At 40.9% G+C, this 72,089-nt stretch overlaps 4 protein-coding genes across 7 annotated transcripts in view; 3 read left to right on the top strand and 1 right to left on the bottom strand.

Moving 5' to 3' along the window:
* Positions 1 to 15,814, top strand: part of siah2l (seven in absentia homolog 2-like) — a 35,738-nt gene extending 19,924 nt beyond the window's left edge. The window contains exons 2-3 of the mRNA XM_084073366.1: positions 9,869 to 10,048; positions 10,875 to 15,814. Of these exons, the coding sequence (XP_083929492.1) occupies positions 9,869 to 10,048; positions 10,875 to 11,246 (552 nt within the window). The 3' untranslated portion in view covers positions 11,247 to 15,814. The remainder of the gene's footprint in view (positions 1 to 9,868; positions 10,049 to 10,874) is intronic.
* A 146-nt stretch (positions 15,815 to 15,960) lies between these two features.
* LOC311056613 (uncharacterized protein) lies at positions 15,961 to 23,533 on the bottom strand. Its single transcript, XM_084073364.1, has 6 exons — positions 23,469 to 23,533; positions 22,845 to 22,960; positions 21,644 to 21,695; positions 21,082 to 21,211; positions 20,039 to 20,222; positions 15,961 to 19,884 (listed from the first exon to the last, which is right to left on the bottom strand). The coding sequence occupies exons 1-6, from the start codon at positions 23,471 to 23,473 to the stop codon at positions 19,112 to 19,114; spliced, it is 1,260 nt and encodes a 419-aa protein (XP_083929490.1). The 5' UTR covers positions 23,474 to 23,533; the 3' UTR covers positions 15,961 to 19,111.
* A 1,301-nt stretch (positions 23,534 to 24,834) lies between these two features.
* ap4m1 (adaptor related protein complex 4 subunit mu 1) lies at positions 24,835 to 41,366 on the top strand. The gene is made up of 16 exons (XM_084074438.1): positions 24,835 to 25,274; positions 25,877 to 25,938; positions 29,011 to 29,096; positions 30,343 to 30,449; positions 30,974 to 31,070; positions 32,638 to 32,748; positions 32,857 to 32,937; positions 33,944 to 34,006; positions 34,285 to 34,351; positions 34,670 to 34,723; positions 35,233 to 35,339; positions 35,759 to 35,850; positions 36,125 to 36,169; positions 36,489 to 36,539; positions 39,534 to 39,651; positions 40,308 to 41,366. Exons 2-16 carry the CDS (start codon positions 25,881 to 25,883, stop codon positions 40,497 to 40,499), a joined length of 1,329 nt encoding a protein of 442 aa, XP_083930564.1. The 5' UTR covers positions 24,835 to 25,274; positions 25,877 to 25,880; the 3' UTR covers positions 40,500 to 41,366.
* A 1,502-nt stretch (positions 41,367 to 42,868) lies between these two features.
* Positions 42,869 to 66,918, top strand: LOC311057989 (arrestin red cell). Of its 4 annotated transcripts, none has more exons than XM_084075225.1 (16): positions 42,869 to 43,023; positions 48,422 to 48,452; positions 48,611 to 48,671; positions 48,879 to 48,923; positions 50,099 to 50,295; positions 51,061 to 51,120; positions 51,624 to 51,691; positions 52,048 to 52,183; positions 53,031 to 53,115; positions 53,742 to 53,814; positions 54,282 to 54,419; positions 55,114 to 55,197; positions 56,362 to 56,385; positions 60,840 to 60,916; positions 61,823 to 61,877; positions 62,111 to 66,918. In XM_084075225.1, the coding sequence occupies exons 1-16, from the start codon at positions 43,001 to 43,003 to the stop codon at positions 62,196 to 62,198; spliced, it is 1,245 nt and encodes a 414-aa protein (XP_083931351.1). In that variant the 5' UTR covers positions 42,869 to 43,000; the 3' UTR covers positions 62,199 to 66,918. The 4 variants fall into 4 exon arrangements, with proteins under 4 accessions (XP_083931351.1, XP_083931350.1, XP_083931353.1 ...); XM_084075224.1 differs by having other exon boundaries at positions 62,108 to 66,918; XM_084075227.1 differs by lacking the exon at positions 56,362 to 56,385.
* Positions 66,919 to 72,089: the final 5,171 nt, after the last annotated feature.

The raw sequence follows: 72,089 nt of genomic DNA, 5'->3' as shown, positions 1-72,089 counted from the left end.
CTCTCTCTCTCTCTCTCTCTCTCTCTCTCTCTCTCTCTCTCTCTCTCTCTCTCTCTCTCTCTCTCTCTCTCTCTCACTCTCTTCCTCTGTTGAGATTCTTCTACCCCTCACTCTAAATTCCATCTCGCTTGGTGTTTTGGTCATTGTTTTCTCTCTAATGTACATTTTTATTAGGGAATGCACAGATGTTTCTTGTTGTTCTCTTCCGCCACCCCCTGCTTCCCTGAAATGCTTTCAACAGCTAGAAAAAAAACCTGCCAAAATAAAGCATTTGATTGGCAAGTGCAGATTGACACATTTACTGATGCCCTGAGCGTCAACACTGTTTGATTGTACGGGGGGGGGGGGGGGGGTAATTATCCACAGTTTCTCTCAAGAGATTTCTTTGTTGTTGGTCAATAATAGCTCTCCTCCTCAATTGAAATGGTGAAATCTGGTCTATGTTTGGAGAGAGAGGTGTGTGTGTGTGTGTGTGTGTGTGTGTGTGTGTGTGTGTGTGTGTGTGTGTGTGTGTGTGTGTGTGTGTGTGTGTGTGTGTGTGTGTGTGTGTGTGTGTGTGTGTGTGTGTGTGTGTGTGTGTTGAATAATTCATTAACAGAAAACTACTTTGAATATTTAGAACTGACCTGGATGTTCTTCTCTAAAGGTATAGAGATGCATAGAGATGCTTTATCTCAGATGAGACAGTGATGTATCAATATGTGTTACTGCTAGACAGCTTGATCAGCATTGTGGGTTTATTGTAATTATGTTAAACGTATACCACCTGGTACAGTACATCGTTTCTGTGGTGGCAGATGTAGATTATTAAAAAAATGGGGAGTAAAAGTGATATGTCACTTTGGAGGGAACCAGACACTGCAGTTGAGGTGTGTGTGTGTGTGTGTGTGTGTGTGTGTGTGTGTGTGTGTGTGTGTGTGTGTGTGTGTGTGTGTGTGTGTGTGTGTGTGTGTGTGTGTGTGTGTGTGTGTGTGTGTGTGTGTGTGTGTGTGTGTGTGTGTGTGTGTGTGTGTGTGTGTGTGTGTGTGTGTGTGTGTGTGTGTGTGTGTGTAAAGGTTAGTTTGCCATAGTTTATAATACAGGATCTTGTGTGGATGGAGTTGGTAGTTATTTTGCAATGCTCCACATTGTTTGCAGTTATTCTGTTATAAATAAGTATTTTATTGTTCTACTGTTTCCGGGCATTACTTTATGGTTTTCTTTTCAATAATGGTATTTAGAGGGTTTGGGGACACAGGCTTTGTGTTGTGTCCTTGAGCAAGACACTAACTGCTCCCTGAGTGCCCCTTGGTCGCTTCCCATTGCTGCAAATAGTAAGGAGGATCGGTCAAATGCACACATTTCCCAATGGGGAAGTTGCAAAAAAATAAAGAAAAAAGACGGGGTCTAAACGACGTGGCTTCCCTGTGGATCTCTATCGTGTTGATAACATCAGTCTTGCCTATGGGTGGACGGTGAATCAGAGATTGAATTCACAAAATGTGGAAAATATTAACACAAAAGAAATTACCCCAACGTGTGAATTGTGAAAATAGAGATTTACTTTCTTGTCCTACTGGTAGCATGCACAATCCTTTTTGGCGCTGATGGGTTTGCGAGATTAGACACACAAACACACACAAGAACATTTTTCTAGATGGCTCAGACCCTAGTCTACTATTTGTAGTGAAACTTCAATGCCAATGAATGCCGTAAAATTGAGGTATTATTTTTTAAATGCATTTACTATGTTATGTCGACCAACAGTAGCCTTTTGTAAGGTCATTATTGTTGATTATTTATGATGAGTGAGCCCCTCACCACAGGCAATCAGACAAAGCTTCACCTTCTGCCACAAGACTACAATAGAAGTTATTATTATAATGTTGTTTTTCTGCAATTATATATATGTTGTGTGTAGAATGCTCTACAGACAGGACGTTCCCTAAAGGAAGACATAATCAGCTGCCTTCCATTGATTGTTCATGGACTACATCTACATTAGTGAGATGATTTGCAGCCTAAATGGCATAGGAAAGAAGTTGTTTAATAATTGAAAAGAGACTGCCTAGGCTTCTCTTCTTGGCGTCCCACAGGGCTGGGGAGAGAAAGGACCAGGCTGGGGTTGGCAGCTGGCAGAGAACAGAGGGGGGGGGCAACCAGCCAACTGAGTCTATTAGATGCCCAGGCAGGCAGTTTAGTCAACCTCTAGTTGAGCCTAAATACATCATACTTTGCACGACTGTCGCCCGCCGAAAAGAACAGATTTTCAAAGAAGTAACACTATGCATCATGGCGAGTTGTTGGCTTGAAAATCACATGAACTGCTGTGCAAAAAACATCATGTGACGTATATCAGGTTTCAGTCAGTCAGTAATGGGTCAGCCCGTCTTATTCTCAACTAGTCAAGCAGTCCAATACAGTTACCCACATAACCAGAACGGCCCATCAACAGATGTAGAGATTGCACTACGAAAGGATTGGTATAGTTTTAGTAACAGGAGGCCTCCAGAGCCCCAGCCTAGATTAGAAGGTTTTAATTAAAATGAGCAGGGGGAGGTGGGGGGTGAACCATTTAGTGCTGGTGGTGAATGTGGAAGCTTTTTGTTGCCGTTATGGGATTAGCTTGACAAAACCAGTTGGTTCTTAATGCTTGGTGCTCAGAGAGCTAAATTGATTTTTGGTTTAAATTGTGAGGGGTGGGAATGTTTGCCCGTGTCTGTGTGCATTTGTATGTTCATGACTTATGCATGAACAGTGTGTTCATTATGTGTTACCCCACCCGTAGGGGTGCATACTAGACTACGTTGGAATTTTGAGTGTTTATTGAGTCATTAAACTGGAGTCATTGTTTTTTCTGAGTACACGGTGGTAGTCTCTCACATTAATGTGAGAACTACGACCCCCCCCACTGTATTACATGTAGCAAGAGGAAACGTGGGCCGTACTAATATGTTCCATTTGTCAGCTTTGATTCCAGGGTTATTTATTTGCATGCTCAAGCCCATATTCAGCGGCATTGTCATGCACCATTTGTGCACATTTTGCCCTGAGGGCCTGTTTGATTCTGCAGCCCAGTGCAGAGAAGTGTGGCTGACATGTGTGATGCTGTTGTCCATATTGTTCCTCTGGGACTCCCAGCTGTGGATACAGCCCCTGAGGCTATACGCTGTGGAAGACGGGCTAGGGGATGCTGGGAGAAGAGGTGGAGGGGAAGAGGGAGTATAGTGGGATGTGATTAGGAATGTTTTTGACAGATAAAACTGTCTTCAATTGGTCACTAACAAGGTCCTTTTTTTAAATGGGGGTGAACAGGGCTCAAGGTTGATCCCTTTGAACCCACACTTGTAATTGGTTTCATGTCGTGAAAATTATGAAAATAAACAAAAGTGACTTTCGTTGAGTTGAATGCATTTCAAGAGTCATCAGATTTGATTCAAATCTTAATTACAAAAGGAACATGGATTGTCTTGTTGTTTTGCATTAGCCCATTTAGACCTGAGGCAGATTCTAGAAACGCCCTCTAAATCATATCGATATAGCTATAGAGATATATAGAGATGTATAGATTTAAGATATATATAGATCTAGGTATAGTTACAAAAAGGGCTTCTCGGATTGAAAGGTATAACAACGAAAAGGGGTTCCAGGTCTAAATGGATTATTATACATTATTTTGCATTTCTGATGCAATAATGTTATTCAGTGGGGACTAGTAGGGAAGAATGTTTTAGAAAGACGGTGCAATACTACATAATCTTCCAGCCACCTCTGACACATTTTGGGTTAAATCCCATTTAATTAGCCATGCTAATCATCTTGTGTCTGTCTTATCAGCCCCCCTCTTACCGTGGTTTAACTTCAAGGAGCTGAGACCACACACACACACACACACACACACACACACACACACACACACACACACACACACACACACACACACACACACACACACACACACACACACACACACACACACACACACACACACACACACACACACACACACACACACACACACACACACACACACACACACACACACACACAACCTTGTTCACGGGCACCCAGAACTGCCTCTCGGTAACACAGCCAGAGAAAGGGTTCCATAGACACAGGAGATGTCTGTGACACACATTTCTGACTTACCATCCATATTTTCGACAAGCAAGCCATTTGGTATGTTGATAAAAATGTCAGTGTTGAACACTGTGACTGTAATAAGATTGAATGGAATAATAACATATTTTATTTGTATTTTAGCTAGTATATCTAGTATAAGCCACTCAGTGGTTGGTCTCTATCCAAAATGTTGAACCACAAGGCAAGAGCTGGTCGCAGCTTATCACAGATTACGTGCTTAGTTTCTGTCTTGGCTGGGCTATTTGATGGACAGATCAATCCAGTTGAAACCCTGTTTGAGGAGAATATGCCATTTACCTCCCCTGACACCTTAAACCTAACCTCTGCACTGCAAGAAAGCATGAGCGAGCCCAGCAAAGTCCTTTTTAATCTGTTTTTCAGACCTTACAGATTGATATCAGATTTTTTTGAGTATTCTGTCTAAACCTTAGCAGCACCTTAATTTTTGGACACCAATACATTTATTTGTGTTGATTTTGAGGCATGCCATATGCCTGGAAAAGAAATGTGGGCTCATTAAAAAAAAAGTGTATTTATTATATCTATGTAGGGAAAAAGTGAATCTCTTGACCGTAACACTTTTTTCACACCCATAATTCTTACATGCCATATGGATAAACGGCCAATAACATATTTAGGGATCTGCTAGATGTTACTGTGTGCCAGCATGGAGTTAACTGTGCAGGAGTTGTCCTTGCTGATGCACAGTAACCCCTAAATGAAACGTAACCATATTTTATGTTTCCACCTTAAGCTACATTTACCACCATGACAGCATATCTACTGTGAAAAGGGTCCATTAGCTGCAGGCAAGGACAAGATTATTTTCCTTCAAGGACCTTGAGTTCAATAAATCTGAGCTCATGTTGTCTGAGCTTTTGTTTGTTTTTTTGTACAGTGTTGCTATTTTCAGCAGCTCGTGGTTTCTATTCAGCCACGCAGCCTGCAGCGCCACTGGAGCCACTGGGGACATCGATTTCCCAGGGAAGCCTCTGACTTGCAGCATGGATTAATTCTTAATAGGGCAAATATTGAAACCCATTGAAATATCCGGGGGGTAGTTGACCAGGGCAGTAAAACAAAGCTCACCTCTCACATAATGTCAAAGCAAAGCTCACCTCTCACATAATGTCAAAATACCCCTCCCCATGCACGCGCGCGCACACACACACACACACCCTTCTGTTGCCCCCCCCCACTCTTTTACCTCCATGAAGTTGAGACGTTACAGTCATTTAGCCTAAATTGGGAATTACTGTTTTCTTTTATACCATACGGTTACCATGAAGTAAAATGAGACTGACCCGCCCACTATGTTACAAAAGATAACCGGGAAGAAAATGTACTGTTCTGGAAAGTAACTGTAGATGTTAATTGTGTTAGAAGGCTGTATTGGTGTGGTGTTGACAACCAGACAGCTCGGTGTGAACAAGTGGAATCAACCCTCCCCCAGGCTGCTGCTGTAATTAAGAATTCATTTCTAGTCAATTTGCATGGTTAAAAATAGCTAGAATCACACATGCAGAAATGAACAAATGCAACCCCACCCATGCATACATCCCCCCTGCCACCTATCCATCCATCCACTGTGTGTGTGAGTTTGTGTTCACCATCCATCATCCACTCATCTAGCAATTCATCCATTTACCCATCCACCCAGTCATCTTTCTATCAACCTCTACTTTCCTTCCTCAGATAGGTGTTATCCGGCTTGGCTGCTGCATTGACTGATGACAAGCTCTGTTTTTATCTTGGGTCAAAGCCACTCAATAGACAGCAGAGTAGCCTCATACCTTCTCTTCATTTCCCCCCTATGCTCTTATCCTTTTTCTACTGTGTTCATCTCTCAATCCATTTTTTGTCCTGCATCTCTCCCTCCCCAATTTATCCAGGCCAAACGTCTAAATCCGCCCCCGCAATGCACCTTTCAGAACATAATCCACTTATTGCACTAATCATTCAATATTGCACAGGGCATGACGGCCAACACTCCTATGGAACAGAGAGGTCCATCTAGTGAGGCTACTGCCTGAGCTTCTCTGTATTTGTTCCAACATCTCAATTGTTAAACATTAAATTCCCACTTTCCCAGTGCGCTTTTTTCTCTTTTTTTCCCCCTTTGAGCTGCCCAACAAGACACAACAAGAAAACACACAAGGCAAAACATTAAATATACTGCGCAGTGGGCTGAGGTTGGGAACAAAACCACAGTTTGCACAAACTTAAGAGCCCAATATCATAAAAAATGATGAGAATCATACACATGGTATCATTTGTACACAGATGTATGCACAGAGCATATTGATAATATTCAGTTGCTTGTCCAGTCAGCCTAGCACCTCCATAGAAAATGAATCCCAAATTGGATACCAGCCATGTTTTACGCAAAGAAAAAATAAACAAATTGTTAATTAAAATAAATAACTTCTGCCGTTTTTGAGTATTCCTCCAGCACATTTCTGTTCCCGTTTTCCCCCTCACATTTTCGGTTTGAATCTTGAAATTATACATGAAACCTGATGAGGCCAATGCTGTTGGCTGTTGATTTATTTTTGTGTATCAGAGCTATGAGCGTGCAGCTGCTTCTATTTCACTTGTCCTTGAAATCGTTCTTCACAACGGCTGCAGGTCGATTCTCATGGCTGATTCACAGTGGGTATTAGCGGGTATAGTGTTGCTTTTAGCTAAATGCCATGTCAAGAGGAGCTTAAACTCTTAGTAAGGTATTTTCACATAGGGAATTTGACTCGTATTTGACAAAATGCACTTATTTGTCATAAATGATCTATCGTGCGTAGTTACAAGTTGGCATGGGAAAACATTAAACCATACCAAACCGCTGGAGGAACTCCTAGCGGGACCCAACCAAACACAATTTTCTCCATATACTATAATACCGTAGAGTCATTTTCAAATCATAATATAGAATTATTGGACATAATCCAAGTATGGGACCAGGTACCACAGTGAGCAAAGCATTGACGCAGACATGCTTGCATGCATGTGAATATGATTGAAGCCCTTTTCTATATCTCAATCTGTCTTTACCTCTTGTTCAGTCTCTCATCTCTACCATTGTTCTCCGGCTGCTATATCTACTGTACGCCTTTTCTATGTGTGTCCATATCTATCTATACATATCAGAGTGGTTGATGTCGAAGATGAATGAAGGCACAGAGCCCCATACACATGGCTATGTTCAAACTGCATGGCTAATGGGGCCTTGTGCTATGTGACTCCCCTGGGTCCCTCTGCTGCTGAACAGCATAATGGCATCATCTCACGTTGTCTTCATACTTCATTAACCATTCGCATCCTACAGCCCTTCTCCTCCCTGTGTGTGTACTGGGATTAGCAGTAGTAGGGAGGGGGAGGCGGGGCTGGGGGCGGTTCTGCCACAAGGTCCCTATCTATACTGTGCTGTATTGTTCAATTGAGCATGGAGAGAAAAACAGGTAGGGGGGGGGGGGGTGAGCGATGAGAGAGAAGTAAGAGAGGCAAGGCGACAGAGACGGAGGGGGACGAGTAAAAATGGAGAGAGGGAATTCCACTGTGACCTTTGTTGCTATTCCCTGTCTAGGATAATCAAGGAGAAAGCTTGTGCTTGGACAGGCAAGAGCCATGCAATTTATCAGCTCCTGATTGACCTTAGAAGCTTGTATAGTGGCTCCTCCTCTACAGGCGCATGAAGGCACGCGTGCGTACACACACACACACACACACACACACACACACACACACACACACACACACACACACACACACACACACACACACACACACACACACACACACACACACACACACACACACACACACATGATACATTGAAATTCCATGCCATAATTAAAATCCATGTCCAATAAAAAACGCTGCAATTTGTTTCAGTGATAACATGCTTGGCAACACAGCACATACTGACTGACACAAGGAGAACAGTTCCTTACAGTACAATATATAAAATAGATTATACCACAACATATACATTTATACTGTATTCTTAAGGCAGCATGCCCATGTTATGTTATGCTGATGTGGATACTGCTGATGACTTATTTTTATCATCTTAGTTTCTTTATTATTATTGTATGTTGTTGTAGCGCAGTACTTTGACAACCTCACAAAATTGCATTCCGCTTTTTTTGTAGCTGTATGAGTGACAAATAAACTCTGTTTTTCGTGCCTCCTCCCACGAGCATTATGAAAGTGTCATAACAAAATAAATGAGAGCTTCACCCTCTGGAAAAAACTGACACCTACTCTGAGAAAACAATTGCTCAGACACATTTAAAATGAATACTTTTCAGAGAATTGCTTTTCTCCTTTCTATTTTAGACATTTAACCGGAACCTTTTTCATGTGTAATATCATGTCCACCCCTTTTAACATTATGATTTTCATACATCTTAAAAACTAGCAAAGACAAAAGTTTACCCGGTTGCTCCCCTTTTTCCTAACAGACTAACAGTACGTTATATCGTAATAATCATAAGAACAAATATTTAAGTTTTTTTTTTGTAATGGGTATAACAATGTTTTACATGGTGAGATTACAGTGCATCACATCAGCCTAGAGTTGTGACTCCTGACATTGGTTAGAGGGCATCAATCTGCCGCCTGGTTTAACTGCTGATATTACAAACCTCACGGGGTTTTATGATTAGTATTCGCTTTTTATCATCTTTCCTCAGTTCCTCTCCTCTGCTCCTCCTCCTCTCTCGTTCTATTTTCTGCTCTTTTCCCTACCCTTCACATGTCCTCCCACTCCACCCTCTCTCTCTCCCTCCATGTCTTTGTTCTCTCTATTTTGCACTCATTTGAAGCCTCTATCTGCCCCCCCCCCCACCCCCTATCTCTGGTCTCAGTTCCCTCTCTCCCTTTAACCGTGGCTTTATTTCCCACTTTTTTATACTGTATGTATTTTGCTCAGTCTCTTTCACTTCATGTTCTCTTCTAACCCAGTGGGTAATGAGTGGTAGCAACGCTGTGCAATTCTTCTGTTTTTTTCAATGTTGCTTTTCAGCCTTTTAGAAACCACACGTGTTGCATTTATACCTGCTGTGATTTTTCTGTGGTCAAAACCCAAAAGCATCATACATTTGGAAATGTATTTTCTGCACCATAAAATCCTGAGTGTGCCTGTCTAAAAGTGTAAAAATCAACCCTTATGGGTTCTCTTTTTCCTCTTTTCTTCTCTTTTCTTTACATTCAGGATTTTACTGTGACTTCCGTTAGATTCAGTCTTCCTCAGCTGTCTCATTTCCTCAGCTGTCTTTCCCCCCAAATAATCCCCACAAACCTTCTCTGTCTCTTGTTGCCTTCAGTTTGAGATGGCACAGTTTTGTTGGAAAGATTTTCTACACAGTACAATCCTTAGTGTTAATTTATTCATTTGTAACTCAGACAGTGTACAAATGTAACAACCAAATGGGCTCTTAATATGGGTACATTTGGTTACATTTCTAAACTCTCAGACATTGAGGTTCTCTTTCTTGGCAATCGTTATGTGTCTCACTATAATTCATAGTGAGACACTCAGTCATGCTACTCAGATAACCAAGGTTACGTTCGTAACCCAAAGTTCTCTGTCTTGGCATTTGTTTCGTGTCTCACTATGCTTTCCCTAGGTGAGACACTAACTCATGTTACTCAGAGCACCCATGGTTACGTTAGTAACCCAAATAATTTACTGTGTAAGCCAATTCAAATGTCTCTCTCTCTCTCTCTTCCCCTCTTCCCTCTCCAGTACTCGTCGGCGGGCTGCGGACTGTCCCTCCACCACAGTGAGAAACCAGAGCACGAGGAGGTGTGCGAGTACCGACCCTACACCTGTCCCTGTCCCGGGGCCACCTGCAAGTGGCATGGCTCCCTGGAGGCTGTTATGCCTCACCTCATGCACGCACACAAGTCCATTACCACGCTACAGGTAGAGTATACTGTGCTCTGCAGTATCACATTTCAGTGTGTGTGAGATATTCCACTGCTCCATGAGAGGGAAAATGTTCTGCCTCCCCAACAGGGTCAGTACACTGGAAAATCCTGAGTGTATTTAACTCTGACAGTGGTCAAAAAAAATCAAATGGACCATTCTTTGGGAAGATGTTAGGGAACCATAGAAAGAGCTTTGTGAGAGAAATCCAGCAGTGGGCACTTATGATGTTTATACAATCAAATTCTTACATTCTAAAACCAGGGACTCGGCCCTGTTTATTTTCAACCCGCGTTTTCAAAACAAAGTAGTCAGTGAAACGATCCAAGATTGGATTGGTCAATCAGCCAGTTCACTTTGTGAAGCAGTTAAAACAATCACATTCATTTTGGCATTCTGAACTTAAATGCTGAACTTAAAGTCTTTCACAAATCTGTCGACAAACAATCACGGCTGAGTCCAATGCCAGAAAAGAAGTAAAAAGAGAGTAAAAAATACAGCTCACTATAAAGTAGAATATACAATAGGAACAGCATTCAGACGGTGGTGAGCACATCGGGAACCAGACATTGACATTTTAAAAAGTGAAAATTGGCACTTTAAAGCTGCAATGCATTACTTGTATGTCCTGCCCGGAATTCAAACCACATGTACTGATGTACTACTATATTGTATTAAAATAAGTTCTGGATTGCAGCTTTAATCCATGACTTATAAATGACGTCATTCTTTACTCTTTGTACCTATAACTCTTGGTATCTGTATTGGTCTGTTTCCCTCCTTTTTTTGTTCTGTCTCTTATTTTCTCTTTCTATCACACCAGGGGGAGGACATTGTCTTCCTGGCCACAGACATCAACCTGCCAGGCGCTGTGGACTGGGTGATGATGCAGTCGTGCTTCAACCACCACTTCATGCTGGTCCTGGAGAAGCAGGAGAAGTACGAGGGCCACCAGCAGTTCTTTGCTGTGGTTCTACTCATCGGCACACGCAAGCAGGCCGAGAACTTCGCCTACCGCCTGGAACTGAACGGCAACCGGCGGCGGCTGACGTGGGAGGCTACGCCGCGCTCCATCCACGACGGCGTGGCGGCGGCCATCATGAACAGTGACTGCCTGGTGTTCGACACGTCTATCGCCCACCTTTTCGCTGACAACGGCAACCTGGGGATCAACGTCACCATCTCCATGTGCTGAGGGGGTGTGCAGGGAGGGAGACTATACACACACACACACACAGCTGTAGTATTGATACACGCTGGTAAGGGACAAAGGAGTTGTTGTACATGCAGAGGGGCTCGTTGCGTTTCCCTGAGCAGGCCACAGAGACATGAGGGAATAGACATTCCTGTGCGGTGCTGTGCTGTGCTGTTCTATGACTGGCTCATTATGTTGGCAGCCATTTCCCGTACAACGAACCGTGAAAATGCCACGAGTCATTTGAGTGGAAAGCATGTGGAACATAACATGACTGATTTGAAAGAAAATGTTTTCCCTTTTTAGCGGACGATTGCCACTTCGGTCGCGTGCATAATGTTGAGTGCCGTGTCATTTACAACAAGACTCAAGTGAATTTACCAAACTCCAGTCACCACTACAGCTGTCGCAACGGTGCAGTGTGGAGTGTTACCACATACCACAAAGCGATACTGTACTATTTGCTCCCTTTTATTTGTGTGTGTTCCATATTTGCTACCTGAGGCCTGTTCGTTTCCTTGAATGATAGGATGGTAAGAATCAGTCTTTTTCAGTCGACGTCCTCGCCTTGCTGACAGAGATCATAGGAAAATAGGGGACTGTTGTCTTCTTACTGCTTTGTCCAGGACCGATGCAGAGAAAGAGTGATGCCTTTGTCTGCTGCTTCATATGGTGGGCTTGGCCAGGAACCCACTCCGGCCCTCTGTCTGTACCCCAGGCGCGATCACTCCCCCTCTCCCTCCATCCACGCCCTACAGCCCTGGGAATCTCAAACTAGACATAAACTCAAATACTTTCTCATGTCCCCCACTCTTCCACCCAGCCATCGAGTCCTGATTCACTGGGGCTCTGCTGCTTACCAGTTTCACAGCTGACTGGGACGGGCCACTTGAAGCCCCCCTAGCAGCTTCTTTTGAATTTGTTTTGTATTTCCATGCAGAAACCATTCTGCTCACATTTAGAGGAAAGAACAATCAACTGACTCCTAAGCTATACCATGTCATCCATTCAACCACTGAAATGCATGAGTTGCAGTCCCAGACATTGGTGGTAAAATACTCAAGTGTGTCCATGAGAGCACCAGAAACCACCCTGTACAATGCTGGATTACTACCTCCTGTTTACCCCAATATTTTCAATGGTTCTTGGTCATTCCTGACAGTCCTGAGAGCCCCATCGTGTGTATGTCACTCAAAGCAACAAGTGTTACGAGTTAACCACTTAAACCCTATTCAGAAATAAAAGGAATAGCTCATCTACAAGCTTGCGGTGCGACACATTGTGAGCTTGCAGATCTGCTTTATTTTTTCTTCCTATTTATTCTATCTATTCCCAAAATAGGGACTCCAGGTCGAATGTGGTTTAAACGTACTTACCAGAAGAGTGCCCTGCTACCTGCAGGTCTGCAGCAGTTATCTAAATGGCAGTAGCTACCAGAGGAAAAGAAAAAAGCATCTGTCGGGATGATGGTGTACTACAGTATGTAGTGATTCCACAAGTTGGTGGTTATAAATTCATATTTGCCAACTAACGGCTTTATATTTCAAATTAACCCCAGAGAGAAATGCAGGTGTCATGCCACAGCAAAAACCTAACAAGCAAACTAACAAAGAAAACACTAGTGCAAAGGTACACGACCAGATGTATTATTAATAACCATAATAAGGAAGAATTGGTTGTGTCATGATGTGTTCAGTAGGTTTATGACCATGCAGACTTTCCGTAAAAAATTAAGAGACTATAATTAAAGGGTTTAAAAGTACCCGTGACAGCAGAAAAATGCTCGTCTTCATCAAGTAATGTTTAACAATCACTGTCTGGACCAAACTATCATTTACAGGGTTCCAACATTTAGAAAATGAGTTTGATGTAATTGTAGACCCACTGTCTTGTCACATATTGTGATATTTGTTATGGTTAAGAATTATATTATTATATAATAATTGTATAATAACTAATAGATTATTAAATTATGACCCAGCCACTATCAGCATAATTTCTCTTACACAAATGTGCAAATTAATCAAATCCAGAGTGGAGGGGGAAGCAGAATAATGAAAAAGAAAATGTGTAGGGACCCTGGTTAAAACAATGATTCTGTGTTTATTTCTGTTTGTCAGTTCTGCACTGCTTCGGAAATCAGACATTGCAAGTTTTGTGGTTGGATGCTTGAATAAATGTCACAAAATGCAAGGCAGATGTCATGTCATGCTTTTGTTCGCATTATAGACACATTGTTGTGCTGTAAAAGGCTGCAACGAAAGTCAAGCAAGCATGCTCGGGACCTAAAGGTTTCTTCTTTGAATCTCTGGCCCAGACCAGAAAGCCCAGACAAGGAAAGTTATGATGAGGGAACAAACTTCCATCCATTAACGGCTACTGTCGGGGTGCTCTTCAGCAAGGCGTTCAGTGTAACTGATTCAACAGACCTGCTCTGCTCCCTTATATGAATACATTTTTAATGTGTACTGTGTAGGCTACAACACTTAATAGGCCTACCTGTGACAGCAGCAATACAATGGTGTCTTCTTTCCTACAAGCTTCCCAGTGTCAACACGACATGAAGCATTGGTCTGGAAACTGTCTCACCTAGAAACTGCCAACTAAGCAGTGTTGGCTCGGGTGGTATAAAACATCCTTTGGATTGCAAATGAAATATTTTTAGGAGATTATTTGTTTCACTCTGTAACACCTCTGTTGATATAGACTGTGCTGCGGAACCCTGTTAATCCTCAGCCTTTTTAATCTCAGTTAAAAGCTATACTCAGATTCCCTCTTGTGGTTTGTTTACCCACCAAGGCCTTACTTTTCTACTGATGACCCCCTCCTTGCATGTCTGATGGGTTCCTATACCCTACAGTGCAAGGATTTCTTTTTTAAGTTTTTAATGGAAACCCTACACGGGGAAGTGGAACTAAGAACTTCGTTATTCTTTTTAAAGAACTTTATATGAAAATAAAATACTGTTCTATGCCATTTAAAAAATCATAATGGCTTGACGAGGACATATGTCATCTTACTAGTTAGTGCTCTACGACGGCCCCTACTGGATTGGAATGAAACCAAACTCTTGAGAACTGACAACAAGTCGCTCACTTGAGGCCTCATCACTATCAAAGCTCATGTGCTACTGTGGGATAAGAATGATTTGCTATTATCCCCATACTGTATGTCTCTATAAACTTTCGTAGCAAGCAGTGCAACCACATGGGCCGGGAAGGAACCCATCTCTGCACTAGATACCTCTGACAGTGACCATGGACATGTCTGTAACCTCACCACTCCCTGTATGGATGCCGGTGTACCACGGGACAACTACCCTCAGGGGTAATTCAGACCGCTGCAATTTCTTCCCACAACATTCTACTTAATTTATGCTCCGTCACATGACGGTGTGTCGCACCCCTAAAATAGCTGATCTTCATCTGCGACTTATTGTGAGCTTGTAGATCTGCTATTTTCTGCACGCGACACTGTCCTACAACAAAGTATAATTTGAGCTTAAAAGAATGTCGTCACATTGCATCTTTGGCCTGAACTAGGCCTCGCTCACAAACCTCCAGTGTTCCCTCTATGTTCATTCAGCAGTGGTGTGCTGCAAGAGCAAGAAGTTAACGCCATCTCTGAGAAAATTATGGATAAAACGAGTATAATTGTAGCCTAATTTTCATCACGAATACAAAGAAGTGTAAACGTTATATTTAAATTGAATTATATGAAGGTTCAAAGAAAAGCCTTGTAGTGCGCAGCTTGCACTAGCACTGTAATGGGGACCAAAATGGAACAAATGCGGAGCTAAAACTGATAAATATCCCACCTTAAGCACTACTGCTGCAAATAATTGGAGGAAACATTGCGTTCTACTAATCACCTCTACTATACTGCTCTCTGACTTTCTAAGAAATGTTGAAATATTGCAAATGATAATGTAATGATATATTTTCTAAAAGGAAAAAAGAAAAGAAAACCTCATTGGAGATTTATTCTGTTGTGATCATTTGAAATGTATTAATGTTCATAGTTACTCAGTTGTACAGAGATTTGTAGGTAATTTTGTAAATTGCTTATCTGTTGATATTGTTACTCTATTCCAGTTTGTGTCTCAGCCTAGAAACGGTGACTGAACAGTCAGTTTGGCCTCTGCAAGCTCTGCTCTGTTATGTAAACTGTCTCAAGGAGACAACACCTATTCAGGTAGTAATTGAGACGCAAGGCAGAAGATGATGATTTGGGATGAAGGCATTCCGTGGATCTTTGTTAATGGAGATATGCAATTTCAAATTCCCATTTTAAAATCTCAAGCAATTATGTCCATCCAAATGCCACTTTTCAACAAGCTAAAGTCGAAAGATGGTTACTGATTATATTAACAGTGTGGTGGTTTTGCCAGCTCTTGCCCCAAGTTGTCTTAAATAATTAGCAGTCAAATATTTATTTTTGGCAGACCTGCTGAGGCCAGAGTGTCTTTTCAGTCAGAAACACTGATATCAATACATGAAATGGCTTTCACTGTTTTTATCTGTTTCACATAACCATAATCTGACACCCCCCCCCCCCCCCCCCCAACACACACAACAAAAAAAACCTGCTTTGTCAAAAAGTAAAACAATATAGGATAAATAACTTTTTACAGTGTATCATAAGCACTCAAGGCTCCATTAGTCAGTTGCACAATAACCATATTTTCCCCATCCCTTGTATTTATTTTGTAGCTTTATTTTATGTTCTCGACACAATACGGTATGTAGGAAATCGATTTGTCTAATATCCATTTGGTTTGTCAAAATTGTATGCATTGCTCATTGAAACCACTGGGATCCTTGAGTTGCAAACCATTAAGCTATATATATATATACACACACCATATTCATCATTTAAATATCATTGTTTTTATACATACCAGAAATACAATTTTATCCGGTCAACTTGTAACTGAATCCTGTGATGTTTCTGTAACGGACTTCTTTGTCATATAGAAATCTAACTTTTCTTCAACTGCAGTAAGCCATAATGCCAAAACATGGCTTTTTCTTAAGTCAGATTATGGAGCCAGATGTGACAATACAGGATTTTTTTGGTCCATATGAGCTGATGTTTTACATTTTCTGTAAAGAGCAGATGATTGTGATCGATATTATCAGTGTTGATAATGGTATTGGCCTGGGCAGAACCATAGGAATGTCTCTTTTTTTATCAATGTCTTGACTTAAAGATTTTAGTTTGATCTTGTTTGGTGTAGTATTGAATTTTTCTTGACATGTTTGTATTGAAAGTGTGGAGGAGCATGTAAATGAAAACTGCAGTGCATAAAACAAAAGTCATCCCTAATTATGTATACGGTGTGGGACATTTTGTCATTTAAAAAAGGTTTCTTTTGGAATAATTCCTACAACAAGACAATTTTTCCACCCACAGCATTGTCCTCATGTTCTTGTACTAGACACCTGCTCACTTTAAAGGCTTAAACCTACCCTTAAACTGCCAGTTTAAGCCACATCAAACAATTGTAACAAAAGGTAAAGCAAAATTTGACATTAAAAACTTTATATTCAAAACAAATGTCACTAAACAAATCACATCTAATTTCAACAGAGTGGGTGACACTACAGTATGAGGTGCTGTTCACGTACCGCATGCATTTAGTGGAAGTACCAGGTGATCAGATTGATGTGATCTATTGAGATGATCAAAAATAACCATTAAGATTGTGCATAAAACATACTCAATCTGTTAGGTTGTATTATTAAATTGACTTATTCTATGCTTTATTCTAATTACCAACCTATAGTAAAAGGTGTTTTTCACTGTCTGGCACTGGGTGATCATGCCAGCCTTGGAAAACTGCGAAGTGCTCATGTGCCCTGAGATGAAGGCAAAATGCATTACACAAATTCTGGTTTTATATGGATTACCCCAATACCCTCTATCCCCCCCAAGAGAGAGATTAGTTCATATCAGCTGCTGAAGACAAAACGGTGCCTGTAGTGTTAGAACAGAGGACGACACTGTCAGCGTTTCTCACCGTGATGGAGATGAACAAAGCTGGTGACATTTAGTGTTTAAATGCCAAACATCAGCACACTGTCACACTGTCACCATTGGCATCTGCTGAAAATCACTGCTATACTCGCTCACTCTCCCCGTCATAACCTTATCATATCCCTTTCTCTGTGTGCGCTCCCTGCCTGTCTTCTCATCTCATTCACGGCTTTGTTTTCCTTCCGTCCTTCTTCCTCCTTGCCTCAGCGCCAGCTCTCTGGAGTAATTTATCAGACCCTTCATGCCTCAGTTATCCATGACATTAACACACATTAGCATCCGCTGATGGGGAAGGACATTTAATTGTTTTAAATGGCAAGAGATTGACGTGCTCCTTCATGCTTTGACCCTAATGGGATTTTGAGTCATGAGTTGGAAATGAGCTAATGATCACCAACAGTGGACATGATGTTGGGTAACAGTCTCACTGGCGACATGTACTACAGTTTCAGTGGCAATGCTAGAAAAAATCCCCTAAAATTGGAGTTGCAAGGTTATGTTATGACAAGGAATGTTTTTCTCTCTCTCTTTGCTACGTGATTGACTGTTAATGTAGGTTTTACATTGAGGTTGACAACCTGTCTGGGTCCACAAACTAGTCATGGTGATGTAAATATATTTGGTCTTTTTGTTTCCATCTGTTGGCTCTTCAGTTAATTCAAAATGCTATTGTTTAGTACAACTAATGTTTATTTGGGACAGATTCCTTCTCTCCCAAATGTTTTCTTCCAAAATGACCTCTTTAATTTTGGAGTGCAGAGCTAGCTCCTTGTGTTAAATAAGTATATTACTACTTTGGTCTCTGTATCACTTGAAACTCAATTTAAATAAAATATTTATATGCCAAATGGACTTTTCTTTTTTTTATTATCTTACAAACATGTATGTACAATGTCACAAGGATCACCACGCTGCCTTGATATCCATCTCTAAAAGACGGAGAAAACATCATTTGAGTACACAACCAACTGTCATCATTTTGTTCATTTTAGGGCTTGGTGTTGTTGCAACTGCTAACTAATCGAAAATAGTCCATTCACATCAGTCCATAACTTGCATGAACCAGACCACACAGCCAAAAGGTACAGTCATGCCCTCTGCTGTGAGAACACAGTATGAATCCCCAGCCAGCTGCAGGGAAGCTGCTCTGTAGATGATCCTGCATTCTGAAGGGATTGATAGGATATTGCAATGCAATGGGAGAGACATACTTCAAAACAACCACAAGAATCCCCGTACAAGAGGCATTATTCAGGTGTTGGAAATATAAGAGTCAGAAATTATATTCTAGGTCATACAGTATGTCTTAAAACAATTGACAACAAGATTTAGTTAATCCCTGAGGAGACATTGAGGTTTGTAATTTAAGCATAAGATCTCAGTGAGGTGGAGTCAGATTTACAATGTTTTAGACGAGTGAACCAATGAGTTGTTGACGACCATTGTGGTACCATCTTAAATTCAGACCTGAAGCCGATTCTACATGTCTCCTAAATCTCAACAGTTTTCTGAAAAACGTTTGTTTCTATATCAGTGGTGCTCAATCTTTTTCATGTCAAGGACCCCCAAAATTATATGTATTTGGCCGCAGACCCCCATCAAAATATTTTGTTCCAGAGACCCCCCAGAAGCAAAGATTTGAGTTAAAAATGTTCGCTTTAAAAATATGTATATTCAAAGATTTGCAGACATTTTCGCGATTTTTCAAAAATTGCCGCGCAATGAGCTTGTATATCTGCTATTTTTGAATAGCCCAAAATGTAAAATAATGCTTTTTAGCTCAAACCTAGGTCTCAATGGGTTAAGTCTTGCATGTACTCTCGTCTTCAGGTTCGCCTGTACTCTCGCTCTCGGCTGTGTTCTCCGTGTTTACCGGGACGTTCCCTCTCTCTGTCTCTCTCCCGCTCTCTGTTTCTATTGCTTTCCCTTTCCCAATCTTTGCTCCTTTCCCCGTCTCTCTCTCTACTTCTGTCTCTCCCTCGCTCCCTCTCTCGACTTCTCTCCCACTCTCGATCTCTGCTCCTTTCTCCGTCTCGCTCTCTGATGTCCTCACTGTACGTCTCTCTTTCCCAGTGTCTATCATATGCTGGCTCTCTGTCTTTTTCCCTCGGTTTGTCCCTCTCTCTCTCCTTTCCCCCATCACCATCCCTATCTCTCTCCCTTATTTGATCACTTTCTCTCGTTCTATCCCTGGGCTCTAGGCTCTCTCCCTCCTCCCTGCCAGCTCTTTTGCCTTCTCGTTGTTGCCCGTTGCCTCCCTCTCTCCTCTCCCCCACTCTGTCTCTCCTCCTCTCATCCTCCCGGGCCTTTTCTCCCTCTCTCCATCGTTCACCATTTCCTTGGTCTCCACGGCGAGCGTGTTGCCCTCTGTCATCCTCCTTTCTGTCCATTTCCCCCCGGCCTGTTCGCCTGTCCTCTGGCGCCCCCCTCTGGTTGTACTTGTCATAGGCAAGGTCCTCCTTTTCTTGCTTTACTTTCACAGCAGGGGACGGAGTAGAGGAGGAGGAGGAGGAATGCTGTGACCTACTCGCCTGCTCCCTCTCCTCTGCTTTTTTCTTCTCCTTCTTCTCTTTCTTCTTTTTCTTCTTCTCTTTTTTGTCTGGGGCAGAGAACCAAGAAACCATCATATTTAGCAATGTTACAATAACACGCCAAAGGCCACACTGGATCCACCAGCTTAATCTGATTACTGCAATAATTGAGTGTAAATCACTGTGTAGTGTAAACTAATAATACACTCAAGTTCATGTCACCTTTTTTTGTCTTCTTCACGGGGATGACATACTGATCGTCCTCTGATTCAGAGGAGGCGGGCTCGGCCACTTTGGGGGCGCAGCCCTGCTCCCTCAGCTGTTTGGTGATGTCATCGATGTCGTCTGAGTCTTTCGGTGGCTTGTAGTCCTTCACATGGTCCACTCGAATGGTCCGCCCTTTTATCTTTGACATCATATAGGACAGTCACACAACACAACGAATGAATAGGTAAGTGTATGAATGATTGGATGACACAGGATACGCTGTAACATCCTGAGTGTTCATTTAACCCTGAGAATGTAACCGTAAAACATTACAAATCACAACATCTACAAACAGGGTACCATACCAAGGCCTATGAGCACAAAAGGATTGCACAATTTTTACGGGGTGGCACTGCAGGAGGCTAGAGTGTGTGTGTGTGTGTGTGTGTGTGTGTGTGTGTGTGAGAGAGAGAGGGAGAGACCAAATGTCTTGTGCACACTGCCAGTAGGCCACAGAAGTACATATTTTTTCACACATTCTGAGATCCTCATGATTCAAATTTGTAAAGATTTGAAAATATTTAGCAGGTTATCATCACTTTTCAACAGGTAATGTATTTGTATTTTGTAGTCATTATAATCAATGCAAATAATGTATGTATGTGAATGTTATGCATTGCCTGCAGGTTGTGTATCTCCAGGTTTAGCGAAGTCCGATTTAAAACTTTTTTAAAACGATTGTTATACCACTCAGAATTATGTTTAAGACCAATTTATCAACCGCAGAGAGGGCGGTCTTAATGTTAGTTTTGGAGGAAAAAAATCCATATGAATGCTTTAAGATAAGCATAAGCTTCAAAAACATATTAAAAAGTATTTAAGTCCATTTTAAAGCCTTATTTCGGCATACATGTATTTAATAATTTAATAGTTCCACGGACACCCCGGCCCTCTGGTATCTGTACGAATGTGTGCACACAGCACAGTAAAACAATCTCAAACCCACAAAAAAGTCACAGTGATGTTCCCACATAAAACACAGGCAAAAAGAAATGCACCTTAATCCCATTGAAGTTGTCCACAGCCAGGATGGTGCTGCGCTGGTCTTCATAGCAGATGAAACAGAAACCCTTAGATTTCCCTGTCTTCTTGTCACGCACAAGGTTGATGTTGACAACCTCTCCATACCTGGGATTAACAGCAGATGTAATGAATGGTATTGGTGTGAGAACAAACACAAACATCTGTACAGCGCAACTAGCTGGGGAACTGGGCTTGTAACACCCAATCCCAGTACTCATTCATTAATGCTAGCTAGGACTAGCATCGCATAACTTTCTTTTCCAGTCTTGAACCAATGAGCTCTTCCAGTAATACATACCGTATATACCACCTTAGAAATTGGGGTGATTTTAAAATGTGATCTTTAAGCACACAAATGACAGTATTAGAGATATTGTGATCTGACTCCAACTTCATTAAATGTGGCCCACTGAAGAGATAGTGAGAAAATGCTGATATGGGAGGATATACACAGCACTACACACAAATAGGTAGACAAGCATAAAGAAAACACAGACAATCAACAGTGGATGAGGAGAACATTTCTGAGACACTTACTGAGAAAAGACACAGATGATGTCACCCTCTGTCAGCTCATATGGAAACCCTCCTGAAAAAGAAAGTCACTATGAATTGAGTACATGGGGACCCCATTTGAAACAAGCCATTAGGCTTTCATGGGCTTTTTCAATCCTATTTAGTTGACCTTGTATTTATTAAACTGTACTTTCTTGTTTTTTTTCTGCAAATATCTAAATGAAGTATTCAATCAAAAAACATGCATTTACACATACATACATAATACATGTTTGCGAGTACATGCATATATCATGCATGCATGCACATACGTACAATACTTTCCCAGGATATTTCAGCGTTACACTGGGGCCACACCTTGTGGCTGGAAATCATCTAACTCAAAGTGATGACAATGCAACTACTATATCAATGATTCTATTTACAAAACAACCACAGAGTATTAAAACTGGTAGTTTGGGGCCACTAAACCAAATGACAGACACATCTAGTTTTCTCCATAGAGGGCTTGCAACTGGACCTAGACAAGTCTTCTAGCTTGCCAAAAGAAATTAACTCCCGCTGTTTTTCTGTATATACTGTTTTTTTTTATTGCTCAGCATATACAGTATCTATAAATTATGGGAATCTCTGTATGTACATCTGTCAGTCCCCCGATCGTCTTCACAGTTCATACTTTGCGGGTGTATGGCTGAGGTCCCAAGGAAGCACAGTGTGAAGGGTGTTAACCCATTCAATCCAGGAACGCATCTGTGTCATTTTACATTTCTTTGGCTATTCAAAAATAGCAGATATACAAGCTCATAGCGCACTATTTTTTGGGGGAAACAAATCAAAGATTTGTGCAAATCTTTGACTATATACAGTATATTTTTTAAAGCAAACATTTGTAACTCAAATCTTTGCATCTGGGGGTCCCTGGAACAAAACATTGAGATGGGGGTCCGCGGCCAAAACAGTATGTTGTTATATAAGTGGTGCTCCAAATTTTCCATGTCAAGGACCCCCAAAATGATATGTATTAATTTTGGCCTCAAAATATGTTGTTCTAGGGATTACACATTTTAAGGTTGACTGCACTTGTGACTTTGAAGGTGTTAGCTGTACCCGCAAGCAAGTACCTGGGTGGCAACTGGCAATGTGTACCCTGAGGTCATTTTCTGATAGCCTAGAGTTGGTATTGAAGCATCACCATTAGAACCGCTCTTATGACTTTAGTTACCGACGAATATCCAGGCGCTGTCCTTGTACTCCGAATGCCAGGACACCGTCTCCTTTATCCCAAGTTTTGCCTCTCTCTCATTCAGCTCGTTGATCAATTTCACCTTGGTCAAGGGACTAAGAACAGAAGGTGAGGAGAAATAAAAAATCTGAGAAACTATCAGCTTTCTTTGTGTGTGTTTGCTGTTACATAAGAAGTTCATACAGTAAGTATATAAGTACAGTAAGACACAGTATTATCAATAATACGTTATTATTATTATTATTATTGTTGAGAGATTGGGGAATATTGTGCTAAATGCCCCTCATAAGCAATTCTATATTTCATTATTCTGTCATCTTTCCTAGGAAATAAGTAGTAGTATACTATATGATTTCTGTTGTGCAAATCAATGAATCAAATTAAATAAAGCAATTCTTGGCTATTGATTTAGAAGATTTCAAGGGATTATAAATGCAGCTATGGCTGTTATAACTTCAGTTATAACCAAACTGTAACCAGCACACATAGGTTTTAGCAATGGCTCTTCTAGGCTGTGGAACAAATGTACGAAAAAGTGTATGCAGGATTAGATCTAAAATCATAGGAAGACGTTATTAATGTGTGTTGAGTTACTTTACTTACTTCATTGTGGAAAGTCAATAGAGCGATGCCTCTGCAAAGTGTAGAACTACTTCCTATTGCTTCGTCTTTCCAAAAGCACTTCCGGGATGAATTCATGTGCTGTGATCCCTATGGCTGTGCTGCCATCTGCTGCTTCGAGGTCTAACTGCAACTTGTTTTCTGTTTGACTAAAATAAGATTGCAACAGGGGTGGTAAAGTTAAGTTTCTACTTAAGTAAAAGTATAAATACTGCAATGTAGAAATACTCTGTTACAAGTAAAAGTCCAAAAGTATTGGTATCAAAATGTATTAAACATACAAAAAGTAGAAAGTTCTCATTGTGCAGAATGTCCCATTTCACAAGTTTTCGAATGTATTCAAATATTTTGAAAATAGCAGATCTACAAGCTCACATCGCGACACATTGTGAGCTTGTAGATCGGCTATTTTCAAATGGCCAAAGGTGTAGGGGCTAAAGAAGTGGTTAATGTGTGTTTTGTAATAATAATAAAAATCTACAAAGTAACTAGTAACTAAAGGTTTCTAATAATTGTAGTGGAGTAAAAGTATAACATCTGCCTCTGAGATGTAGCGGAGTAGAAGTACTGAAAATTGGAAATACTCCAGTAAAGTAAAGATGCCTCAAAATTGCAGAATGTACATGTACTTAGTTATATACTTACTTTATACCACTGGATTTCAACAAGTCTAGACGCAGCAGATGATCTTGAATTCGTTCATGTTATTAAATGAATACAAAATGTAATAAAAACATGTTTTTTCATAGATAATGTGAACAGTTTAATTAATGTCTGTCTACTCTATCAACTTGGCTTTATTGAATTCCCGCACCATTCCTCTTAGGGGCGCTGTGGGGCTCCCATCATCTTCAATATCTTTCAGTACCAAAGAGCCAGTGTTGCCAGGTCCGCGTATTATAAGCTACTTTGGGCTTGTTTTTCTGTAAAGTCGCTTGTAAATATTTATACAGTCTGTGGTAAATATCAGTAACGGGTTGCGTTTTTTTGGGGGGGGCTTACGGTAATTGTTTCCAAAGTGCAGTTGCTTATTTGGTCTTGTTCCCCAATGTTGTTTAAACCAGTGTTTCTCAAACATTTTCAAGTCACATTAATATGTATGTGTCTTCGGACTCCCCATCTGAAAATATTTTATGCCAGGGACCCCATACAAGATTTGAGTTATTAAAATGTTGTAAAAAAAAAAATCTAATTTTTTCTGATTTTTTCCAAGATTTTTTATTTTTTCTTAATTGCCAACGACGACGTAATATGTTTAAAGGGCGAAGGGGCTCGCTTCTCTTGGGCTTTTCATATATCTGTTTGCTTGTTTCTCTCGCAAAACCTGGCAACGCTGGTCTATTTGTAAACAAAGTTTAGTGAGCTCAATGGAGCTAACAGAACAGAACAGAGCTTTTGGTGCTCTTCTTGCATTTTACTCGTCATGGATTTGTCTTTAAATGTCTTCTTAATAATGCAGATGTGGCTGGCTGGCTATCATTATGGCCATAATAACATGGACTCAGACGAGTAACGAGTAACGTTGCTAGCTTTACCTTTGGGACATATACTTTACAGATATAAGTTCCAGACATTTCCTTGCCTTGGATCAAGAAGACCGTCATGGAGTTCTTTAAACCACAACAGTTGATATAATGCTGAGTTTTGTGTGGTTTGGCAACTCTGCTCATTATTATTGCTGACATGCAGTAACATAGTTTAAAATAAGACGTGTACCCTCTTCATTCATTCAGATTCAGAATCTCATCAGCCAGTTATTCAACACTACGTGTATCTCTTAATAAGCAGGTAAGTAAGTAGTAAGAGTTGTATCTCTTAATTAGTGGTGGAAAAAGTAAAAGTCTGGAATTCAAAATTCAAAATGATCGGTATCACAATATATTTAAAGTACCAAAAGTAAAAGTACTCATTGTGCAGAATGTCCCATTTCTCAAGTTCATTATTATTAAAATTATGATTATGAAAAAAACTTTTGAAAATAGCCGACCTACAAGCTCATAACGCTTGCATCGCGATGCACATGTGAGCTTGTAGATCTGCTATTTTCAATTGCCGAAATATATATAGGGCTGAAGTGGTATTGTGTTTCATAATAATAATCAAAATCTACAAAGTAACTATACAAAGTTTTCATATAATTGTAGTGGAGTAAAAGTACAATATCTTCCTCTAGATCAGGAATAGAAGTAAAAGTACTGAAAATTGGAAATAGTCCAGTAAAGTAAAAATACCCCAAAAATTACAGTACTTGAGTAAATGTACTTCGTTACTTTACACCACTGCTCTTCATAAGCTGAGTCTGAGAACAGCATTGGGCTCAGCTAAAAGTAAGTTATTGTACCCTCTCTCTCTCTCTCTCTCTCTCTCTCTCTCTCTCTCTCTCATCTCAGGAGGATGATCTCACAGGTGTTCATCTTGTCTTCCAAGGGGGACCACCTCATCTACAAAGACTGTATCCTTGCTACTGTACCTTACCGTGTGCCTCTTTTAACCCATTAAGACCTGAGGCCGATTCTAAAAATGTTTTCTAAATCCTAATGCTTTAAAAAATATGTATATATTCAAAGATTTGGAAAAAAAATCACGATTTTTCAAAAATCAGACATGACACTTCGCAATGCATTCTGTGTGGGTCGAGAGCTCGCGCTGAAAGATTGCAGACAACCTTTCGTCACCTTCTTAAACTTTTTTTTTTTACTTTATTTGTTTATTTGGACAGGACAATGCATATTAATGGACGTCACATGGACATAAATACACCGGATTTAGCAAAGATGCTAGTTTTCATCCGCAGTCCTCACAAGAAACATAAAATCAGAAAACAGACAGACGAACAGTGGAATACATTTACATAACATTACATAGGGAACACAGCATAAAAATAAACCTAAAACAAGATCACAAATGGTTGCAGCTTTGGTTTTCAAGCAACCATCTTTGCAGATTGAATTTAAAAGATGGAAATGTAGCACAATCCCTTATACGCAGAGGAAGGCCATTCCATGCTACACAACCCTGTTTTGAGAGGACAGTTTGACCGAATGTTGTTTGCCGGTGCGGCACTTCGCAATCTCCTCACATGGTTGCTCTGGTACTGATTCCCCTATCAGGCTTCCATTTAATGAATTCACTTAGGGGGGGCGGGCACAGACCATGTCGGGTCTTGTATATGACCCCAACCTGTTTGAAAATGTTAAAGTTATCAACGCTAAACAAATTGAGCCTCCGGAGGATGTTACAATGATGATATGAGTGAGGTTTCCTGTCAAACACTTTGAGCACACTCTTGTAGAGCTGTTCTATGGGTTTGAGAATAGTCACGCCTGTGCAAGACCTGTTTGTGAAACAGTATTCAATGTGTGATAGGATCTTACAGTGAAGATACGATCTGGCAGCTCCGCTCAGGAATGGTCTAATTTGTTTAAAATTTTGAAGGTTGAATTTAATCGTATTTGTGACTTTCTTCACATGTTTTTTAAAAGTTAGGGTTGAGTCTAATATGACTCCGAGGTACTTGAACTCTGGGACAAGTTCAAGTTCCTCCCCACTCAGAAACACATTTGAGGACTCCAACACAGCTGAACTAATGGCCTACGTCATTTTTTGAGGAAATTATATTTTTGCCTAAGTCAGCTCCTCATGACACTGGCAACCTCTGGTAAAATCGCCTATCTCCTATTGAATTGGAAAGGATCATGCTGTTCCCTCCCCTTTTAGTATAATGGCCTATCTCCCTAGTGTGACTTGGGCCAAAATAGGCAATTTTTGTTGGCCTAAGTCACATGGTTTTGTGATTTAGGCCCAAAAAAGTCTGGAGTAAATCAGTAAATTATTTGGCTTAAGTCAGGTTTAATCCTATTTAAACCTATTGAAATCTCTTATGTTACATAACTGACAGACAGTGTTATTTTTATGTTAATAGTCATAATTAGTTATAAACATTTTGGGTGAAATGATTAAGAAATATCATATAGTTTTGTTTTGGATCAGTTTTTATTTTTTTCTGAAAAACGTTATAAAAAAATGACTTAGGCCATTAGTTTAAGAAGGTGACGCTATGTAAAACAATCCAAGCTCTCAACATACAGAACTGGGCTATAACTGGGAAGTAGGAGGTATTTGCACATTTCATCATTACAATAGAATGCTTGGATTAATGTGAAATACCAGTGAAGTTCCCCTTTAATTTGGAAGATTTTTGAGAAACAATGCGATTGAGGAAATTCTTAACAATTTTTCTGACGTCCATCTATTTCCCCTTTTATGAACACAAGGAACTTGTGTTACATGACCTGGTGCTGTAACAAGTAACAAGATGATGTGATACTAACCAGCCCACGTGTTGGACAACTTGTACCGTACAGGCCAAATGGAACCTTATGTATAGTGCCAAGGAGAGAATGCATGACCTACATTTTTTGACAGCGGACTATGCATTATAACATATAGAATAGTTATCAATATAAATAGGAACAGGAAGTCCCTTGTGGCTGAGCCTGAGGTGTAGCTGTGTAGAGGTAAAATCATCAGTGTTCATTCATCCATTTGTAGCTCAGAGAGTATAAATGTAATGTGATTTGTAATTGTGGTGGTGAGCACAATGGATATCATTGTGGTCACATTTTGAAATACACCATATGCACTAGCCAGTGGACAGGGTTGCATTGCTCATGGGACGGCCTAACACGCCGTGTAACAACCTATTTGAACAGGAGCACGCACAGGCACATGCATAGATTTAAAACAACTTTAAATTCACACCTTAGGGCACTGTGGCGCAGTCGGTAGCGCTGTCGCCTCACAGCTAGAAGGTCCTGGGTTCGATTCCCACAGGGGACGCTGTGGGCGCTGGGGGCGTGTTCTCTCCTCCGCGTCATCAATGCCCATACCCTAGGTGGGGTTGGCGAAAGGGCCTTTCTGTGTGGAGTTTGCATGTTCTCCCCGTGTTTCCTAGGGTAGGTACCCTCACAAAAACATGCAGTAATCCTGGTCACTATACTGCCTCCCCCTGGCCAGCCGGGGCGCCTGATGGAGGGGAAGGGAACTGGTTTGAATAACGTGTTCCTTCCACGCGCTACGTCCAACCAGGGAAACTCTCCCCTGTCAGGTGACAAGAAGGTCAGTTGGCTCTCATGCATTGAAGGAGGCATGAGCTCGGCCCTGGCCTAGGTTGGCAGAGGGAAGGTAGTGCCCAGGATTATATAGACAATTGGCACTGGGTGTTAAAAATAGGGTTACAAAATCGTGGCATAAAAATTTAAAGGAAACAAAAAAAAAAAAATCACACCTCAACAAAGTTTACAAAGGCTCCCGACGCACGCCAGGTGAATTAACATAGGAATGAGCCTAGATGCATATCAATTGTCCATTGTGTGACCTGTAGTGTAGGTGTTAAGTGACGTGCGCGTGACGTCATTAAAATAGAGTGCGACCACGTTCCAATTCGGCTATTGTATCACACTAATCAATAGTAGTCCCTGCATGGGGAGGTGTTGTTGTAATTTTCCTTAATCTGAACCACCAGTCCGCGGAGAAGCTGGAAATGATGCTGTTAATATTTTCTATGAGAAGGTCACTGCCTTGAGTGGTGACCAACCTCCAGTAGTAATGGTAAATATATGTATGTGTGTGTGTGTGTGTGTGTGTGTGTGTGTGTGTGTGTGTGTGTGTGTGTGTGTGTGTGTGTGTGTGTGTGTGTGTGTGTGTGTGTGTGTGTGTGTGTGTGTGTGTGTGTGTGTGTGTGTGTGTGTGTGTGTGTGTGTGTGGCTTTCTCTTGATGTGTGTTTGTCTTTCCTGACTGACACTGTCCTTGTGTCTGTGTTTTGTCTGTGTCACTGTCCTTGTGCTGTATGCGATTTTGTTGTCTTGTTGCAGCTGCGTGCACGCGTCGGCGTCATTCCTTAATTTCTTTTCAAATCCGAGTGTGTAGTGTCAAGATACCACCGATAGGGTTATTGGGATTATATAAGGAAATAAAGAAAACATATGAAAAAATATCAAGAGTCATATGGATGAATCAGAGTTGTATATATGTTACAGGGAAATTGACATTTCAGGGAAATTGAAAAAGGAGAGCTTGTTTTCACCCCCCCCAGGCAATTCTGTAGAACCAACACTAGAGGGCAATGCAAGCCACACTAGACTAGAACGTCTGTGCAACGTGCATAGACATGAACGTGCACGCGCGCACACACGCTCATGCTTTCAATTTGGTTTATTGAAAGCATGTCTGTTAAGATAATTTTATTGTGTTCTGGCTTTTAACATTTGTTTTAGTTTATCCATGAGACACACGCACAAGTGGATAGTAACCCATGAAAAGATCTATTCTCCCCCTATCGGTTTACAACTCGGACGGCGCTGATTCGACTAGCAGACCATCGGCCGGTCGGCGCGGGCACTCGCGCCTGGGGCCGCTCGGGCGCGCCCCCTCGGCCTCAAGCTCTGCTAAGTCGGCGTGCCTCCATCATGGACAATAACTATTCTCACGTGTGCGTGTGAACGCGTGTTCAGCGTTCCCCTAGCGTAGCTTCCTGGTTGCTATGTGGGGGGAACAACAAAAGCCAGGTCCGCCTCGCATCAAAGCCCCGCCTCGCTCCTCCTCCTCCTCGAGGAGGAGCGCCTCGCGTAAAAAACCCTGTGTCGAAAAGCACCGCCTCGCGCCGAAGCCCCGCGCCTAAAAACTAGCGCTCATTTTTCAATTTCCCTGGGATGCCAATTTCCCTGTGACATATATAATTTTGTATTCAATGTCCACAATTTAAATGTAAAGTTTAGTACTTAATGTATTGTATATAATGTAAATTATGAAGTGGTTTTCTTGAATTCCTAATCTCTATTCTGGTCTATTCAACAGAATCACAAGAATTTACATTTTGTGCACATAAGGCAGGGAGGCCTCTACTGGGTTGCCACCACCACAGTTGAATCCTCCCCGTTCACCATCATTGAGTTCCTGAACAGGTGTGATGCAATACTTCATCAAAGTGCTACAATGTTATCCCCTAGTCCAGTGGTTCTCAACCTGTGGGTCGGGACCAAACATTGCCCAAATTGTTAAATAATAAGAAAGAGGCAAAAAATAGTGAGAATAGACGATCTACAAGCTCACAACGCCTCTCAGTGCGAGCCGAGGCGTTGTGAGCTTGTAGATCTGCTCACAATATATTTATCTGTGGAACCTAGTCAAACAAAATGTAATGCCTCAACTCCTACATTCCAAGTGCTTGTCAGGGTGGGGGGTCCCCAGTTCAAATATGATTATTTTGGGGGGTCACGGCCTGAAAAGGTTGAGAAGTTCTGAGAACCCTTGCCCTATTCTATTGTACGTGCCCTAAGCAAAATGATGATCCAAATAGAACAGCTTGAGCACTGCAAAGAAAACCAGTATCAAGCGGAAACACCTAAACTTACTGTAAATGTGCAAAGGAAGTGTAGTCTGTAAGGTTGACTGTTGCATCATGTATACCATCCTCATTTTCCTCCAGATTAACTGCCCTGATAAAAGACTACTGTGGCAACCTATCGGAGAAGTCAGTGCGAATGAACTTTGCCCTCATCTATGAGCTGTTGGATGAGGTTGTGGTGAGTAGTCCCACATCTAACTGTGCAAACGCATCATACAATATTCCTTTTTTATATAATGAGCGATTTAAGGCAAGCCATTCAATTGGTCAAAACGACACATTCCAGCTATACAATGGCCCGATGTGCTGGTTTACTGAAAAATGGATGTGGTTGCTATATTAAACCCTGAGTTATACTTGCGTGTGATGTCACGCACCGAAATAGGCCGATCTCCAAGCTCACAATGTGGCTCTCTGCAACGTGTTGTGAGCTTGTAGATCGGCTGTATTCGATGCATGACACCGGTGCACAAAGTATAAATCATCACTTCATCCTGTTTACATCTGTGTATAAACTACATTGAAGAAGATTTTACAGATAATATACTTGTATAAAAAGAACAAATACTTTGCTACTGTGGCACGAGTATTGGTATAGAATAGAACTATGTGTCCGCCTGTCAGTGTCTTCCTCACTGTTCACTTTTTGGCCAAGAAATTGCTTCATCTTGCACAATTGCTTCTTATTTTCAGGTCAGTTTCATCTTTTTATTTTATTTTAGACAACATAGTAAAGAGACAGAAAACTGAGGGAAGAGAGATTGGGAAGGACGTGCAACACAATAAGTATCCAGCCAGCCCAGAATCAAACCCGGGTTGTTGCAATTATGGGGCAACATATCTACTAAGCTACAGCTAATCTCTGGCACCGTTGGACCGATCGGCGTGAAACTGTGCACGCACACTCCCTGGAGGCCAGACAGGACCAGTTGCCCAAACTTTTCACATCAACACATTTTTGGCTATTACTCCTACAGAGTTTGTCCAAACATCACGCAAATCGGTACACATTATCTCTATAGACATGGGATCAATACGGATCTGTCTGATTTCTCATATTCCATCCTGATTGGCTAAGATTGGCATCTAAAGTTTGCAGGAGTGGCTTGTTTTGAACAAAATGCCTCAAATCATGAACACAGCGTCCAATTGCCGTGAAACTTTGCACGCACAGTCCCACTAGGCCAAGGAAGAAATGCCAACCTTTTCACATTTTCCTGTTATAGCGCCACCAGGAGGCCGATTTTTGCTTTTATATTAGTCCTACAGATTCTGTCCAAACATCACGCAAATTGGTACTCATTATCTTTATAGTCATGTGATCAAGACTGTCCGATTTTTCATATTCCATTCTGATTGGCTAAGATTGGCATCTAAAGTGTGCATGTCTGTGCAATAACTTCATCAACATTAATCTCTCAACTTCCACAGATTCCACTCACCTCTATAATGACTGAATTCCGAACATTGCTGGCCCACAATAACCTACCTGACCTGGCGGAGACCTGTGCTCCGAGGAGCACTTTTTCTAGTTTTATGTCAAATTAAGATTTCCTGGATAACATTTCCACACTAATTTAGGTTTGAGATAAAAGCATAATCAACTTTCTAACAGATAATGATTGCTTGGCATTTCTCTATATAGATCTATCTTTGTCTGTTTATTTCTCTGTTTCCCACTCTCTGTACTTTCCTGTCTCTCCCCCTTTCTGTATATTCTATTGATTGCTGTCTCTCTCAACCAGGACTACGGCTATATTCAGACCACTTCCACTGACATCCTGAAGAATTTCATCCAAACTGAGGCTGTCTCCTCAAAACCCTTCAGTCTATTTGATCTCAGTAATGTTGGATTGGTAAGCACTAAGCTCTTAATGACAAGTTCTGACAACAATGAAATGCAATAGGGAAACTAATCAATTTGGAGATATTTTGGTAGAACTGGTTTTGTTTTCCTTGTTCAGTTTGGAGCAGACACCCAGCAGAGTAAAGTGGCTCCCAGTGCTGCGGCCACAAGGCCAATCATGTCCAGTCGAGGAGAGCAGGTAGGCCTCCTTAAAAATAAAATCATTCAACTTCTTAGAAGATGTTCCTTGTGATGGAAAGATCTCTGTAATTCTTTTTCTTCTTTCGGCTAATTCCTATCAGCGGATCATCTGCTTCTGTTCTCTGCGTCATCCTCTGTCACTCCAGCCACCTGCATGTCCTCTCTCACCGCATCCATAAACCTCATCTTTGGCCATCCTCTTCTCTTCTTGCCTGGCAGCTCCATCTTCAGCATCCTTCTCCCAATGTACCCCTCATCCTTACTCTGCACATGTCCAAACCATCTCAACCTTGCCTCTCTTGTTTTATCCCCAAACCTTCTAACCTGGGCTAATCATCTCTGATCTTGTCCCTCCTTGTCATTCCTAATGAGAATCGTAGCATCCTCAGTTCTACCACCTCCTGTCTTTTCGTCAGTGCCACCATTTCCAAGCCGTACAGCATGGCTGGTCTCACTACCGTCTTATACATCTTCCCTCTCACTCTTGCTGGGACTCTCCTGTCACAAATCACTCCTGAGTCCTGACACTTTCTTCCATCCATTCCAGTTCTCTCAAGATCTCTGTAATTCTGTTCATTAAAACGATTTGATTTTGAAAATGCAAGTGTTAAATCAAATGTACATAAAACACACCAAAAATAAAGATGCCATTAAATTAGCAAATTGTTGACTAACCTGCATTGTCTAGAGTTGTTCAAATTTACATTTAACGTGTGCAATTGATCCTTTTTGGTATTTCATATTTCATGGTGTCATATAATAATGTCATGGTATCTATGCTACATACTATAATACACCTGTACCGTACTATTGTGCCAAACAATTTGGCTGGCGCTTGGATTTCTTTAGAGTAGACCAGTATCTTGATGGTACAAGTGACGTCCAAGCCTTAATACCCCCCACTGAAGGAATGTTATGTTGTCTTTAGTTATTGGATGCTACCTTTTTCCAGATATTCTTACTCTAGCAATCTAATCCGTCTTTTCTCCCTGCTTTTTTTTCAGGGAGGGAAGAGCGAGATATTTGTTGATGTGATTGAGAGGATGTCTGTTGTCATCGGCTCCAATGTGAGTAGTGTCCCCCTAACAATAACAGTTTGACAAGGGCACATGATTAGAGTCTGAAAGCCTTGCTAGCGGCCCGTAGAAGTGCTGAGCAAGTGTCCTGGAAATTTGGCCATTTTATTTGGAGATATCTTGTGTGCAAGTGGGTGGTGCCAGAGGAAAGACCAAAATTGGTACGGTTCATCCTCCAGGGAGCATGCAGGTGCACAACAAATTAATGCAATCCAGCCTTTCATTACTTTCAGTCTGTACTTGGCTAATGAAGTGTTCTCATTTTGTAGGGCGTTCTAATGAAGTCTGACATTGAGGGCGAGATCAGAGTCAAGTGTTACATGCCAAGCTGTTCTGGTAAGTCTGTGATTCTTTGAATAGATAGGCCAAATGTAAAGGCCTAGCTTGTCCTGATGGTTCCCTCCCTGTTAGTGAGGACTGTCCTTTGACTACATACAGTAATTTGCCCTAATTTCCGTGTTCATCGCAGCATTTAGCCATAACCCTCACCTTAAATTCAACCCAAACCATACTATGAACTCGAACTGACTGCCTAATCATAACATTGCAAGGTCTGAACAAAATGGCTTCATAGTTACTGGTAAATAGTCCTCACATCTGTGCAAACGGACACAGTGTAATTCATTTCTCTCACATGTTGCCTTGTGTTGACAGAGATGCGTATTGGTTTGAATGAGGAGTTCAGCATAGGCAAGTCTCAGCTCAGAGGTGAGTAGAAACATATAAAACTCTCACACAAAGAAACTCACTGTCACACACATCATGCTTTCTGCATCATATAAAGTGGAACTAGAACCAGCTGATGTTACTGGAAAATGGAAAAACAAGACAGAACAGAAGGATTTCTGTTCTTTTATGTTAAGTAACAGCAATTGTAGCAATAGTAGTAATAATAATAATATACAACAGCACGGAAAATATATATAAAAAAGGAATAATAATGCAGTCTGATCAAGTACAAAGGATTTATATTGATTATCTTTTCAACAAAGGACTTATGTTTACTGTGCTTAAATAGCTACCATTCTTTAATTTTGATTCAGTTGTGTGCTATAAGTTGTTTTGTATGAGTCATTTTCAAATCACAGGTATATCATTACTTTAAAACCTTTTCTAATCTCTTCTCTGCTCTCTCCCATTCTTTTGTTTTCCTTCCCTTCCCTTGCCTTTGTCTCCTTACTATTCTCTTCTTTCTCCTCCACCTCCATTTTCCTCAGGCTATGGGGCAGCAGTGCGTGTGGATGAGTGTAGTTTCCACCAGGCTGTCAAACTGGACGAGTTTGACACATACAGGATCCTCAAAATCTGTCCCAGCCAAGGAGAGGTGGTTGCCAAGTTCATTCTCTCTCACATTCTTCTGAATGATATTCTTTCCTTCTGTCTTTCTTTCTTTTTGTCTGTCTGTCTGTCTGTCTGTCTGTCTGTCTGTCTGTCTGTCTGTCTGTCATCCTCTCATCCTCTTTCCCCTGCCAAATCATTCCATTACCCCAGCTACTCTGTCTCTCTCTGGTTTGTCCTGTTGCTGTTGCTTCTCGGTGTCACAAAAACACTTGCAGTAATTACACCTTTCTATACCTCTCTCCACCCACACTTTCTCCATAATTATTGATAATAATATTTGTTTGTATATAAGTGTGTATTTACACTGTTGGCCACTCATTCGGTTTCTCTGACTCACTCAGTCTCTTTGTGCACGTGCCCTCCCTGTTTCTGTCTACCTCTCTCCGTCATGGCTCTACACAGCAAACTGTGATGCAGTATCAGCTGTGTGATGACATGCCCTCAGCTCCTCCCTTCCGCCTCTTCCCCACTATAGAAAGGGACAACGGTGGCAGGTACGTGCTCTTTAACATACTCATAGTCACACAAGCAATGCCGCACCAACATCCCTTGTTCTATGACTCTCCGTTCCTGAAATATAATAATATTATTTGTAATGTAACTGTGACCTTTACCTTTTACCTTCTTCGGGGCAGCGTACTACTCATTTCCACCAAGTTTTGTGAAAATCTACCCATCCGTGCTCTACAAATTAAATATTATCTGGTTGGTTATTATACAATTTCAAGCATTAACTTCATTGCTAAGTAGTTTTTCAACTTTCTATAGATTGCTGATGTATCTGAAGCTGCGCTGTGACCTCCCACCAAAGAGGTCAGTGTTGCACACCAATGCATTACTTAGCTGTCATGTTCTCTAATTAATTTAATGTTGTGGACAAAAAACAAAAAGAGACCAAGGAAGGCACTCTTGTGGAAAATTTTCATTTTGTCATTCTTGCACTGAAGAGCACCTTGTTTGGGATTTTCATCTACCAGAAAGACGTGCTTCTACTTAATTTGTATAGCACATTTAAAAACCAAATTACTGGAATTGAACAATACGAAAAGTAAGAGAGGCACAATCACAATAAGTTGTTTTAAAAATAAATTGATAACATACTGAAAAATATGAAAACAAATTTGTGTTACAGCTCTGCAATCAATGTCTCTGTGACCATCCCAGTTCCCAAAGGGTCATTAAGGTGAGAAAGACGCCCCCCCCCCTTCCTTCATCTTGGATCCTACGTATGTCTAAAGGCACTTCTGCTTACTCACATTATGAGACGCGCATGCCTTCTTACCACTTCCCCCTTTAACACAAACTAATTTCTTTAGCAACAATATGAGAATGTGAGACCACTTGTGAGGAAACAAATCACGCAAAGGTTACAGGAATGGTGTCACACTTAGATCCTGTTTAAAGAAGCCCAATTCTCTGTCTTCTGTCTCTCTGTCTATCAATCTCTCTGTATATGTCTCTCTCTCTGTGTGTGTGTGTCTCTCTCTCTCTCTCTCTCTCTTTCTCTCTCACGCACACGCATGTTTCTATGTCTGTCTCCCCATGTCCTCCACCTCCTATGTTTTACCGTCTCTATTTAGTCCCATCTTCTTATTACCACATCTTCAATTCTACTGTACATTCCCTTACATTCAAAGAATCAGAATCAGAATCAGAATCAGAATCAGGTTTATTGTCACATCACAGGTTTACAAGGTAAAAAAGTGGGTGAAATTCGTTTTTGTACAACACTCCCATCGCAACGTTAAATTCCGTAGAAAGAAGAGTGGGGAGAGAGAAAAAGAAGAGGGGTAGGGGGTTAAGTGGGAAGGAGATCAACAGAGAACAATAGAAGGCCAAAAACAAGTTATCTACATATTTACAAAGTACTTGAGATAAGAGACAAACTAAGGTGCCTGAGCATAGCAGCAATGTATGTATGTATACTGTGCATGATAGTATTCAAAAGTATTCAAAAGTATTCAAAAGTACATTTTCTTTTAATATATTAATGCTTTGCTGTGTTGAAATCAATAACATTTCCCCCAAAATGTTTTGTTTTGTTGTTGTTGAAAACAGCAGATCTACAGGCTCACAATGTGTTGCCGTGTGACACGTTGTGGGCTTGTAGATCATCTATTTTCCCTATGTTTGACTATTATTGAAACCTTTTCTTGCCTTCCCTGGTCTGAGCCTCAAGATGTCTATTGAATATATCCTTGGCATAGCATCCCTTGGGGGACAAATGTGACAATCACAATTTGATTTAAGGTTGTTCTTACTAATTATTGGGGAAAAAATCTACTGTGTGAAATACCCCATTATGCAGCTGATTGCAAAATGATTATTTAATACAAAGAGCTGGTCTTAGTGGGTTTAATCGTTGCTAAGCTGATCTTGGGACAGATCCGGGACAGCTTTCTGTGCATTTTCTAGCCAAGATCTATAGTATTTAGGCTTGACCCTGGCTGTACACTTACCTTTATAGACATGGTGTGTTTATATTCACTAGACCATACCCGGTGAAGGGCGCCCTTCACCATACCCGGTGAAGGGCGCGCGTCCCCTCGTATATATATAAAAATTTGCTATATAAAAGAGCAAAATAGGCTTGCTATTTTCTGTTGCCCTGCAGCAGGCTTGAGTATATTTTTGATGGCATTTTACACCACTAACAACATTAATCAGAGAATCACACGTCTTTGTCACAACTCGTGTTGTGTCTTTTTTAACCAACACAGTACAAAGTACTGGACACACAGATGACACACAGGTCATAGATGACTCAGGTCATAAACCTGGAAATACAGGAAAATAAACATTGTATTACCATATATTCATAGCGCATATATGATTCACAATTAAACGGCAGGTAATGTAGCACAGTCTATCACAGTAGAACCGAAATAGCAGAAAATGACTACAATACCCATGAGGCATTCTGAACCATGAGCCAACAACGCGTCGCCCCAGCTACCATTAAGTTACAGTGTCCAAGTTACAATACACAAAATACACCAAAATAATACTTTTCAATGGACTACTTGGGTAGCACTGATAATATTAACCACAGTAAGGTTCATAAAGTGTGTTGATGAAACGTTTACATTGTTGATTAAGTCACGATGACGACGTTAGCATTAGCGTTAGCCGCATGCTAGCGCCAAACGTCCGTTAGCTTAGCATCACGCTAACGGCTCATAGTAACTTGGTTTGGCTAATAACCATTAATCCCAACTAACGCCAACACAGTAATGGATGTAAACATACACAGACATGCTTTGGACATTATTATCAGGTTGCATGTTGGTGGTATGGGGTTCGTTTGGTTTGGCCTCGTTTTCATAGACCTCGTTGCTTGTTTCTCTCGCGAAACCTGTGGCCATGTTTCCCATTGAACCCGGAAAAAAACCCTACGTCCGCTGCCACTACTGCTCCCGGTTTGGCTACAATGGGAAACATGGCCACAGGCTGACTAAATAAGCGATTTAAACGGGTAGTTTCGCTGGCGACCTAAAATATTATGCAGCCGACCAAACCTTAAACATCCGTGCGGTTTAGAATCTACCATTAGTTTTGGGATACGATGTATACAAAAGGGTAAACAGCGGAGCCTTGGCGGACGTTCGCCCGATCCTGGAAGAGAACGACATAGAACCGTTCTTTATGGAGCTAATGTGCATCGTCGTGTGTGGGGAAACAAATCTGGAGTGTTTACTTTCCACAGCAGAGAGTGGGCGGGGTCTATGGTGTAGAGTCGGTGTTGCCATGTCCGCCGATTGTAAGCGCTTTAGGGCCAATGTTGGTGTTATAGGGTTCGTTTGGTTTGGCCTCGTTTTCATAGACCTCGCTGCTTGTTTCTCTCGCGAAACCTGGCAACAACGCATGCGCAGTTTGATCGGAGACCCAAGACCCCATCCACCCACCCACCCACCGTCAGGTTACTAGAATTATAGTAGGATTATACTGTACATTAGTATGTGTTGTCTGCCTACAGTAATCCTTGCCACACTGTCAGTGATCTCTCTGTAAAACATAGTTATTTTATGTCAGAGTGGTAAAGCGGAAGGCTAGCCTCTCAAAATAATAGCATCATAAAATAGAATGGGGAACCTTGATAGTCTTAACCCCATGTGACACTGACTGTACACTCCTGAGTTAAATGTACACATGTATGTCTTCACCCTCTGTTGTGCAGTCTCTCTCAGGAGCTGAGCAGTCCAGACCAGAGTGCTGAGCTGAGGCCTGAGAGCAAGGCCATCCACTGGGAGATCGCTCGTTTTCCTGGAGGAGCCCAGCTTTCTGCTCTCTTTAAGGTGACTGGCCACTTAGAGACACTTACCACTTCCTTTAAAAAACGCACATATTGTGACATTTTTCCAATGAGTCATCATTTGTTGTCAGTCACAGCTGTCTTTTAGCAGACCACAGTTTAGACACCGAAATTCCTATATGAGCTAATAGCTTTAGCACACTACTGTTGACACTGGACAGGAAAGTAATTACTACAACAATATGATATATACAAATATGATGAAATGTTGGATAATCTTGAATATTATGAAACATTCAGGTAAAGATCCAACTGTCAAAGGTCATATTCCATGAAATAAACCACAGATAATCAACTTTGAAAAGAGGATCCACAACTGTGATAATTAATTAATATGCGGGTCACTCCTCTCTCTCTCACTCTCTCTCCCCCTCTCCATCTCTTCCTCCTGCTCTGCTTTCATGTGGACATTTGATGTGTTGAAATGCTTGCAGAATGTATCAAACAATCCACAGATAACATCAACCACAGAGGAGCAAGGGCTGTTGATGACATATTGATAATTTGTCCGATAATTAATTGCTATGCAAATAACAATTTTCTCTCTCTCTCGCTCTCTCTCTCTCTCTCTCTCTCTCCTTCTCTCTCTCTCTCTCTGTGTGTTTCTCTCTCCCTGCCTTCCTCTCTGCTTTCTTTCAGCTGGAAGTCCCTGGTCTCAGCTCTGCTTCTATGCTGGAAGTGGGTCCAGTCAGTCTGAGCTTTGAGCTGCCGAAGTACACATGCACAGGACTACAAATCCGATTCCTCCGCCTGTCGCCCATACAGCCGAGCCCCTCACAGCGCTGGGTCCGTTACGTGACCCATTCTGATTCTTACACCATCCGCATATGACCCACCACAACCTTAAAGAGGATAACAAAATCCCCACTCACACACCCCGTTATTTATAATAGCCTACATTTTAAGCCCAGTCCACAGACTCAACACCAATGGTTCGCGATGCAACAAAACCATTACAATACGTTGCAGAGAGAAATTGCAGGCCTGAATTTCCCCGTTGCAGGTCGGTGCCGCTTTGGGATTCTGTTACAAGTGGTAGCAAGTTGCAACTCGGTGCATCGCGAATCATTGGTGTGGACTGGGCTTTACTTGTCTTTCTATAAGGCAGGAAAAAATAGAAGGCGTGTTTCTATACATTGAATGAAACCATGTAGCTTCAAAAAGTAAGTAATTTGTCTGGGACGAAGAAAATGTTTCTTATTTAAACCCAAGGGTCATGAAACCCTCCCAACATATTGATGGCTATCTACACATACAGCCAAAATTGCCACTACTTGTTCTTTTGTTTGTTTGCAGCATTTGCAAAACAGCATTTGCATGTGTCCTACGATATGCATATGCCTTGCAAAACCACCTTTTCAGCCCTCTGAGGACTACATGTTAACCAGTATGACTGCAACCCCCTGTTTCCTCATACATATTTTTGTTTGCTAATCTTCCCAATACTAATATGATAATACATTTTTCAATAAATAATTTCATTTTAAAACACGTCTGTATGCCAGGCAACTCCACAAGAACATTGTAGCGAGACACAATGTGAAGTCTAAACAAAGAACAATAAATGTGCTGAACTTATTTTTGGTGACATTGTTAACAGATATTTATAGAAATCTGCCATTGTTTAATATTACTGGAACAGCTGGATTACTTTTAAGCAATTAAGGATTGCAATTTATAAATTGATGTCAACACTGACTTTTTCTGTATTGTTTTTGATTTTATTAGATCAATATTGGCATATATATATATGTATTTATTTATTCATTATGGTGCCCAGAGGTCTCAGTTGAAGAGTGTGGTAGTCTGCATGAATAAATATGAGGAGGATGACAATGACGGTGATTAATACCATAGACCAGGGGTCTTCAATGGGGGGGTCCTCAGAGTTAGTGCAAGGGGGGCCGCCAAATCTTTGTGTAATAGGATTTTTTTTTTACATCAACCACTTGAACCCTAGTATCCCTATTCTGTGGAGAACTTTAGCCAAAAATATCAGATCTGTGCGCGTTCTGCGCTTAGACCGGCTATTTTCGGCAAAGAGGTTTGGTGTAGAGGGAAAAAAAGAGCTGACCAAGGTCAATTTTACTTAGTATTGATGGTTTAAGTGGTTAAATGTCTGAAAAGCCACAGATGACAGTGCTGTCAAACAAGTCTATGAAGCTAACTATGGAATCTATTACTTTAAAAAAAATCTGCAACACAATTGTATGCAATATGTGGTGGGGGTTCCTGCTTCATCTCTCAGCTAAGTCCTTGCTTGGCCTGAAAAACGTTGAAGACCCCTGCCATAGACTGTGAAAGAGTGATGATGATGGTGTGGGTGTGACAGATAATGACATGGCACTGAATCCAAAGACAGTACCAAACGTGATTCTGGCATTCAGGTATTATTATTCATAGGTCAAAAATAACCTCATATATTTAAAGAATGTTTGTTTTAGACGTTGTCTTTGGATCACCGATAGTCCAGCACTCGCCAACCTGCAAGTGCGCAGCTCTTGCGCAACGCAAAAGACACTACTGTGTGTGTGTGTGTGTGTGTGTGTGTGTGTGTGTGCAGTGCGCGCCCCAATGTGCACAAGAACAGAGCAGAGTTCCTGTCTTTGCGGAAGCGAAAGAAGGACGAGGCGGTACCACATAAAATTAGCATACTAGCTAGTTTGTGTCAGTGTTGCCTTGTCTGCTTATTATAAGCGAGTCTGGACTTCTTTTTCTGTGATGTTGCTTGTAAATGTGGTGGTTGCGGTTTTTTGGGGCTTGTTTCTAAAGTGTAGTTGCGTATTTGGGCTGGCTTCCAAAGGTTTTCCATTATATTTTTTACCATTGGTTCTCAATTATCATGTCATGGGGACCCCCAAATTAATATGTATTTGTCCCTATAACCCCCATCTGAAAACATGTGCCAGGGAGCCCCGTATCATATTTGTGCTGTTGGAATGTTTAAAAAATCTTGCAAATATTCCACATTTTATTTCTAGATTATTATTTTTTTAATAGCAGTTCTACAAGTAAGTAGCAGATCTGCTATTTCCAGATAGCTGATGTACAGTAAAGTACGGTTTAAGGACGGTGCTCATGTGGCGGCTGGCCTATAATAGTCAAGACTAAAACAGTCGCTTCTTTTGGGCATGTTTTCATAGACCTGCTGCTTGCTTATTTCTCTCACAGAACCTGGCAACACTAGCGTGCGCGCGTGCGTGTGAGCGAACTGCTTGCAGGAAGATCGCGGTGTTGGGAGAAAAAACACAGTTTCTTTTAAAGACGAGATCCTAGTTTGCTATCTAGGCTCATTCGTTGGGATTCCTCCAGCAACACGGCCTGCCGAGGAGATGGGGGACAAGGCGGGCACCAGGTAGGACGGATCCCCCCTCCTTTAGTCCTTTATAGTCCCTGGATTCTATCTGATCTCACGCACTTTGCTAATAATGTTAGCCGAGCTGCTGCTGCCTGGACTAGGGTGATAAATGTAACGTTCTGCGCCCCATCGGATCGGAGCGGGAGAAACTCCAACAACCCCAACCAACATAGCGATCATTATTATTTATATGTTATTATTATTATATCGCAGGGAAAACGCCGCTTGTTTTTGGCTGTTTTGTGCCTCACAACAATGCTTAAATAATAATCATACGCTGCTTTATACAGGCAGCCCTTTAGCACAGCTGGGTGGGGTTAGCTGTAGCTTGCCCTGGGCTAACGTTAGTTAGCTTTATGGGTGATGTTGTGATGATGATTATTTATGATATCTGGTTGATTTGGTGGAAACGTGTCTAATGTAAACTGTTTGATTTGGTGAATGACGAGGTAGATTTTCATACTTGATCACAAGGATGATGCCCCCCCCTACCCCCATGTCTCCAGTTCTGTTTTATAGTGGACATCATCTTATGTAAGGGGAAATGCGCGTTGTTGACATGCCTTGTTTTGTGCTGATCTGTGATTTATTTGTCAGTATTTTACGTTTTCGTTGACAGCACAGCCAGGGCTGCTTTAACATCTAAGCTAAGAACTCCATCGGACTGCTTGCCGTTATCCTGATGATAATGATGGCTCATTAAAGCACGATTTGACAAACTGCACGTTTTTTTTGGTTGATTAAGATGGTTAAATTCAATTTAGAACAGACCTTTCGGCTAGTTGATGTGACACACGGGGGAAACAAGTGTACACAGCATAATGTGAGGAACATGTTAATTTATTATAGCTCATTCCTTCGGGTGTCTCCTTCATACATCACAGTGACGTTGTTATGACGCCCGCTTTAAAGCATCATCATCTCTACCAGAGGGGATCATTTGGATGAGACGCATCATGCAAAATGTAAACAAATATGAAGCCCTTCTTTGCACTGTTTTACTTGCTAACTTGTGCCTTATGCACGTGACTTGTTTTACATGGAATATAGTCCAAGGGCAGGACATGTAAAACTTGTGCCTCAACCGACGCCCCCCTTTCTTTTTCTATGGCAAACGACTCTGTCAAACACATACAGTATGCCAGAATGTCTGAGTGCCATCAAGGGATGTGTTTATGACCTTGGTGCAGAGACACAAACCTTATTTATAGGTCTACTTTGTCATAAATTAGGCTTATGCTTAAAAGGGACAGCGCACAATACACTACAGATATCGAATTGGAATTGCAATAGGCAGCCTATGTCACTAGAGGTTCTACAGGTAGACAATTATGCACTTGTATGTTGTTGTTGTATGCTGCCTTTCATTATGCACTTAATGTTGCACCTACTTTACCTCTTTGCATTGGACTCATACATTCAGTCACTTTAAACCAAGTCTATGAATGCACAGGGATTTGTTTTGGTGACGATGGTGTAAAGACATGCTGACACATTTACAGAACAAGCGCAACAGGGGCACAGTAGGGGTGACCTGATCACAGTGATCAGGATTCTTGTTTATTCTTTGTTTGTTGCTACTAGAGTTACCGTATTTGTATTGGCTGTCTGTTCTTAGGTCTTACACATCTTATTGTATCCATTATGATACTGTCTTCGTTTGCAGACTAGTGGACTGATTAAGGTTGTCCATTATAAATCTCATTACACTTTTGAATAGGCCTTCCAAATATTCAGTGTATATCAGTGTTATACTTAAGTGTACAGTATATCAAGTGTCTCTTTCAGAATTGTGTAACCACTCTAATTAAAACAAATCAAAAGATCAGATTTTGCGATCTGGTAATTTCGACGATCACCGAAAGTAAAAAAAAAAATGGAGTAAAGATAAGCCGATTTATAGCTGTGCCTGATCAATTGGAGCACCCTATAGTAGGGTGCTCCAATTGATTGAAGGGTCAGTGCATGCAAGCCATGCTTTCTCCATGAGATGGTGAATCAACTCACTGATTGATTGATTGAAGTATTTAATGACAAAAATGCATACATGAACAATGAACATACATTACATATCTGTCAAAGGGATAAAACACAAAAAGACTTGAGAGATTATTTACATTGTGGGCCTTTAACCACTGAATACCACTATCTGTTAGAATCAGAATTTCCTGTACTTTATTTGTTAAACACATACATTAAAGATAATGCACTGCAGAGGCTTTAACATACAGATATTTAGAGTTTCACTAACGGGGGAGGAAATAACCTTTTGGTTTGTTCCACCAGCCACAGTAGTATGTTCATACCAAAATACAGCTTCCACTTTAACTGTTTAGCTGTATATTTATATAATAGGATAGGATCAAGATTCAAGGTTTACACATACTGGTACAAGAAGCGAAATGCAAGTATGTGAGGTCCTAAAATACTTAAACGGCATACAATGACAATAATGCAAAACTAAGATAATGAAAATAAGAATTTAAATGAAAAGAAGTCTGCAGCAAGTATCCACATCAGCATAACATAATGGCAAAGAAGAAAAAAAGATTGTAGAAATAATGATTGTTGGCTTGGTCACTCACGAAAGTGGCTAGAGGACGAGTTTACCCACCACAGCCAAACTTTACCTGCAGCATTTGTCTGGTGACTTGTATTCATTTCATACCCTACATTCTGGCAGATATGGTCCAAGGACAGCGGTGCCTTCTTGCATACAGTGCAACGGGGTCAGTACAAGATGTAACGGTAGACAATCATGCAGTATGCTGTAACTGTAGACATATTCTATAGCTGTGCATGTCTGTATATGCTGCTTGTTATGATTAATTTATAGTTTGTTGAGCGCCAGTGAATAGTTTGGTGCGTGCAGAGAGTGTTGAAGAATGTTCTCCTGTTGTTTGCAGCTGAGGATTTTGGGTAGGTGAGTCTGTCACCAGTGACTAGTAAAAAAGTAAAAAGCCATGATTTGGTGTGAATTTCTGTGAAATATTGAGAACATCTACCCAGTTGATAAGAACTCCAGTTGACGTTAATGTTGCTCATAGATAGTAATTGTGCATAAGAATAAGAAGGTTGTTGAGCCTTGTTGTGACTCTGGATCACATGTACCGTATGTGCAGTTTGAAGCTTGAAACCTTTTTGTGTATCTCAGGTTTATCTAATGTGAATTGTGAACCCATTGAGCTGTTTACTTATGTGAATGTGTTTACACAACCTGAAAATACTTTGTCTAGGCACGACTGGACAAGACCATGTTCCCTTGAGCTAGATGATTATCTGAACTGTGGGGTCAGGATGAACTGGATAACGTTGTTGTCCTGTCGTCAATATACACTGTATGAATACATGATAATTGCACATTCTGAATATTACCAATGTAAGGGACTTTACACAGACTGCAAGAAAAGTGTGTGTAAACATTTGCAAATAACCTTTTAGTCCAGAGATGAACCAGAGAAGAGTGGCGTCCTTCATGGTGGATGAAGCAGTGAGAGTTGGACCACAATATCGGGTCAAATGACATGTCACTTTAATATTATCCATATTGTCCCATTATCCCATCTTAAATACCCAATTCAACAGTAGGTCCATGTTTTATGTCTGAAAACAGACCTCTGAATAACTCAGGTTAAAAGGGATGCAGCAGAGAGATAAAGCCTACAGTAAACAAGTTTGGTTGGATATATTTCCTCTACACTCTAAAGTATTGGGATTTGGGAGGAATGAAAATTGAATTTGATATACTGTAGGACTATTGCCCTAACTTAGTAGAAGCAATGAACTCGCTTGCCAATTAACTCTTTTAGTATGCCTTTCCTATACTCCTAGCTTTCTATGAAACTATGATAGATTGAAACAGTTGCGCTGACAGTGCAGTTTTGACCACAACCAAGCAAGTCAAAGATGCTCATGCATGCATGCAAACACAATCACACTGCAACATTTCCCATCACAGTCATGTCTTTGTGACACGGATATCGAACTACCAAACAGCACACTAATGCTAGCCATCCTCTCACATGCCTGCACCCCCCCCCCACACACACACACACACACACACACACACATCTAGCAGTTGCTGTGAGGGAAGTTGGGTGCTTAGTTCTGGTGTGTTTTCAGTGTTTTGACAGTTTTCACCATTAGGGGTGACAGGGTGGCCTTGTAGCCATGGAGAGTGTCCTGCAAATGGAAGGTCAAAGGTTTGTTCCCTGTGTGTACAGTATGTGTGCATGCATGTGTTTGTCTTTTAGGGATTAAACTGAGCACAATTCTGCTCTAGGGACTGCAGCTCTGCACTTTGACCGCACTGGTCAAATGCAAACATTTAGATTTGTGTCTGAAGGACATGCATCATTTGTAAGCTAACAACGTTGGTTGCTGCTCAGTCGGTCGGTAGAGAAATAAGACCACTGTGGTTGTTTGTTCCTGTTGTATATGGTGGTGACAATTGTTACAGGAAGTGACTTCATTGCTCTGCGAGAGTTTCCTCTCTCCACTGACCAAAACGATGTTGAAAACCTACATTCTGTACCACACCGGTTGTTGTTTCAAAGCGATCATTTCAATTATTACCCTCTTTTCTTTCTCTTTTGTTTGGAGGGAGGGGGGGCGGGTGGTTGTCGGTGTCTCAAGGAAAGTATCCCCCAGTGTATGCTGCGTCTGCCTGAGAGGCCTTTGTGAAGTTGCCTGTGATCTTTCAAATGTTTTTCTTTTTCTCTCCTATCCACCGTTTATTGGTTGTGCTGAAGTAGCTCTGTTACTACTTCCTCGCACAACACTGCCATTGCAGACATTACAAGTGGCTGTTGGGCTGCTTTCATTTCCCAACTTAAAATAGTTACACTGCAGACATTTTAACTGCTTGTTAACGTTTTAAAACGCATGCCTTGCTGCTGCGAGTTGTAGATAATATGTGTTTACGACACTTTGCTGTATGACAGCTGGCACAGACTGAGTGCAGTGTGGTAAGATAGGCTATACAAAGGAGGATCATAATATGATCAGGCTTAATATAGCTGATACCAATCAATTAAAATATGCCTTGATCGGCTCGGGACATCCATTTAATCTCTTTTTTAATCTGCAATGACTGTAGTTGCTCTACAGTGGTAGATTGTAGGAAGTGAATTTCCCACTGGATTTGTGCCTGATGACCAATCTCCTCATGTTTCTTAGTACTTCTGGGCTAGAGGGAGGCTCGTCATTGAAACATTTCCCCTTCTCATTAGTAATAAAAGTACTGGACAGGATTTTACATTTATTTAATTGATATATGCCAGGTTCCATGCTAAACAGACCAAAGAAAAGTCACTGACATCAAAATCTATTCACTGACATCATCAATCTGTGTCCCACCCTCCCCCCACCTCCCTGTTCTGTCATACCCTTGCAGAGTCTTCAAGAAATCAAGCCCCAACTGCAAGGTGAGTAGGCATACATAAACATACACACATAAATGTTACAGAACTCGAGGATATTGAAGTGTTCCATACTAGACATTGAAAATTAATGAGACTTTGCGTCTGTAGTCTCTGTACCACAAGAGTCCTAACGCTGCCTTATGGTTGGTCCATGTCTGCAGGTAACGGTGTACCTGGGAAAGAGAGACTTCGTGGATCATTTGGACCAAGTGGATCCAGTAGGTAAGTCAAAAGTGGGACAGTGCTTTCATGTATCTTTTAGAATAGGAAACAACTCCCATGTCCTCAATGAGCCCATTTGTTATGTAGGATTTAAACAAAGGCCAGAATACTGTGTGCATGTAAACACACTGGTAGAGTTGACAGTGTTAAAAAATCTGCCAGGGCATAACGTCACTGTGGTATTTGTTCCTCCCTTTCTCCTGACAGATGGAGTGATCTTGGTGGACCCCGAATATCTAAAGGACAGGAAAGGTAGGGCAACTTCCTTTAGCTGCCACCGCCTTCAGGGGCCACTGGGCAGCATTTAACTTTCAGTGGTTCCTATTGCATTGGATTGCACTGTGTGTTGAGTAGTCTGCTGAAAGTATTGCACATACATTATTATCCTCTTTTAGTTCTTATTGAATAAAGAAAACCTAAAATATGATAAACTTAACACGGGTGTATCAACAAACTGTAAGTGCAAAACGCATATAAACAAATCACTTTTTCCATTGTAGTGGAGCAGAGGGACTATGCGTGTTACGAGCTATTGTTATGAAGGGTGGATTCTCCTTGTTGTGGCTGTCTGCCTGCGCAGTTCTCTTATGTCAGCCTGTTTAACTGTTTATTTCAGCAAAACCTGACCCAACCTGAAACTGCTTTGCATTGGCCTGTTGTTGGCCCTTATTTTCTCTTTCAGTGTTTTATTGTGTTCACACATTCACATGAATGGAAGAAAATGTAGACCCAAAAAGAGAACTCTCTAATACAATAAAACAATATGCATGATATTATATAAAATCATAATTCACATGTTATCTTTATCAGAAGAAAACAGTACTAGTCTTACAGAATAAAATGAATCAGGATCTTGAACCAAATCTAAACTCACCCAAACACCACTGAGTGTGCTATGAGAAACGGTAATGAATATTACAGAAAGCAATTATGTCTTTATGTTATAAACTTGCCAATATTTATGGCGTCTGCTGTGCATTTTATGACTGTTTAAATACTGTATAAAGTCAACACTGTCCTTTGGAATGTCTCTGTAATACTGCCTAGACAGCTGCTGTGTACCATACTGTCCACCTGGTAAATGAGTGAGTTATTAGCTTTCCAAGTGATCGCTGGTTAAAAGTAAACAGGATGTGAGAGCAATCATGAAGTGGACTTTCCTCGTATCAAACTGTGCTACATCTTCGTCCTGTTCCTCTTCGTCATCCTCCCGTTCCTCCTCTACCTCACCCTCTTCCTCCCCTTCCTCCACCAATCTCTTCCCTTGAGCAACTAAAACATCTTCCTCATCCGTCTTCTTCCTCTTATTATTTCTACTGTCCCTCTTCCCAACTACTTTGTCATCTTCCTCCCTCCCTTCTATGTTCCCCCCTTTTCCTCACATTCCTTTTCTTCATTCTCTTCTTCCTCGCTCCCCCTCATCATAGTCTTCGTCACCCTGACATGTGCATTCCGCTATGGCCGCGAGGACCTCGATGTTCTGGGCCTGTCGTTCCGGAAGGACCTGTACATCTCCACTTTCCAAGCGTTTCCGCCCGTCCCCGAAGAGCGCAAACCCAACAGCCGCCTACAGGAGAGGCTTCTCAAGAAACTTGGCCAACACGCACACCCCTTCTACTTCACTGTGAGTGCACACACACACACACACACACACACACACACACACACACACACTCCTCTGAAACTGTTGGTCTGTGTTGATCTTATAATTGTGATCTGGTTTGTTATATTCTGGTTTGAGGAAATGCAGAAAGCCGATACACTCCTGTGAGACAGGCTTATAACACCCTGAAAAGTCTTGATGATGAAGACCCAGCTGAATCGGTCAGCAAAAAAAAATCACACCCTGTGTGAAGAGAGTGGTGCCTTTGATGAGCCCCGTATTGTCATCACCCGTGTTGTCATCAATGTTTGTTTATTGAACAGACATGCATACATACATACGGACACACGGACAAAGTCAGATATAGGAGTGGTTGGCACCACTCAAAAAATAACAGAAATGAACAGGGAGCAAATTGACACCATGTCTCAGTTGTTACTTGGCAAATCTGCCATCGAATAGTAATGTCTTTCAACTCTGCTCTGGGATCATCTGTACGTGTCCCCTGTCTGCCACTTGGGGGCAAATGTAAGCAAATGCCAGCACCCACACAAACAAGATGGCATGATATTTATAAAAAAATGACTAAACCCCCAGGTTTCAGTGCCGCCCTGTATTGTTGTCATTTAACAAATGAACAGTTGAATTGGCTCTCTGGAGTTTTTGACTGCAGAGTCGATTTCAGCCCAAATAAGTTGGAAGCGTGGGCGGAATAATTATCTCACTGGCCAAACATTTTTCTTTACAGTATTTTCTAAATGCATTTGTTATTTTTACCCTCCTTAGATTCCTCAGAACCTTCCCTGCTCAGTCACTTTACAGCCTGGCCCAGAGGACACTGGAAAGGTAAGAAGACACAAATGGATATACTGCATGTTATAATATAATAAGTGCTACATAAATTGATGTGTGAAATGATGTGTCTATGGTGACGAATACAAAGAAAGTTTGCATAAATCCTCTGGAATGGAAAGTTGGCAACATACAAGTTGTATACATGAGCACACACACACACACACACACACACACACACACACACACACACACACACACACACACACACACACATTATTACAATGTGTGTCGATCGTTCGTTCTATCGATAGATCTATTGATCGACCGGTCAATTGTTCAAAATTTTCCAAAATTATGACCCAAATGATAAATGTAGTCTCTGGTCAGTCATGGAAAGATGTCATGTGGGGACCCTCCAGCAGTAGGCCTGTGACCCATTTTGGGTGCTGACCCAGCATTTTCAGTTTCCAGGCCATTGTAATGCAAATGTCCCCTCATATCTTGTTTTTCCCCTTTCCTTCCTCTCTTTGCACTTTCTGCTCTGTCCTTTTTAGGCCTGTGGTGTTGATTTTGAGATCCGAGCTTTCTGTGCCAAGTCAATAGAAGAGAAGATTCACAAACGGTAACAGCACAACTTTACCCGTGTCTGGGTTCCAACACATGTCTATAAAGCATTGGTTCTCAAAGTGGGGTCCTTGAGGGGGTTCTAGGGGAAAATTGGTTGAAAAAAATTGAAAAGTTCAATCATTTCGAAAAGATTTACAGCATATTTTCAGATGGGGTCCTTGACATGAAAACATTTGAGAACCACTGATATAAAGTAGCAAAACAATTAGTTGGACCTTTTCCAGGACTGCAGTATGTAGCCCCTGCAAGATGCTAAACTAGTCTGCAGCATTTAGGTCATTATGTGTGCATTGATAATGGTTGATATCAATGTAATTGTGTGTGTGTGTGTGTGTGTGTGTGTGTGTGCAGGAACTCTGTGCGTCTGGTCATACGTAAGGTCCAGTATGCTCCAGAGAAGCCAGGTCCTCAGCCCATGGTGGAGACTACCCGCAGCTTCCTCATGTCGGATAGATCCCTTCACCTAGAGGCCTCACTGGACAAGGAGGTACACGCACGATTGCATTCACGCACGCACTTCCTAAGGTTTGTCGTCTTTTACAGAGGGAATTACGTTACAGCACAGAGCTCTGTGAAAACAATGCCAGCGTGGATGATCTTTAAGGATCAGAGACCTCTTGTTGTAATTGGAAATATTATGGGTTTTTCTCAGATGTCAAAGGTGAAACCTCAAATAGGCCTACTGCCTACTTTTAGCCAACATGGGCAACCTGCATTCAGTGTTGATGATGGCCTGAAGAAACTTCCACTCTCAGTGTCACTTTATTTCACCATGTCACTTTTTGCACTTTTGTAAGTAAAGAGCCTCAGTTTTCATCTTTCAGTGTGCGAGCCCCTTTTTGTATAAAGGTGTAACCTTAAAATGGCGTATCGGGACCAGAGGGAGTGCGGTGGCCGGTGTGAAATCTGCAGTTCTAGACAACCACGATCCAACCGATATGCCCATTTAGTTTTCGAATCTTTCTTTCTTTTTTGTTTTGTAGAAGGGGCATCACAGAACCCCCAAAATGACTGAAAATTTAGAAAAATAAATTTAAAAAACATTTTATGTTATAGGCCCTGCCCGAAGAAGGTCTATGACCGAAAGCTTTCTATCTATATATAAAAATAATATTTTGCACAGTTTTGAGTGTGCGGAGGCTTCCTTTTAATTGTTCATCTGGCTTCATTTTGACTCCAGCACCTCACCCAAGTTTACTGGCAGATGAGTGGTGTTTTTTTCTCACTATTATGTTATAGGCCCTTTAAAATGTCATGATCTTTTGTAAAACAATGTTGTACTCTACTTTTAATAATAAAAGCATGTCATAATCTGAAGTATTTCTCTTTTGCAGCTGTATTACCATGGAGAGCCTATCAGTGTGAACGTACATGTCACCAACAACTCCACTAAGACTGTCAAGAGAGTCAAAATCTCTGGTAAATGTTTGTGATGACGCCAGTCCCAACCTGTGTTGAGTCTCTGTCTGTTTTTTCTTTCTGTCTTGTCTCCCTGAATGGGTCTCCTTTCTTTCTCTATTGCATTCCTTTCTTTCTCTTTCCCCATGTCAGGCACTCATTTGTTTCTGATTTTCTTTTATTAGCTGTGACCAAGCAGCCAGTATAAGCCACTCTTAACGGTTGGTCGGTCTGTCAGTCATTGTTTTTGTCAGTTAAAAAATGTCAAGCGCAGCCACAATACAGAACTATTAATGAATATCTCTGTGTCCCGATTGGCTGAGAGGGTATGCATCATGTAACAGTTTAATATGGATCTAATTGTATTAGTGTCTTGTAACAATTTAACATGGACCTTAAATGTATTGCAAGATATGGTGGACTTTGTAACTCCGACCAATTATTTGTAATTAACATTAAGGTTTTTAAACATGTTGTACAGTCTGTTCGTACATCCTAACTCACTTATGCAACCTTTAGTCAAACCTGGAACCGGTCACAGCTTAACACAAATTATTTGCCTATGTAAAAGCATGGGTGTGCACTGCTGGTCTAAATGAGTAATGACCTCCTCTTCTCTCTCTTCCCTTCCCTCTCTCTCTCTGTAGTCCGTCAGTATGCAGATATCTGCCTGTTCAGTACTGCCCAGTATAAGTGTCCAGTGGCTCAGCTGGAAGCAGAGTAAGTCATTCTCACAGTCATGTACTAGGTTTATTATACAGCCTAGTGGTTTTTATAGACCAATTGACCGCTGGCATTGCTCTTTATGTAGAGAATAGAATATTTATCAAGCCAAGCCAACTGTTAACGCATTGTGGTATGATGATGTCCCTGAAGCTGATCCACTCCCCTCTCTGAACAGTGTTAAGATTATTTCTGTTTCAAACCAATCACTTTCAAATAGACACAAGTTAAAAACACTTTCACTCATCTTGGAGCATTCATTTTTTTTTGTTTTGTTTTATTTTGCATTTTCCGAAATGCAAATTCCACCCGTTTCACTATCGGATGTCAGGAGGTGCTTCTGAGCTCAGAACATTAAGGAGTTTCATGCTTCAGCTTGATGCCTCAAAGACTGATTTACAGCAGAACTCACTGACTGTGAACCACTGTTCTTACTGTAAGTCCTTACGGTGTTGTCCTTCCAGTGACCAGGTGTCGTCCAGCTCGACGTTCTGTAAGGTCTACACGCTGACCCCAACGTTGGACAAGAACCGGGAGAAGAGAGGCCTGGCCCTGGATGGCAAACTCAAACATGAGGACACCAACTTGGCCTCCTCTACAATGTAAGATATACATGGTAAAAAAACCTTGGTAAATTGTTACCAAGGTTTCTTGGTACAGTAAGCAAAACACATGAAATAACATGTATTTTATTAATAACTTTTGTAATCAACGGTTCATAGATGTTGTTAAATAATAAAAACGAATGAAAATACTAGCATGCTGTGCCTCACAATTAAACATTGGAACTTGTAACTCTGGGTCTCGTTGTTGATCACAAACAGTAATCAAAAGGCTCACACACACACACACACCTCACACTGACAGCTATATTATTGATTACATTAATAGATGAGTTGACATATAATGACACAAACACACAAAATGGACATGTATGAAATGCTAATACTGTACATGTGCACAAAAACACTTAAATGTGAATTAATTAATCATGGTAGTCAACTTTCTTTATCGGTCTCTCTCACACACACCAATGCCCGTGTCCAGGTATACAGTCAAAATTGACATGTTCCTTACCTTTTACGTCAGCTTGGAAAACATAGTCAGTGTGCACACATCCATAAAGCCAGACGGCGCTTCTCTCCTTTTATTGTACATGTCGCCACCGGTACAGCAGCAACACATTTGACGCTTGGTAAACAGCGGGATTTGGTAAAACATTCTTATCTATCTAAACTATAACTACCAGTTATGCTTGACCGACTCCATCTCTCTGTGTGTGTGTGTCCATCCCAGTGTGAAGGATGTCACCAATAAGGAGGTTCTTGGAATCCTGGTGTCCTACAGGGTCAAAGTCAAGCTGGTTGTCTCGCGTGGAGGGTAAGACAGACAGACAGACAGACTGACTGACTGATAGACAAACATACATACTCACTCTCTCACACAGACACACACACACACACACACACACACACACACACACTAACAGTGGTGACACACAAAGAAATAATTTTGATCTCCAATATTTCTCGTGTAATAGGAAAACATTTTCAGAACAAACTCTGCTGTGCAGTGTTGAAAGGTGGCAGCAATTTAGATTTTCTTTCATCCATGGTCTGTAGAAATTCCCCTGTACTAGTGTACCATATCAATCTGGTTCATCTAGTTCCATTAAAAACAACAATGAAGTTACACACTATATTATACATATATTACTATATTATACACTATAGTAGCAACATAATAAAACATGTCAGATCTTACAGTGTGTATGTAGCATTTCGCCTTGCAGTAAGCTGTGTGCATGTATGTATGTATTTTTCAATATATTAGCAGCATTTATACTCATTGCACTCCCTTGTGCTGTTCTTCAAATATTTTCTATTTTACCAAAAAGCAATACAATTGACTGAAGATGTATCGCTCTACACATAGTTAGCCTTTATTAATTGACCTACTATTTGGACATGCTTAACTGTTATGAATGTATACTGTGTTTTATGTGACAAACACTAAAAGACACAAGTGTATACTTGTAATGTGATTCATCATTTGTGAGAAATGATTTGCTGAAGGCAACAGGAATGGTTGTTTTATTCACTTCCCAGGAAGTGAATGCAACAAGCAATGGCGCCAGTTGACTCTTTGTCCCCCATCTCTCCAATAGCGTAAACTCAGTCATAACATTTCCTATTGGCCCAAAATCTCACCTCCACCCCTGTTTGCCGTCCACACTTTGCTGGCGTGCCATTGTTTCACTTGCTTATGCCCTTCTTGGTTTATGGTTGCCATGTTATCTTATCCCCCCCCCCCCCCTTTGGCCTGCATTTTCCATGCTCTGGTATACTGTAGTTCCCCATTTTACCTTGCATTCGTCTCTGTTCAGTTGCCCTCCCCCCTCCATTTTGGGCTGTGATTGTTATTTGTTTCTCCTCTGCATTTCAACTTCCCTCTCCTGTGGCTTCTTCTGTGTCTCTCTTGTCCCCTTGTCCGTCCCTCCATGCGTGCATCTGCCCTCCCCTCTCCCTCCCTGGGTGGCATCAGCCTGCTGAGTGGCGTGTTGGAGAGGTAAATCTGACTGGCCAGCCACCACCTCTCTGTGCAGTGTGCATGTGTCTGGTCTAAATCAGTAGTTCCTAATTTTGTTTCCTCTGGGCATCTTTAAATCACCTAAAAGTGATTTAGTTTATTTGAACCTTGGATGTGGTGTGTTCACTTCAAAACCCCAAATAAAGAAGCTAGTTCTCATTTTTCACATTGACAACAAACTAAGGTTCTACATCTGTGTTATAAGATTGGAAATTGCAGCTGACATTTTATTGTGATGTATATAGTATAGGCCCAGACACAAGTTTAGGAACTACTGGTTTAGTGCTTTGGTATTGGTGGAAATCTTTCAATACCAGGTCTGACGCTTCAAATTCAATTACAGTTGAAAAATGATAGTTTTGAAAACACTGTGTTGAATTACTTTATATCATGCAATAAGAGAGCATTAATTTGAATGAACCAATATGAGACTACACTCATTTGCCTTTATTTTTTACCTTCAAGTCAGTATCAATATGAGAAATTGGGCCTCATTCACTAAGCTCGGGTCCGCACATATTGTAATTTGTACTTATGCGCATTTCCGCGCAACTTTCCACGTTCAGAGTCTGCCTTTAGCCAAGTAGCTTGTGACTCACTGCTTTCAGATAAAGCTAAAACCCTACATCTTTAGTGGCACATCAGCAGGGAAGAGCACAACATGAGTTTTGAGTGCAGTTCGTCCATTACATTAGCGCCTCGCGTAGCCAGACTATATCACTGCGTGGATATGAGTCTGGTGCCTCTATGAGGAAGTATTTTTTTCCAAGGGGGTGGGATCAAAACAATGGCTCTGGACGCAATTGGTTAGACCTACAACCAACTACCAATCACAGTCTCCCATATTTGAATACTGGGCCCTGATTGGTCACCCCAGACTTCTGGAGCAGGAAATGAATTCACAATGGAGCGGTGCCAGACCCAAATCGCAGAGAGCATTTTTGTTTTGCACTGGCAGATTTGTCTGGTCCCAGGCTACCATTACATGCCATCTCCCTCAATTTGTAACTACCTATTATTGAGTTTTGAGTGGACTCCAATCACCCAATAGCGTCCCAGGCTGAATGTCATGATGTGCTAACGCTCAACTAATGGTTCATGAAACGCATCATGAGCACGTTCTCTCTCTTTCTCTTCTCTCTCTCTATGTGTGTCTACAGCCCTCCTTCTGTCTGTCTACAGCCCCCCTCCTAAGACGAAAGTAGACAGAAATAGTCCAATCTTGTAATGAGCGTAGTGAGGAGTCAAGGACCAATTATACTGAAAATCAGTGAAGTGGTCCTTTAACACGCCCTCTCCATTGATTTGTAGCTATTTCTGAGTTGTGGGTGGATTTTGACCATCACATCAAATACATAATTTTCCATGTACATCCATTAGCTTTTACACAGTCATGTTTCATTCAATCACTCAAGAGCATCTCGGGCTGAATGTCATGATGCTGTGATCCTCAACAGATTGCTCATGAAACGCATCATAAGAGCCTGTGCCCTTATCAACCATGTACTCAAATATAAACAAAAACCAAGAAGCAGTATGTCACCAAAATGGACATATGTCTATTACCATCCTATAAGACCTATAGCACATAACAATGGACATCATGTTGTACTATAGCGCACAATGGCCCCTTAATTATTAACCATCAATGAGTTTTGGTTAATGAAAAACATAGTCACCCTGTACAACTAACCATCCAATATTATAATTTTTTGGGAATATGGAATGTGTTCCAGGGCCACAAGAAAACTCCCCACAGGCCGAATTTGACCCGTGGGCCGCCAGTTGAATATCGCTGTTTAAGTTGATCCACAGCGCGATCGAGGGACTCGCTTCCAGACAGAACCGATGTTCCGAAGTTGTCAAGTTGGTACGACTTGGCGCGTTGTAAGCTTGCAGATCATTTTTTTCCCCCATGTTGGTTATTTCCGGTTGCCTTTTATGGTATTAAATGGGGCGTTGAACAATGTAAATGATCTACACAGGAGCATGCTCGTGACTTAGGAAAAAAAATGAGATCTGTGATCTGCACAAATCACGGCTCTGCACCCCCTTTCATGTATGCACTTCAGAATTGACTTATGCAATATACACAATTTACGACCAGGTTATACACAAAATGTACGACCAGGTTAGTGAATGAAGCCCGTTGTCTACTTTGTATGAACTCTTAGTTAGTCGCCAAGTTCTTACGTCATGCAGGGCTTGAAATGAGAGCTAACCACCATCCATATATTGGTAAAAGTTTGTCTATGGCTGGGACATCACTTACTATCCACTGAGAAGTTTTCTCTTTATGAGTGATCAAAAGACGGTAGTCCAAAGCAGACCAGCAGAATGGGGGTCCAAGCCTATACCAGGCGGCAAGGCTCCATCGTTGGAAATGAAGCCAGTGCAGTAATGAAAACAGTGCAGTTCTCATTAATGGCCTAGAGGGTGGTGCAAATTTCCCTCCCGCAGTTGCAGAAAACATTTTATCCTGTCAAAGCCAATGAAGTATGACTCGACTTTACACTTGGTTTTATTACCCTAGTAAACCTTTTCATAGAGATTGTTTTCAATAGCTAGTTTCAAGTCTTCTTTCACACAGCATGACATGCATTTTTGAAAATTATGCTCCCTTGATTAAAATTAATTATGAAGATGGGTATGCTTCTTCTACTGATTCTGCTGAGTGAAGTAAACGAAAAGTAATTTTCTATAAAAATGTAATCTAATCAGGAGAGGGAATTTCACGAAGATCATTATCAGCTGTGTTCCAGTTCCAATTTTGTCTGCTCATGTATTTGTTTCATGACTTCCAATTTCACTTATCTCCACCAGGCCAGAACGGACGGGTGTGTGTGTGTGTGTGTGTGTGTGTGTGTCATGAACGCAACATCCAATCGAACCCATATTGGAATCGCATGTTGAGGGGCCAAAACTGCTTTCACTTCTGCCCGTAAGGGCATGACAAATGCCAACAGTTGCACCGTCTGTCATACAAACCATTCTGTGTTTAGGTTAACACTCATGCACTAGCTACTATTGGCAACTTGTGATGTTTGTTTGTATGGTCACAAACCTTACGAACACACAAGGTTTCTCATAGTAAAAAATCCATCTGTGGAAATATAGAAATAGACAGTTGTTATACTGTACTTCCAGAGTTACTGAGGATTTTGCTGTGCAGCGTTTGCAGAGCTTCTTTCCAAGCTGCTGATGGTGTGGGTGGTGTGCGGATTGGACGGAACCAAAGGGGAAGCATAACTGCTTGTCGTGTGACATGACCTCAATATGGATAGACGACATTTTAACAATTTAAAATGAATCCTTAGGTGACCGGAGTCCCCTACTGGTCCATACTAGGCTCCCTCCTTTTTCCCTCTACACTAATGTCTTTGCCGAAAATGGACTTTCAAGCTCAGAACGTGATGGCTTCTAGATCTGCTATTTTCACCAAATGTTTGCCTCAGAATAGCGATGCTAGGGCTCATATGATTAAAGCATGTTTATTATAATTTGGAGCATGATCAGAGGTTTTAAACATCAAAGACTTCCCATCGTGTTTTATGAGCTCCTACTGGGAGAAATCAGTGGTGGGTGGATCACAATATTTCAGTACAGTAATTGTCCTAAGAATTGGACTTGTAACACATGAAGAAAGTCAATTAGTGTACTATTTAGTTCAGCATCCCTGGTCAGACTCTTAAAATGGTGAATATGGCTATATCTTAACCTTGAGATGGTCACCTAGTGGAGACTGTGGACCCCCACGGCTGGCTGACTGCTACTGGACTCCTTTCGGTGTGTGCGTGTGTGTGCAAGTGAAAATGCCTTACCAAAAGTGTTGTTTCGTTACCACTTAAGCCCTATTTAAAAAAAATAAAAAAAATAGCTGATCTACAAGCTCTTGCAAGATTTTAGCAAGTTCTTGAAATATTTTCTTTCTTATAATGACATGACCAAAATAAGGACTCCAGGGTCAAGGTGGTCAACCCAACAGAACCCAAGGAACTGAAAGAGCTGTAGAGGACTACATTGCATGCAGAATTTGTGTAGCTTTAGGTAGTACAGTATTGTTTTTTATAACAAACATAAATTATGAGTCTCGGTAGTGAGTTACGTTTTAAGTGAGTTTAATTTCGGTTCAGGGCTGGAATACTTTTAATTTCCTTAGACTCATTCATACTGTTCATCAGTGGTGTATTGCATAGCTGAACTTTAGCCTTAGTAACCTGACCAGCGGACTAAGATCTAAGATGGATAAAGAGAGGGAGAGGCCTTTATTGATCCTGAGGGAAATTCAGGTGTCATAGCAGCACCACAGTAGGCATGGAAAATAAACACTGGATTTTCCATAACAGGCAAGGAGGGGCACTATTTGTTATTTTTTCATTATTATTTTTTGTCTCAATCCTTTCACATTGTGTGTGTCTCCTTCTTTCCCTCAGAGATGTGTCGGTGGAGCTTCCCTTCGTCTTAATGCACCCCAAACCCGTGGAACAACCTGTATCTCGTCCACAGTCAGGTACACACTTTGAGGACCCTCACTCTGGGTTTTGTCTTTACATGACATTTCCATATCTTGAGTTTAACGCATAACCCTTAGCCCAGACTATGCCACACCTCTAAGTCAGTTAGGACCGCACCGGTGGTCTGGCATGTTTAGCCCATTGACAACGATTCCAGTATACTTTCAATACTATCAACCATTTTCCTAAGCATGACTTGGTTTCTTTGCATTTCAAGGAAGTCATTGAATTCAGTTAATTTCAGAACGGTATGAAACTTGCAGAGATTTGAAAGTTGATTGTGAGAGATAATCCAATCCAATACGCTAAACATGATTGTATGGCTTTTTTAAGGGTCTAAATTATGTTATTGTTATGCATTTTAAAGCGTGGATTGATTTAAGAATTCTTGTCAAAAATAGCCTCTGGAGAAAAGATAGATAATTGTTGAAATAAATTTGAACATCCATGACTTATTAACCACAAAGTTACTTTTGGCCAACAGTAACTCCATTATTCAGATTTGTTTGGTAATGTTTTAATAACTTTGGACAAAATGTAGACAACAATACATTGCTGAAACTGGGAATAGACAATAGCATGTATTGATGCCGGTATGGTTCTTTTTAAGTGCCCTGAACATTAATTACTTCTATCAAAATGAGGAATGATCAAAGTATCCTCACTCTGAAATGTCATCTTTTTGTTCTGACCCGATCTCAAACTGGTCCTGATGATTGTAACACACGTACATCAACCAGCAAACCCCCTGATCTATAGGCCTCTTTTTCAGTCTCTGGCCATAGCTTTCCTTGCCCCTTCCTTATCATGCAAGGAGTTGCCATGGAGACACAGGGAGCAGTTTCCATGGAAACGACGATCTGACATGCCATTTTGTGTGTGTGTGTGTGTGTGTGTTACAGCCGTGCCAGAGTTGGACCCTCCAATTGACACCAACCTGATAGAATTTGACACAAAGTAAGTATTCAGCCTTCCGTTTCAAACACACATTCTATAGCTGTTTGGTGGTCAAACTATCCAGAAGCAGTTGGATGTAAGATCGCCGCATTAGATAGGTAGACTGCTTTGTTTTTGGTATATATCATATATTTAAAATTTCACCCCCCCCCCCCCCCCCCCCCCCCCCCCTCCTCCTCTCCGTGTTGCCATGACCAACTACCCTCCCCCTCCTCTTGCCCACCCTACAGCAGCATCTCCCAGGATGACGACTTTGTTTTCGAGGACTTCGCCCGCCTGCGACTCAAAGGAGCAGTGGATGACAAAGACGAGGACTGCTAGGAGCTCTCAAACTATTAACACGTTTGCAAGCTATTACACTCACACACACACATACACAATCGCATATACACAATCGCGCTCACGCACAGACACTCACATGGAAGATGTACTCGTACACACACACACACACACACACACACACACACACACACACACACACACACACACACACACACACACACAAACACACATTCCCCAGTGGAGGGGAGAAAGGCATGCATACAGTGGCCTGTGAAGGCGTTGGTGGTTTGCTGGAGTAATTTCTGATAGTGAAGTGTTCTTCTCTTGCTTCAGCCATTCGTCGTCTTCTCTTAACTTGTCTCATCCTCTCTCTTTTTCTTTCTCTTGCACTCTCTCTATTACTCTCACTGTGTGCGTGTGTGTAAGCTCATCTTTGTCTTTCTCTGTCTGTCTGTCTGTCTGTCTGTTGGGTTATTGCTTAAGCTGCAGCAATGCTGGAGGATTTTCTTTCTTTTTATGGGCAGTCCACTCCTGTTTGTATTTGTGTCATTATTGAGATCTTAGGAAGGCTGTCAGGGAGACGGAGTAGGGCAAAACAAGAGAAAACGTTAGTGGGATTGTATTTGTTAAAGGTTTTCCAGAAGTGGGGCCCTGTCCTTGCCTGAGCACAGAATTTGGTGTCACTTCTGTTTAGCACCAAAATGAAACGTCTAGGCTGATACCAATATCATTAGTATTTAAAAAAAATACAAGAAAAAACAATTTCCTCCTTTTTTTCCCCCCCCCTTTTTTCCCCCACGGTAGCATTTTAATTAGTCCAAATTACTATAAGTCTAATTTAGGTAAAAGTTTTGCAGCCCATTTCAACATTTTGTGAATGGTTAACTTGACCTAATAGTTTGAAATGCTGACAGTATAACATTTGCTGTCAACACTGCATTGTGCAATATGTTGATAGTCACAAGACCTGAAAATAATTAAGCAATATCACATTCAATGTATATCTAAATATATGTCTTATACTATGCATCAGCAAGACTGTGATTTGAAGGTAAAGACAGACTTGCTGATATGCAACATAACATAATATGACCCCGAGTGTAATATTGCTCTTATACAACAGTTATGCTATAAACTACTTATCAGGTAATGGGGGCAACGGTTTGTTTGTTTATTTGGCTCCACCAAAAAATATAGTTCTTTCTCTATCAACAAAATGCCAGTCATTCCCAACTGAGTGGGTAGAATAACAGGATATTGTTAGCTAACTTGTTAGAATGGAAAAGCAGAGTGATGTATTGCATACTGGCAAAAAGTTGCTGTTGAATTGGAACTTTTTATTAGGCCATGCCACCTTTTTTAATGTGGAAATTTCATAGGCCACCATAGACCAAGCAGAATGTATAATATTTTGAATATGTGATGCCGCTTGCTAAGTTTGTCACACTAACTTTGTCTACAGAACATTTCAGGCCTTGAGACTATCAAACATATTACACAATACAGCTTTAACTACAGCCTTCATGTCTGTTTTTTGGTGCGCCTTTTGATTTATTGAATACAAATATAATTGTATCTGATGTTGGCAGTGGCAGGGAATTCAGGTGAGAGGCTGTGGGATTTTTTTAAATGCCTGCACTATCGGTGAGAATCTTTTACTTTCTTGCGCTTTTGGATATTGGCTGAAAGTGCCAGTTTCGGCTGATATAGATAGGCCCTCAAAATTTCAGTGCATCCCTGCTGCTTTTCTTCAATTTGTTTGCGGGTAGAACATTCAGGTATGGCCAGGGTTCCTGTGGAAGTCTGGAAAGTACTAGAAATTTTTATTTTTATGGAAATGGGAAATGTGTAGGGAAAACAATGTCTTGATTTGAAAGCTGAAGTAAAGGCGCCATTCGTCAAGATCACTGGATCTTTTAAGTTCCTTCCAATCAGGCTGTATTTTTGAAATTCAAACATTTCTTTCAATTATTTATCACTGTCTTGTTAAAGTATATATTTGAAATGTCACAATGCTATATAAAAATATAAAGTTGTATAAGTATCGATTACTATCTCCAAGAAATGCATAACATCATGCCTGCAATGAAGAAGGAACACACACACATACACACTCACAAAACGGTAGTCTTTTGCTAATGACATTTTATGGGCTTTCACCAGCATCACCATGCTCTGAACTTGTACCCCTCATCCATTCTGTACATAATATGTCATGTTTTGTGATCAGAAGGACTGGGTATTAGAAACAATAACACATACTGTACATTGCTGATTTCTATTCTTTTTTTTGTTTTTCTCTATTCTTTTGAAAGACTCTTCAAAATATTGGACACTGAATAAATTCTTTCATGTTATATTTGTTACATGAAATGACTTGCTCTCTTGTAAAATATAGTTATGTTCATTGTTCCTCATAGAAGGGTTATCAAAACATTTAAATATACCCAGACCTTGTGATCAGAGTACATATTTCTAATACATTTTTTATTAATTTGGGCCAACATAAACTACAGGAAGACGCTTTGATCACCTCTCATATTTGAAATGTGCTTACTTCACAAGTGTTTTGTGGTTTCCTGCTCCTGTGATCTGCTGTAAATCCTACTGTGTTTTTAGGACTGCAGATTGCAGGCTCGCGCCTGTATACATTTGTGAATATTTGGTATATTTCACCTCATCACAAGAATCTTGCTAGAATGAGTGAGTGTTTTTTTAAATTGAGATTCACAATCTATCAGTCCCCGCTCCATCATGTCATTGTTTCCTCTCCTTCCAGTTCCTACCTTCTCCTCTCCTTCGGAGCTTTGTCCATTGAGGCATTTTCCTGAGTATGTTTTGAATAGTTTTCAGTAGGGCGGCGGGCGCCCACAGTTGAAATATTCTCAACTCTGGGCGTTTGGGAGCGTTTTTAGTAGAGCGCCTTGCGTTTTCAGCGGGGAAAAACCCACTTGATGGACATACAGCTTTACACAAGTAACAGTGATGGAGAATAGGGTAGGATTTCCAAGTTTTTGTTAGATTCATTCCTCATCTTGTTTAGTTGACTCTCTTGCAAATCTAGAATCCTCATTGTACTTTTAAATTAGAGATCATATGCCAAGTCAAGTCACACGACTCATTTCCGGGTCAGGAATTTTTTGACTTTTGAGACTTGCTTGACACATGGAGAAATTACTTGAGACTTGACTTTGACTTGAATTCTAGTGACTGCTTTTCTACTTGGACCCTGCTACTGGCAACAACAACTTGTGACTCGAGCAAGGTTGACTTGGTCCCACCTCAGGTTTAAACGATTACAGTCTAACCAAGCAGCTTGTTGTAGGAAAATAACAGTATCGATTTTTCTTTTGGGTATCATCTCTATTATACGTTGCCTCACATCCATCTATAATATAGATGGATGAACTATATAGATTCTATATAGTTCATCCATGCATTATATAGATTCTATATAGTTCATCCATGCATACAGTAGGCCTACAGTAGAGTAGACCATGACCATTCATAATGCTCTTAATTACACATTAAAGCAGGTAATTGGTAATGACATTTTTAAGGTATGCATGAAAGCCACTATTGCGCCCTTTCATGGGAACCAAATTACGGAAACCAATTTATAGACCAATGAACATAATAAACGATGCAGAGATGCACAAAAGTGATCAACATTGATATTTTCCATTTAATGCACCACTTTTTTTTACCCGGGCAGGTCTTACCCTCTCCTCTTGGACGTTAGCTATTCTGATTCTAAGCAAGGATTCTTTATTCGTCACCATTCAGTCACTCACATTAATTCCATTCACTCAGCTCATTGTCAAAGACTCAAGTAAATGAGTCATTGTAAGAGCATGGGTCTTAGTTTTGCTTGCTTAAAAAATATATATAATTTTCGGCATTATGTGAGAATAGTTTGGGACCATACAGATTTTGTGCTACTTAACAAGTTAATTGCTACCATCTCTGACATGAGGTGTCTGACATGAGGTGTGTAACGTGTTGTCGTCCCCAACTGCACTGACAAAATGACATGGCCTAATAAACTATATTCTGCTGTTGACAGAAGAAAGCTTGCAAAATCTGCAGCAAAAATAAACTTCCTGGAGTTGGGCTATGATTGCTTATTTTTCCATTTACAGCCATGTATTTTCGAAATAATACGATAATTTTGTAATAGGTTTCAGAGACAGTCATGAAACTCATTCCGCACATCAATGAAAATGTTACTTTTAAATTTGTGTAAGAGAAACGACAAATTTGCCGTGACTTGCATGGTTATTCTGCGACAGCAGTTGTTCATTTACACTTTTTCACTCAACCCTTAAGGGAACAATGGATCCAATATGGAGCATGTTTTGTTTTCTCTTTTTTCCTCCTCCTTGAAGCGGTGCTGTGAATTGTACGAGCTGTGATTCTGTTAATTTTTTTTGTGCATTTGTGGGGTACTTTGTAAAGCAGCTCTGCTAAGTGTGAAAATATTTTAAAAAGTGCCACCCCCTGAGCTGTGCGATGATTGCCATAATGTCTATAATACAGGAAATTATTTCTGTTGGTGGAACGTATGACAGAAAAAACAATTATTATTATAACAGTTATGATTACTATTATGACTATTATTACTTTTAGTGTATCATCATTGTGACCATGATTATTCTCATAATCATTGAAGAAAGTGTATTGTTTTGCCATTTATTTTTTATTTCCAAGATTTTTATTTTAATTTTCTTCTTTTTTTATTAAAGGTGAAATGAACTAACCATAATATTGTGTTTTGTTTCTTGTTAGATACTTCATCATACAACTAGTGAAAATACAACTAGTGAAAACAGCCAATCTAAAAGCTCACAACACATTACACCACTGCATGTTGTGAGCTATATCTGATATATTCGCTATTACTGACAATGTTATTGAGATAATGAATGATGCTAGACAGAAATGTATCAGCAGAATTACAGGGGAAAAAGTGGTCCTTTATGTGAAGTACTGACAATGCAATGAAACTAGAATCATGATATACTTTATTGATCCACAATACTGTGTCACCACTGAGTGCAGAACATGCAGTTTAAAGTATGCTTAATAAGCAACAACAAAAAAACGGGACAGCCATCATTACAATTTAAAAGTAGGATATAAAACTAAACTACATACAGTGTTAATAAACTAAACAACTGCCTGAAGACTCTTTGAAACACTTAAGATGTGAAACCTTAATCTATTTAAATGCATGGAAAGTAGATTTCAACAGCCATTCTTTTTACCCATTCAGACCACACCTGGCCAGATTCAAAAAGCATACTTAGACCTGTGAAATCTGGATCTAGATTAACAGGGAGACCCCAGAAACTCATTAAAACGGTTTCAGATTTTTTAAATTACTGTTCCATTTGTGAAAATGAAAAAAAGGGGGAGATTTCACTGCTGTTTTGAACTAATAACCTGCATCAACCAACATTGTCCTATGGGGCACTTGTGTTTTCTGGCCACCAGAGGGCAGTGAAGACAGCGTTTTTTCGGTGAGAAAGTCTAAATGTGGTCCCACGAAGTTAAGCTTAACTGTGGTGGTCGTAGTACACACACACACACACACACACACACACACACACACACACACACACACACACACACACACACACACACACACACACACACACACACACACACACACACACACACACAGAGAGAGAGAAGGCTATGCACCACCAAATAGACCAGTGGTTCTCAACCTTTTCAGGCCTGACAAACACTTGTAGGAGTTGAGGCATTAGGCCTACATTCAATTTGACTTGGTTCCACAGATACATATTGTGAAAACAGCAGATCTACAAGCTCACAACACCTTTGCCTCTTTCTTATATTATTTGACAATTTTACCAATGTTTGACCAGTTTTATAGTTGTTTTTTGATTACTTTTGATGCAGATTCATTTCATTTATTTTCTTTTTTTTAGGTGTTAGGTCTAAAAGTCCTTAAATTGACACTTTACTGTCATCTGCCATGGAGCTCCTGGCCCCTATCTGATGCCCTGACTTTGAGGTGAGATAAATGACTAAATGTTTTTCTAACAATGTAAATGTGAAGGATCCAATGGCTATAGGTTACACTAGGCTATACTTTTATGTTTCTGTTAATGTCTGTTTCATGCCTTTTGGTTTAAAAAAAAGGTAGGGCAACTGGGAACTGAGCTCAGTTTGTTCAGGAAAGGCTACCAATTGCAAACTGATGGTTCCAGGGGGTCCCCAGCTAACTGTGATTGGAAAACTTTCCCAATCACAGTTTTTGCACATACAAAGATTCAAATTGCCATACATTTTTTTTAAAATGTGTTTATTTTGTTCAATATATTCCCAACATCTTAGGCTATAGCTCTAAGTTATGACACTTGTGTAACAAATTCTGAAAAGCAAAGTGAAAGACTCAGGACATATGACAGTCATGTATCAGGGCTATCTGAGTGGCAGATATGATGGGTATAAAGAGAAGTCCAATGTGCTTCAGCCAGTTAAGACCGAGAACGCATCTGTCATTTTAGATTGTAGCTATAACCATTATTTTATACTTTGGCTATTCAAAGATAGCAGATCAAGATCATAGGCTATGAGCTTGTAGATCTGCTATTTTTCTTTTAAATCATGGAACATTTGAGTAAATCTTTGAATATATACCGTATATGTTTTTAAAGCGAACATTTGTAACTCATGAATCTTTGCTTCTGGAGGTCCCTGGAACTAAATATTTTTTTTACAAATGTTACAAATTTTCACGATTAAAAAAAACCCCCAGATCTACAAGCTCATATCGTCGCGCTATAAGCTTGTAGATCTGCAATCTTTTGAAAAATACATCTAAAATGACACAGATGCGTTCCCGGTCTTAATGGGTTAAAGGTAGAAGGGCTCGGTGCTCATCAGGGACTACTTGAACCAGAAAGAAAAATACCTGGGCACTTCAGAGGAGACAAAAAATTGCTGGAGCAATTGGTCTGCACGTAGCCTATTTATTATTGTGCAGGGGTGACTGAGTTTGGGCTTGCGTCTTCCTCGGAGTCAAACAGGAGGGGCCAAAGGATGGGCCTTTAGCTGTCTTGGTAGGGGCCAAATCCTGTGCTGGGCCAAGACAGTCAAGTCAAGTCACATTTATTTATAGCACATTGATGGATGACAAGCGTAGAGTCAATGTATTTGATGTCATGTATTTGTCTGTTTTATTTAACAGCAATTGTTTTATTGTATTTACTGTCTGCCTTATGTTTTTGATTGATTGAATACTTCAGGCTACTTAATATGTAAAAACAGCACAGGGTACAGTCAAACACTGACTAAAAAGGATAGCACAATTCCATTGTGGTCCTATAATTATTTGACTTTTATTGTTGTTTTGAGATTGTAACCACTTTTGTATGCCTTGAAAAAAATATACTTATTCACAGTAGAATTTGAATTACAAAAGCTCTACGACTTGTAAGAATAGGTTTTAAAGTGAGTTGAAATCAGTCTTTTTTTTAAATCCAATTGGTCAGATTAAGCTGTGTGAGTGATACACCCTTCACTGTGTGGAGTAGACTGAACGTATTATCCACTGGGCGGAAAACAGTTTTGCGACTGGTTGGAGAACAGTAAGGCTTTGATGTGCATTCATTTTGCTGACTGGTATTAGGGATAGCATGGTGTTTAGATTATTGCCAATTATGCCCTTCATGGTATTGACTAATGATTGCATCTCATAAGTTCTTGCCAACAAAGTGCAGTGAAGGCTGATGACATATCTTCAAGGCCTGATCCAACCCTATAACCCTTCCTGCTCACTCAGATTAGCTAACACGGGGAAGCTGTCAGAACCTTCCTTAAAACATCCGGGACAATGCTCCACACGTCCCAGACTCTTCTCCCTTCTGGCTCCCAAACTGTGGAACGAACTCCCCATTACACTTTGCCTAACACTTGCCGTAGCCTTGATGACCTTGAGGCGTATGCAAAGGCTAAAATGTAATTTAGATAGCATTTTATGTAGACAGATGCCAGATTCATTTGTAGACCTGGCAATGGCATCCTATAGGGCATAGCAGTGGCGACCATTTTCTGGTTCCACAAATCGAAAGCCCATTCTTGTCTAGAGAGTATGTTTTACCCCCTGTCCGTCCGTCCGTGTTCAAGGTTCAAGGTCTTTATTAGTGTCCCAAAAGGGCAATTAGGTTTACAGCAAAGAGGTAGTAGTAGTTTAAAACATACAGACAGTACAGGACAACAAGGACGTGAGACATCATAGCATAAACAGAAACCTGGGCGCTCTAGTGCAAGTATAGAAAGACAATAAAAAAATAAAAATAAAGGCTACATCCAGAAAGTGCTTCGATATAAAGTGCTGGCATAAAGTGCTTGTTCGTGCACCATTGTCAGACAAAATAAAAGCTCCATCCAGAAAAGTGCTATGATATAAAGTGCTGGCATAAAGTGCTTAATTATACACCGTCATCATCATCATCATCATCATCATCATCAACAACATCATCATAACATTCTTTACCTGTTCCTAGCAGCGTTGGCTGCATGAATCGAGGCAGGTACAAAAGAGTGCTTATACCTGTTATTTCTAGCACCAGAGGCCTCTAGACGGCGGCCAGATGGCAACATCCTATACTCTGCCTTGAGTGGATGAGCACTATCCTGCTGAATGGCCCTGGTCTTCATAAGCAGCTGTCTATTGTAAAAAGGGTCGAGGCTCTCCAACTGGATGCCAGTGATTTTGGAGGCGGTTCTCACAATCCTTCTAAGAGAGTTTTTGTCTTTAATAGTGAGGTTACCATACCAACATATAATGGAGAAAGAGATGACAGAATGAACATAGGCACTGTAAAACAGTTTCATCAGGTCTCTGTTGACATTAAATCTGGCTAATTTCCTTAGGCAGAAAAGACGTTGCTGGCCCTTTTTACACAGCATCTCAGTGTTAGCATCAAACTTCAGTTTGCTGTCGATAATCGTGCCCAGGTATTTATAGTTAGGCACAATTTCCACTGGCTGGCCACAGATATCAGTGTTCTGAGTGGGATGGGGACCACGTCTGAAGTCAATACAGAGCTCTTTTGTTTTTGAGATGTTCAATTCCAGGAACGCGTCATTGCAGCAGGACAAGAAGTCCTCTGTGACCTGACCGTGTCCGACCTCGTCGTCGGACACGGTCCGTGTCCGACGACGAGGTGTGTCCGTCCGTGTGTCCGTCCGTCCTGTCCGTCCGTTACCAGCTAATCTCTGGCACCGTTGGCCCGGCCGCTGCGAAACTGTGCACGCACACTCCCTGGATGCCAATTCAGAACCTCTGGCCCAAACTTTTTAGATTGGCCTGTTATAGCGCCACCAGGAGGCCGATATGTGCAAAACACATTTATTGATACTACTCCTACAGATTTTGTCCAAACATCACACAAATCGGTACACAGTATCTCTATAGTCATGTGATCAACACAGATTTATCCGATTTCCCATATTCCATTTTGATTGCCTAAGATTGGCTTCCAAAGTTTCCAGGATTGGTCCGTTTTGAACAAAATGCCTCAAATCATGAACGCAGCTTGCGATTTCCGTGAAATTTCACACGCACATTTCTATTAAGCTGAGGAAGAAATGCCACCCTTTTCACATTGGCCTGTTATAGCGCCACCAGCAGGTCTAATTTTGCAAAACACATTTTTGGAACAAAATGCCTCAAATCATGAATGCAGAGCTATGGCCTATAGTGTGTATAGTTTCAATGTACAGATGTTTTTATTTATTTATATTATACTGTTTAGACTGATAGGTTCTTGGTTTACCTATGATCCTAGACCACTGGTTCTCAAACTTTTTCATGTCAAGGACCCCCTAATTGACACTTATTACCCCGCGGACCCCCATTTGAAAAGATAAGCTAGGCACCCCAATAAGAGA

This window comes from Gymnoscopelus microlampas, assembly GCF_963454915.1.
Source record: "Gymnoscopelus microlampas genome assembly, chromosome: 12".
Taxonomy (NCBI): Eukaryota; Metazoa; Chordata; class Actinopteri; order Myctophiformes; family Myctophidae; genus Gymnoscopelus; species Gymnoscopelus microlampas.
The sequence above is the reverse complement of the archived record's forward strand: the minus strand, read 5'-3'. Positions and strand labels throughout refer to the sequence as shown.

Excerpts from the sequence above, each read along its gene's own strand:
- LOC311056613 (XM_084073364.1), bottom strand. Across the intron at positions 21,212-21,643 it reads ATCATCTGTGTCTTTTCTCA|GTATGGAGAGGTTGTCAACA; the intron begins GTAAGTGTCTCA and ends TGTTAATCCCAG. Across the intron at positions 20,223-21,081 it reads ACAACTTCAATGGGATTAAG|ATAAAAGGGCGGACCATTCG; the intron begins GTGCATTTCTTT and ends ATGATGTCAAAG.
- ap4m1 (XM_084074438.1), top strand. The coding sequence starts at position 25,881 with ATGATCTCACAGGTGTTCATCTTGTCTTCCAAGGGGGACCACCTCATC. Across the intron at positions 32,749-32,856 it reads ATCTCAGTAATGTTGGATTG|TTTGGAGCAGACACCCAGCA; the intron begins GTAAGCACTAAG and ends TTCCTTGTTCAG. Across the intron at positions 39,652-40,307 it reads AGCTTTCTGCTCTCTTTAAG|CTGGAAGTCCCTGGTCTCAG; the intron begins GTGACTGGCCAC and ends GCTTTCTTTCAG.
- LOC311057989 (XM_084075224.1), top strand. The coding sequence starts at position 43,001 with ATGGGGGACAAGGCGGGCACCAG. Across the intron at positions 48,453-48,610 it reads AATCAAGCCCCAACTGCAAG|GTAACGGTGTACCTGGGAAA; the intron begins GTGAGTAGGCAT and ends CCATGTCTGCAG. Across the intron at positions 53,116-53,741 it reads CAAGAGAGTCAAAATCTCTG|TCCGTCAGTATGCAGATATC; the intron begins GTAAATGTTTGT and ends CTCTCTCTGTAG.